Here is a 66,340-nt window from a genome sequence, read left to right as displayed (position 1 = left end):
TCTACAAGATATTAAAATATAAATGTCAAAAGTTTATAAAATATCATTCACACAATTTTCTACATCACTAACATTAGAAACAACACGTATTAAATTATGTAATTTGTCGACAAATATTGACAAATACATTTTATACAATAATGATCTAATAATAACAATAAAAAATGCAAATGTTAATAATACTTATCTCTCAAATAATTTGAACCACTTATATTTGTCTTACAGGTGCACGTATAAATTAATGTAACTTTTAAAAGATAAACGGGAAAAAAAAATACAAATGTTAGAATAGTTAGAAAATTTCAAAATATACAATTGATAGAATAGTTAAAAAATTTCGAAAGATACATCTAGAAGAATCCAAAAAGTATCATATGTGAATTGATATTATATTCAATACAAAATTTTAAAATTTAATATTTATGATTTTTTTATATTAATCGATTTATTTCTAGTTAATGTAAAATTTTTAAGAAGTTCTTATATTCTTAAAACCTTAATCATAACTACAATTGAGTTTTATCCATTAACTTTGATATTATTTTAAAAACTCTTTTTTATAAAGATAAATCAGAAAGATTAACTACCAATGAAGTAAAAATTATGTATATAAGTAGAATGCTATCATCTTCCACATAAAATCTTAAATTTCAATATTATTAAATATATTTTTCTTATATTTTACTGAGGTTTCTCATTTCTATTCGATCTAAAATTTTCATTTATTACAAAAATGAAACCTTTTTATTTCTTAAGCAATCTTTACTTTTTTATATATTATAGTGAAAGACCCTGAGCTATAATATAACAAGAAGCAGAGGCAAAAAAATATTAGTATCTATTGAAGTATTAAAGTTTGATTGGTATTAATTTTGCGGATAAACATGTTTTGTTTTTTGTTGGTGATCCTTAGCCAGAAGAAGATTGTAGAGAAGAGATTTGACATTGATTATTACAGACCTCAAAAGAGGAAAATGTCTCCTCTTCTAAACACAACTATTTTCTCACTACAATGCCATATTCCTCTTTTCTTCACCTACCTTTTTCAACCTTAGTGCCCACAAAATTTAAATACAAAATATGCACACCTTTTTTCTACCTCAAAGAATCAAATTGTTGAAAATAATCTATGAATCTAAGTTTTATGTTAAATAAAAATGATAAAGTTATACATCACATAAAATAAAATGTTGTATAAAATAAAAGATCCACAAACTTAAGGTTTCGAAATTTTAAGTTAAAAATAATATAAAATACTTTATATAGAATAAGACTCATGTTACACATATTTATAATTTTTTCCTAATAACCCTCTCACTAAAGAACGCATAAGTAGTATCATATAACCAATCATTTGTCATGATGATTACTTAGACTAATATAAATAAAAGTCACTGTATACACTTTTAGAAAATATACCATATAATAGAATTCCATCGAATAAATAATATAATAATTTAATGAAATAGAAAAATAAAAAAGAAAAACTCATAAATAAAATAATAATTTTTAATAAAATAATGTCATTTTATTATATAATATTTTTATTTTTATTATTATTATCATAATAAAATGAAAAAGAAACTTGTAATTAATTATAATAATTACGTAATAGATTATTGGAGATAAAACAAATTTCAACGAATTTAAATTTATTCAAATTATGTTAGGCGTTTTTTTTCTAATTTTTACACTTTTTTTTTTTGTTTTTTCACAATCTCACAGGCAAAGATTCAACTTATTCCATGATGTTTTTACTTAATTAAATTTCAAATTTATGATTAAAAACTTATGTTATCATCTATAAAAAAACTTATGTTACCATCTATAATAGTCTAAGGGACGTCAATATTATTGGTATGAGATCATATATTTTTTTTTATCAAAAGTGATAAAAACCATTATTAATTTTACACAAGTAAACAGCATAACGGGGTGTATAACAAAAAAAAATTAAATTCAAATTAATAAGTTACACAAAACTTAAACATTGGGGCTTCTCCCTGCACCCCAAAGCATTTCTCCTGTACCCTAAAACTTTTCTTATTTCCAATTTTACCCGTAAATGAAGAAAGAGAAAAAACAGTAAAAAAAAATTAACTGCACTGCATCCCTGCACCCAGCCAATGAATCTACTTTTGCTGCAGGTCTTTGCACTCCCAAAGAATATCAATTTCATGTGTGCCAAAACGATTTTCCAGATCCGTTTCAGAGAAGAGTATAGCGGATTGCGAGATCCGTCTCATTTATTTTATATTTCTCATGAAATGAATGACAAAATCCATTACAGGATTCTAAGAAACGGATGACAAAAACCGTTTCAAGATTTTAAGAAACGGATTTCACAATTCGTTTCATTTTTTTTCCGTTTTGTAAGAAACGAATTTCACAATCCATTTTATATAAATTAAATTAAAAAATACTTAAACTTTAAATTAAAAAAGTATTCATTGTATTATAACTTTTTCTAATTTATTTAAAGTATATGTTTTTTAAATTTTAAATGTATTTTTATTATTTTTTAATTTTTGCTTTGTTTATTTATTATGTTTTCATATATTTTAATATATATCTAAAAATAAAGTAATATATATATATATATATATTTAATTTAATTTGTAAATAACTCTTTGAAAAATAAATGTAATTATAAAAATAAATAAAACTAAATGTTAATTAAACTTTAAATTAGATAAAAAACAAAAACGAAATCCTTTTAACGTTTTTTTGTATGAAACGACTTTTGGGATTCGTTTCTTACTTTTCTGAAATGGATCACGACTTCAGTTTCACAAATTTTAAATTTTTTTTCCAGAAACGGAATTCGTGATCCGTTTCAGAAAAGTATGAAACAGATTCCAAAATCCGTTTCATAAATTTTCATGTTTTTTATGAAACGGATTTCGGGATCCGTTTCATACTTTTCTGAAACGGATCACGAATTTTGTTTCACAAATTTTAAATTTTTTTTCCAGAAACGGAATTCGTGATCCGTTTCAGAAAAGTATGAAACGGAATCCAAAATCTGTTTCATAAATTTTCATGTTTTTTTATGAAACGGATTTCGGGATCCATTTCATACTTTTCTGAAACGGATCACGAATTTTGTTTCATACATCCATCATTTTTTTAAGTTTGATTAGTGTTTTCTCGGTGCTCTTCCATGGCTCTTCAGCTTCATCAATGGTTCGTTCATGGTGGCTTGATGAAAGCGTGCTGAAGGTTTCGTTGCAGGTGTGCGAACTGACGGTGGTGGGGCGGTCTCCTTTCCGACGTGGCTGCAGTGTAGATGAACAGGTGCGAACTGATGGTGGTTGGATTCAGCTACGTACCACTTTCTTGTTACAAATTACCACGTACTACACAACCTCCTACAACCACCCCACCACCACCACACACATCAACACCAGTTCCTACACGCACCACACCAGCAACTCCACCACCATCTGCTGCAACACCTACACCCGCACCCACACCCACACCAACAACTCTACCAGAAAGGGAGAGAATTACTGGACAATAAGATACGCAAACGCGTTTCGCTTACTAGAAGGATCCTGTTCGGAGGAGAGGAATTTGTCGACGATCTCCGGTGCACTGTCGAGCAGCTACTTTCCCTGAGGAAGTTTGTAGAAGGACATGACAGCAACGGCGTTGCAGCGAACGAAGGGGTGGCGATGCTCGAGGTTGGAGAGGATGGACGGGATGAGAGGCTTGATGATCTAAGACTCATTGAGGCGGTAGAGGAAACAGAGGGTGACACCGCATATGTACTCGTTAGGGTGCTGGAGGTTGTTACGGAGGTTCTGGCAGATTCGGGGGAACTTTGCCTGAAGAGAGTGAATGAAGAAAACAGAACGTGGGAGCAAAATGTTAGGGGTGCAGCCAGAAGCACAGATAAAAAGAAAGTTACTGGTAGCACAATAAATTTTGATGAAACCATCAGCAACAGATAAATTTATGAGCGAGAAAAACGTAATTATTGGGAATAGAAGAGAAAGATTGGGGTGCAGGGAGAAGGCCTAAATATTTGCTTTATATTACTTTTCCTGGACCAAACCAAATGAACACTTTAAATTTTCAACAAATCCACCCTCCCTTCTCTATCAAAAAAAAGATGCAAAAGAGAAATTTGATACTAATGGAATATAATTTTTGTTGTTGTTAAAGGTATACAGATGAAAATAAAAATTATTTTTTAAAAGTCAAATTTACTTTCTTTTGGTACTTAAAATATTTTATTTTTAATTTAATTTTTAAACTTTCTTTTCATTATTTTTATTTTTTTCTTAATATGAACAATTTTTTTTCTTTTACATTTTCATTTTTTTCAAAATTATAAATTAGGAGGAGAGTGGTAATAAACTCCACCTCATTCAATTCTGAATTTCACCTAAACTGAGTCGGTGGAATACAGATAAATTATAAATTATAAATTATAATTCACAACAATATGGCCATATTTCAAGATGAGACATAAGGTTGAAGTAAAGTTGGACAAAATATAAAACAATTAAGTTAAAGTAAAGAAAAAATTATGTTTATAATTACTCACACTGACATTGCAGAACAGAGTCCAGAAAACATAATGATATCTTGTATAGATACATGGCAGAAGTTGATTTTAGCACAAGATTGTTAGTACTATTTATTTATTGTTAGTACTATTTATTTTATTTTCTTTATCCGGAGTCCACTTTGATTTATTTGTTTGTCTGTTTGAATGATTTCTGGTAAAAAACATGTTGGAATATAATTCCTTGAATAACCATAATAATCTCATTGTATTTCCTAACAAATAATATTGTATACAAATGCTCACAATCTATTTGTGAGATAATATAATTCTTATAAAAAATTTAATTAGATTTTTTAATTTTATTTCGTTGAATTTAATTTTTAAAATAATTCAATTAAATTTTTTATTATATTAAAATTAAATTTCCATTATAATTTATACATTAAATCATTCAATTAAAAAAAATTAATTTAATAGTTATTTGATGTATAAATTTTAAGAAAAATTTAGCTTCAATATAATCAAAAGAACTGATTAAATCAGTTTTAAAAATTAAAAGATTCAATTCAACTAAATAAAAATCAGAGATTTAATTAAATTTAGGGTTAAATATGTTTTTGGTCCCTTAACTTTTAGTAAATTTTGGAATTAGTCCATTTTGAAACTTTGGACCAATTTAGTCTTTGATCTTTCGAAATACGTGGATTTAGTCTTTTTAATCAAATTTTGGTAGGTTTATTGGATGTTTCGTACGTATTTCAGGATTGTATTTGAGTTGTTTATATTGTTTGACACATTTTTGCTTTAATGTTAAGTCAAATACTATTATGAAACGTGCTTGAAATGTCAAATAAACTTAACAAAATTTGATTAAAAGGACTAAATCCACGCATTTCAAAATATGGAGGACTAAATTGGTCCAAAGTTTCAAAATGGACTAATTCCAAAATTCATTGAAAGTTAAGGGACCAAAAACATATTTAACCCTTAAATTTATTATAAAATTATAGAACCAAATTTTAACCAATAAAATATTAATAATTTGTTAGCCTAGTTTATCTATTGGTTTCCTCAATCACATTAATTCAATTAAACCCAATGATCAAATAAATGTGCATATTTGCTTTTCTATAAGTGACTTGAATATTTTTATTGAAATTGTGATTTCAATATCATACTTGTTAACATATACAGGGAAGGATGGTGTGGGTCGTAAGACCTTAGAAAATGACGTTTTAAAAGTGATAGTGATTTAAAAATAGTGAGACTCGATTATTTTAATATTAAAATATTTTAGTATAAATAGAATTGTTATAAACGAGTTTCATTATTTTAAAACACACCATCTTTCTAGAAATCACTTTTCTAGAGTTTTCTGACTTCTCTCTAGAGGTTCTGTCTCTTTGGTCGTCTGATTGAAGAATCGAGATCGTAGGACTGATCCTCTCGACGAGCTCTTCAAATTGGACTGATCAGTTTCTCCGTTCGCGTAAGCTTTAGTCTTTTTCTGTTTTTTGTTGCATGCAAGCCCTCTTCCGCTTGCATGCAACGTTTTAATCATCAGTATGAGTCTCTGCTGATCATCATAACAGTATGTCTTGATCGTTGTTGTGATGTTTCTATGTGTAGATAGAGCATCCTGTGGAGTTAGAGGTGTTGACGTTTTTAAGGCATTGACATTTATAAAGTTGTCTAAACAGGATAACAGGTAAGGGAAGCTAACTGTTTTACTTGAATTTCATCTATAAATCATTCTGATGACTTTGAATTGCATGATTGATTGTTGTATGAGTGCTTGAATTGTGTAATTGACTGTATGCTTGGATTGTGCTAGATTTCTTTACTGTTGCATGTGAGAACAGATTGGGAATCTGGTATTTTTGCCTAAGTGAGCAGCTCTCGCCTGAGCGAAAACACCAGAAACTTATCCCCTGTTTCTGTGCGAGATCTCGCCTAGGCGAGCCAGTCTCGCTTGAGCGAGAGTCACTCTCGTCTAAGCGAGACAGCTTAGCCTGAGCGAGAATTCGCCCAGAGTTTGGGTTGTTTTCTGTTTTAAGCCTCGCCTAAGCGAGAGAGCCTTTTTGCCTAAGGGAGACCTTCTAGCTTGGGCGAGAACCCCTGCAGTTGAGTGTTATTTCTTTGTTTCTAATGGATGAAACTATGTTTGAATGTTAAAATATGAACTTAGTTATGATATGCATGAATTGTTATGACTGGTAATATGTGTGGTGAAATTGCATGAAGTTGGAATATGAGAAGAAGTGGTTGAACTAGGATTTCAGGGGAAACTCTTAGAGGAATGTTTTAGTGTATGTAAGGACATAAGGACTCAATTTTGGTTGGTATCCTGACGCTCCTAGTAACCATTAAGACTCATGTAGAGTATGATGGATTACGTCGGGGGGAGTAGCAGGAGGTTCTGGTCTATGAACCTGATCCGTCATAGAGGTGATGGGACTTACCTTGGGAGTGGTTGGGTGATAACCCCCTGTGTCCAAACTCTGCAAAGTTTGGGAACCGTCACAGGTGCAAGCCACCAAGAGATCCGATGTTGTGGTGGTCTATATGATTCTGGTGATAATGAGAAAGATTGCATGGTTTCTGTTTATAATTGAATTGCATGATTCCTTAATCAGATTAGCTTACCCTTGCTTTTTGTGTTCCTGTCTTGTGTTGTATGTTTCCTTTTGCGATGATCACCTATTCGGTGGGAGCAGATGTGGTTGCAGTGTCAAAGGCACTTCTGGAGGATGAAGAGCCATCGTGTTAGTGTTGAAGAGGAGGTTTTCAGAGTGGGAGCTTTAGCAGTGGTCAGTAGTACAAAGTTTATTAGTTTAGTTCAAGTGTATAAGTGATATATTTTTATAGTCATACATTTTGTAAAACCGTATTAATATATTGTGTACATTGGATTATCTGTTTTGGAACTATGATGAAACTCCCTTCTTATTAGTTTTAAGCTGCTGAAATTGGGATGTTACATGGGTAATGATTTAATTATTTTATTGTCATTTCAAAATATTTTTACTTTCTATTAAATAGGTCTAAAATTTTTATTTTATATATGTTCTTATAAATAACATATATATTTGTATTCACATTTGTATCAGTAATTGTTTATTTTAAATATCAATTAAATAATTTTATTATAAAATATCACATTAAGAAAATACATATTTTAGAGTAAAAAATATTATAATTATATAAATATTAAATAATATATATTATGGGAACAAAGTATATATATATATATATATATATATATATATATATATATATCTTGAAGTATATAGTTTTTAATATATTGTTTGTTTATAATTTTTTCAATCATTACTTTATATATCATATCATCATATCATGCACATGAAATATATTGTAATGATAGAAAAAATTACAAACGAAAAATTTGAAAAATATAAGATTCAGTATATTAAACTCTAATGAATAAGATATTAACTATTATAAAATATTGCGAGCACAAAAAATAATGAAAAGCACAAAAAATAATAAAAAATGTTTTATACTTGATATTTTATTTTTATATTCTACTAAATATTAAAAAATATACTAACGTTGATATATTATAATTTTTCTTGATATATTATGAAACATTAAAATCATTGTTATTATCGATGAGTATATTTTAAATATATAATACAGAAACAATACAAAGTTCAAAATAGAGAATCTAAGTTCAGAAAATTATGAAACAACAAAAAAAAAAAATTCTAAGGTATGTTCTTAAGGACTTGAACATAAGAAAGATCCATTAAGAAAATTCGGATCTTTAATAAAACTAAATGAGTATATGAGAACATGTATTTCTTGATATTTATAGGGTTTTTTGGGTCGTTGACACATGAGAATAAATTAGTAACGTAATATTAACTAATATCAATAAAATAATAACTTACCTTACTTAAATACTAAAAATAATAATATTAATATTAATATTAATATGATATCTTAATCTATATAACAAATATTTCATAAATCTTTGTCATCAAAGAATATTAGAGTATAAACTGATATTTTTCATAATTAATGTTAATATACGAATATTTGTCTCAATAGATGTGTCTTATAATATTTTGTAGTCCTTTTAGTGATGAAACTAATTGGACTTTATTGGACCGCATTACTTAGCATCATCTATTAGACCATTGGACCAGTAGGTACAATTAGTATTTAAATTTTTTTGATTTCAAGTGGATATACGTGACTCTTTATAAAAGAACTTATGATTAATTGAATGAGAAACTATTTTTTAAAGCATTTGTATAATACTTTGAAAAAAAATAATCTTCTTGATTGTGTTTTATCTTGAATAACTGAATCAAATGATGATTATCAAAACTAATTTTAAAGTTTTTATAATTGATACGAAAACTTTCTGCGACTTTTCCTTTTATTTTCTATTTCTTTTCTTTGAATATTGAATTCTAATTCATTACAATAAAATATTTCATTAATCAACAATCTTAAAAATAAAAAGTTGTTAGTTACTGTAATAACTAATTTAGATACTAATTTATAAAATAAAGAATTATTAATTACTAAAATAGTTACGACTATAAAAAAAATTATAATTAATTTTTATATTGGATTTTAAGATTTAGTAAAGAAGGTTTTAATTATCAAATGACACTGTACATTAATTAGTAAGATTTTTACTTATTAGTTTTTAAAATATTATCTGATTAATATTGTTAATGAGTTCTACTCTTTTTTTTTCCTCAAATTCTGAATCTTGCAAACTTGGATAACCTTTTTTTTTTTTTTTCCTATTCAACTTTCCTTTTTTCTCTAAAGTATATTCACACAACTTTCTATATTATAAATTTCATGCAATCTCTTTTTGCAAAGTGATGTAAGAATACTCCCTCCATGATTGAGACCATAATTTTAAACATCAACTGTAATTGTTCAAATTTTCTTACAACATATATCATAAAGCTCGACAAAATTGCAAAATTTAAAACCTTGATGCTAGGAATTGTTTCCACAAACATTATGGTCCTTCCATGCATCCATTAAGCCAAAACCGACAAAAGGACTAATCATTCGATAGTCATGTAGTAGAGCTTTCTTCTTCTTCTTTTTCTGTCCATGTAGTTTTGGTTTACCTAGGAAGTTAACTTTTTGTCCATATTTTTTTAAGCAGCAAGAAACATTATATCAGAGTAACTTGTTTGTGGTTTCACTGTCTTCCAATTTTCACCAGAGGTTTTGTACTTTTATATATGGGTTCCAGTGAAATACCTCACTATTCTTTCCTCTTTGGTTTTCCTCTTGAAAAGAATTTGAGGGGCAGCAAAGAAACTGTTAGAAATAGTGTAACCGCGGAATCTACTGGAAGACAGATACTATACTCTTCAGTGTGATGCATCATCATCCATCATTCACTTTGCATGGTTAGATTTCTGGCCAAGTCGTTGTCCAATAAAAGTCCAAAGGGAAGAAAATCTCGTTCACAGTGGCAGGTTGAAGTGAATAGTGAAAAGGAAACTTCATCAGATTCTGCTTTTCATGTATCAGAAACAAGATCTTAATCTTGCAGTAGTGATTTGTTCACTTCTACCTTGTCTTCAAGAAACCCTGCACATGAAATCTCACAAATATATTAATATTTCACTCTCTTACTGTTATTCCAATATTCTTCATTCTTACTTTTAGCTAAATTTCTGGAATTAAAAGAAATGAACTTAAGGAAATTATAAATAAGTTTTCAAGGAAATTATTGTAAAGAAATTCTTTATATTATTTACTTTCGACTTTGAGCTTCTTAAAGATATTTATGTAAAAGTAAACAAAATAGATATTATTTCAGAATATAGAAGCTTATCCTGAATGCCAAAAGCTAATATCAAAAGGACAAACTGATAATGTAAACTTTCTTTGTGCCCTTTAGTTACTCCATAAAAGTCTTGTATATCAGCCAAATGATACTGATAAGAAATCTTAGCAGGAAATAGGGGCTTTCTCTTTTCCACACATTCACTTGGTTCCTATTGAAAGAACAGCAAAGCTTTTAGCTGTCAAATGTCTGTATTCATGGCTTTCTTATCCTTCCCACATGACTTTGGACCACATTCCTATGTAGTTTCTTTCTCCATCTGATGCAGTATTTTGCATTTACACGCTCAAAATATCTTTTGATTCTCCAAAATTGGGAAAAATAAGATAATTAGCTGCTTGACATGACATATTCGTGAGAGTAATTTCCACATGATGTTGATTGATTGTTTCTGATAATTAATTACTAGCAAAGACTTGCAAAGTAGCCATTGTAGCTTTACTTTTCAGTATAGCAGTAAGTTCGTTAGTTAGCAATATGCAACATATAAATAAAACTTTGGAGAAGCAAATGAAAATAAATATAACAATTTATTTTGTCAGAGAAGTATTTACTGTTTCCTATCTGATGAGCCTTACAACATTAGATCAAAAAGGCCATTTATTAATTAGGGCAATCTTTACTCACCAAAAAGGTTTAATTATTATGAAAACAACGTTTCATTTTCTGTGTCTGGTGCCACAAGAGGGGACCTCTTCAGCTGGAATGTTCTACAGAATCCAAAAAGTGTTACTCTGGCTCTAATTTTGCATTTGTCATTATTAGCTGCATGGTATATTATGTTCAGCTCCAACTTGCAGCAAACTTTATATATATATAGCACCATCATGTAGCCTACAATTCTCACATCCCCATTCACACTTTCACACTACCAAGCCAAGATGTTTCTCCACACTGTGTTCCTCCTTTCCTTTCTCTTATCCACTTCCCATGCTACTGTCCAAGATTTCTGTGTGGCAGACCTAACAAGTGCAGATGGCCCTGCAGGTTTTCCCTGCAAGCCACCTGCAAAAGTTACTTCAGATGATTTTGTGTTTGCTGGCTTATCTGAAGCTGCAAATGTCACAAACATCATCAATGCTGCTGTGTCCCCAGCATTTGTTGGTCAATTCCCAGGTGTCAATGGTCTTGGACTATCAGCAGCAAGGTTAGACCTTGGTCCTGCTGGAGTTATCCCACTCCACACTCATCCTGGTGCCAATGAACTTCTACTGGTGACTCAGGGTCACATCCTTGCAGGATTTGTCTCATCAAGTAACGTTGTTTATGAGAAGGTACTCAAAAGGGGAGAGCTTATGCTCTTCCCACAAGGCTTGTTGCACTTTCAAATTGCAGCTCATAAGAGAAAGGCCACAGCTTTTGCTATCTTCAGCAGTGCTAACCCTGGCCTCCAAATCCTTGACTTTGCACTCTTTGCCAGCAACTTCTCTACACCTTTGATCACACAGACCACTTTCCTTGACCCTGATCTAGTCAAGAAGCTTAAGGGTGTTCTTGGAGGCAGTGGCTGATTAAGCTAGGGCTGATCACACAGTCTCATGGTTATGATTTATGAATTGTTCATTATCTTGCTTACTGTGCATTATTAATTACCTTGTGTTGTTTCAATTCCTTAGACTTGTCCAGGCCCTCTGGTCATTGATTATTGCTCGTGTGTCATGCGGAGTGCTTGACTTTTTGTTTTCCATTTCTGTTCCAAAGCTTAATGTGTTGAGACTTCAGCATGACCATGTTTAGAAGGGTTTGCCACTGTTAAATGCTGAACAACCTTATCCAATGTTCCCTGGTGGATAAATGTCGTGCTATTTCTTTTTCAAGAAAGATTCTTCTTGTCCTTTACTATTACCTCTTTATATGCACAAAAATCGGAGTTGTTTTCTAAAGTTTAAGGATTATGATGAAACTATGTAATAGAACTAATGTCAAATATTCTAAGCTAAGGGAAGGTATAAATTGGTTTGGTGGTAAAGGTAAGAAAGAAACAGATATGTTATAAACTTGAATTAATATCTGTCAACAACAAAAAATAACATATATCAACAAACAAGTATTTGCTGATATCAAAATTATTTAAAGAAATTAAACTTAACAAAATAGGGAACTGGAAAACAACCTAAACAGGGTTAGCATTTACCGATGTATCTTAGCATTACCAGGTGGAATGTAAAATGTTTAAATTTTAACATAAACTCTTTCTTTCTTATTTTTTTCAAATTTTATTGATGCCAATGTTTATCTCCTTTTAGAAGTGATAATGGTTATGGACCATTTGTAGCTTGGAATGCGACTGAAGATAAAGGTATCACATGCGAAATTGGATTTCTATAAAAAGCCAGACTACACACTAGAAAAAAAATGATTCCAGATCAAAATAGAAATCAAACCCAAAAATTTGTTTATCTTTTTATATTTCTCTTGTCACATGTTCAAACTTTGTTTTATTTTACAAGGATAGACTACACTACCTCCGCAAGCGGTTCTTTGTGCAATAAAATAATACAATTGTAAAATAGATACGAAGAAAAGACGGATAAATATGATAAAACAGATGCTATGATAAAAATAAAAATAAAATGATAAAAAAGTAATTTACATTAATAAATTCTATAATTTTATTATTAAGTGATAATATAAAAACAATTTATACGAATATGGTAAAATTAAAGATTTCATAAAACATCTAAGTTACAAACATCAAAAGTTCATAATTAGTGCATTGAATTTTCATTAAGTATTTTAAGTAAATAATTTTTTTTGGTTACAATATTATATATGCTTTGAGGTACAGAAAAATAAGGGCCTCGGTTGAGGTTGATTTTGAATGGGTCTTAATGGGTTTGATGTTTGGCGTTGCTTCCTACACCCATACCTTTCTTCCTGCACCCAGGAATTGCAAGCTGCCCCGTAAAGGATGGGTTGGCCACCCATTTTTTTCTTTTTGTATATATACTTATGAATATTTAAATTATATAAATATTTTATAAGTTTTTAATTGATAAATTAATATTTTTAATTAAATAAATTTAAATAATTACTATAAATTACTCTATTGATAACTAATAATTAAAATTTAATTTGTAAGTGTTAATGATTTAAATTATAATAATATTGTATATTTAAATCTTTACAAAAATTTAAAATAAAAAATTTAATCTATTTAATTATTTTTAATTTAAAAAATAATAATAAATAAAAAAATATAAAAACAAACTCGCGAGCGAGTGACTCATTTTTAGTATGTTAATTTTGCAGGTTGGGCAAGACAGACCAAAAAAATTGAGAATTTCAACTCGGTACGCTCCGTTTTAAGAGACTCACCGTGGGCCCATACCACTTTTCCGCCCATACTTTTATTTCCAAATATTCTTTCTAATTAAACACTAATTTTCACATAGTGCAATTCATTAAAAAAAAGTGAAAGATGCACAATTCTATTTTTTTCATTTCTTCACCAAAATAAACAAACCGTTTTCCTTACTTTATAAGGTGGAAAATAGTATACAAAAATTAAAAGTGACATTTAAAATAATAAAAAAGAACGAATAATTTATACAATTGCATGAGTCAGTATACTTTTTTCTATGATAACAACATTTCATGTTATTGTATAATAATAATCATGCATGAATCAAAATTTCAATTTTTTTATAATGATAAATTCACGACCCTAATGTCAACCCTTCCTCCTTCTTTAAGCCACTTTTTGAGGGGCTTTGGATCTAGCACATATAATACTTCAAATGAAAACAACGTAATTTTTCTATATGTCAAAGTTAACGGAAAATTCATATTTGAAATTCTTAGAATACTACAACATTTTTATTCCTGTTTATACATAATAATATAAACAGTCTCGCTGAAAAAAAGAAAAAGAAAATCACAACTATGACACACATATTAAAAGGACTTATATTTCAAATTAATTTTGTTTTGAATTTATTTTAAAAGAAATATTTACAAATTTTATTATAAAAAAAATTACAAAAAATTGTTGCTAATTATTTTGTAAAATATTTTATATAAAACATTTTTCGTAATAAATTTGGTAAGAAATCATAGAAAAAAAATTATTTTTAATTTATTCATAAAATCTAACTCAAACATACAAAATTGGTTTGATAGATCGTTAGATGAGACTTCCAAGATTAAGCACTCGGATCCTGCAGCAAAATTCACGAAAGATTCTGCAGCAATGTATTTTACATTCCTTATACTTCTATCGTGTTTTTTGATCAAGATTTACAATTCCTAATGATATTTTTTATATTCTCTCAGTCAATGTTCAACATTTTTCATATAATGAATTTGACTTGAGAGTTATTGCCATGTGGAAGTAAATTCTACGTTACTGCATGGTCATCTCTTAGTTTAGTCTCCAACTTGTAAAACTTGCCCTATAAATGGCTTCCGAATCCCACACCACCTTCACACCAACTCCATTTTCATTCATCGAAATTCTAAAGATGATTCACACTCTTTTTCTTTTCGCTCTTCTCTCATCAACTTCCCATGCTTTCGTGAACGATTTCTGCGTAGCAAACCTAAAGGGTCCCGATGGCCCTTCAGGCTATGAGTGCAAGCCACCGAACACAGTGACAGTGGATGATTTTGTGTTCTCTGGTTTAGTTGCAGGAAACACCTCAGGAATTTTCAATGCTGCAGTAACCCCTGCATTTGTGACTGAACTCCCCGGTGTGAACGGTCTTGGTTTATCTGCAGCACGGTTAGACCTAGCCAAGGGTGGATTGGTTCCGGCGCACTCACACACTGCTTCAAGTGAAATTCTGATAATGGTGAAGGGTGAAATCACTGCTGGGTTCATAACACCTGGTGCAGTTTATCAGAAGACACTGAAACCAGGAGATGTTATGGTTTTCCCACAAGGACTCTTGCATTTCCAAGTAAATTCTGGTAAGGGAAAAGCCACTGCTTTTCTTGCTTTCAGTAATCCAAGCCCAGGAGCACAACTACTTGATCTTCTTCTGTTCGGCAACAACTTGCCTTCGGAGTTCATTTCACAAATTACTCTGCTTGATTATGCACAAGTGAAGAAGCTTAAGCCTCGTTTTGGTGGCAGAGGATAGAAACATTGCTCATGCATTCATCGTTCCTATGTTTGTTTGTTTCTGATAATAATGTTGTGCATGTATTTTCCATTTTGAAGTTGAAGATTTCATAAGCACGTTGGAAAGTGGAGTAATTAAGAAGAGTAGTGGGTTAAGATATGCTTAAACTTGATTAGTTTACTTAATTATTATATCTTTCATTTGATACTGTTTTACCTGTGTTATTCAAGAATGATGTCGTAGTATCACTTGTGGTAGGTGATTTGCAACTAAGCCAAATAAAAGGAAGAAGTCTAAATTTAAGGGCTTGCACATCTTTTTGTTTTAAAAACTAAGTAATTTTACTTTACTTGTCCATCATGTCAATAAAGATTTTTTGTTTTTTTGGTTGTACCAAAGAAAGAATTAAGAATTTAGTTTTAATACACACCAATGTCAAGAATTTTGAATGATCAACTAATCCAATATTGTATGTATTATCTTTAAAAAATTAAATATGTATATGGTGCCTTAACTTTCAGTGAATTTTAGAATTAGTCTATTTTGAAATTTTGGACCAATTTAGTCCTTTATCCCTTGAAATAGGTGGATTTAGTACTTTTAATCAAATTTTGTTAGGTTCATTTAATGTTTCGTACGCATTTCAGGATTGTATTTGAGTTATTTATATTGTTTGACACATTTTTACTTTAATGTTAAGTCAAATACTATTATGAAACGTGTTTGAAATGTCAAATAAACTTAACAAAATTTGATTAAAATGACTAAATCTACGTTTTCGAAAGATGAAAGACTAAATTGGTCCAAAATTTTGAAATAGACTAATTTTAAAATTTACTGAAAGTTAAGGGACAAAAAACATATTTAACCCTTTTTAAGATAGGTAAACTATAGAGTTTATCAATTTTTTGTACATGACAAAATGACAATTCATAATTTAAACAATAGTGCATTTGCATATCAACACACTCTAAAAAAATTCTAAAAATTAAGGAGGTGAAAAAATGAATATTATGTAGTATATTACAAATTAAATAAGAGTGGTACGTATATCTAAACGTATTATTACATAGATTTTTAAATTTAAATTAAGACTCGCATAAATATATTTTAAATATTTTAAAATTTAGAAATCATACGTAAATATGTGTAATCAATTTCCGAAAACTTTAAATATTTAAAAATATGTTTTAAATATGCATACTTGATTGAAAACATGGTGTCAAATTTAAAAGAGAAAATTGAAGAAATGTGCAACCTTTTAACAGATAATAAACCTTAAGGTTAAAATAAACCTATATATTTTTTAAGAACATCAATATTGCACGATATAATCAATTTATGCATTATATTATCAATAAATATTTTGATATTTAATGAAGAAAATAAATACGAATTTTTCTTTTTAATTTTCCAAGAATGTTCAACTTTTATTTGATAAGAAAAATAGTTAGCAATTTGAAGATATATTAAATATTTAAGATAATGCAAATAAACAAAAATGAAGAGATTTTTAACAAAGATGGTCTATGTCTTATCATTAAAGAATAAGAAACATTTAATTGTTTCATCAATAAAGAGTGAGATTTAAGTTATTACATCGGTATAAATAGTCTTAACTCTATTTTAATTGATATTGATAATTATTGTTGAAATCAAATGTGATTCAGATCCTGATAGATTTAGTCAATTTTTTCCTGCTATTTTTTATAATAATACTGTTCCTTACGTTGTTTTTAAGCCACGTAACCCACGTCATTGGGACTTCGGATCTAGCACACATAATACCTCAACCTTAAATATTACTAAATTGTGTAATTACCCGTTTCTTTAATTTAGTATATCCCATATATAAAATGATCCCTAATTTAGATATAATTTTTTTTTCATATGTATTAACCACTATCAAATGTTTTGCTTTAACTTTAATGTACTATGCATCCTTTTTATCAATGCTAAAATATGCTCTTTAAAATATATGCAAATTATACTTTGTCTGATTTAGTGATGACAACTATTAAGCACCAAATGAGAGAAAAAAAAAAAAATCAGTATATCAAAGCAATTCTAAATTTGGTTTTTAAAATCAGTCATTTAAAAATGGTTTCTTGGTCCCTAAGATTTTTTTTTTACCATATATTGTTGATGATTAATTTCCGAATAAAGAATCTGCCTAAAACACTCTTTTACTATTTTTTTTTTCTTTTTGCGTACACCAAGATCTTATCTTATAAACCGTGCTTTTTTCGGGAAGCTGGATATTGATCAAAATTTTGGTAGCCACATGATAATCCATTGGGTCAACCAGAACTAACTGAAAGAGAACTTTTGCTTCTTGAAGCCTCACAATTTCTTCGTGCACCTCCTCAATTTTCTAAATGGCTATTTTACTTTTGATAAACAAAACTACTATGTTAAAAATACACCCATTTGATACTCTGTTTAATAATATAATAATATATATTATAAAACTTAAATTTAAAAATAAAATAAATATAATTAAAATATTTTTATTTTAGAATGTCAAATGAGTATGTTTTATTCTTTTTGTAGTGTCAAAGTATCACCACTCTTTACTTTTCATAAAAGCGACTATCGAATTATCTAATTTTAATTTTTTAGAACAAATTCCCATGGAAATTTTAAATTATAGTGACATGTAGTTTTAATGTAAAAACTAATTTAAGATTTCATTCGTCCTTGTGTGGTGAGAAAGTTTGGCATTGGAATACACGAAACAAATGCATAGTATAGACTTGATCACTGTCTAAACTAATTTTTAATTGATTATTTTTCTAAAAGAAAATATTTGGCTTTGGCGTGTAAGGAACTCTCACGTACAAATATATACATCAATATAACCAAGTAAATTAAATGTTGACCTCCAAGAAAAAACGATTACAGGATAATAAATTGGTTTAAATAAGTAACCTTGTTTTAAGGAGTATATTCGTTATTCTTTTGCATTTTGTATCAGGTTGTCTTAACATAGGAGTTATCATTTAGCATAAAACAAGAGTTTAATATACACAATTGCATTAATAGTTAAAAACTTTTTATATTATTAACTAATTAAGAAGCTCGTCCCTTTTTATTGTTGATGACAAAATAATAAATAAGGATTTGAAAATTTTAAATACATAAATTTTTAAAATATTAAACTATTTTTTTTAAATAATATATAAGGATTATTTTCATATAAATTTTAGTTTTAACGAAATAAAATACAATTTTAAAAATTGTAAGTTTTTTAAACTATCGAAGTTGACTTGGCTTTTTCTCATTCATGGACCTGAACCTGATATCAATCCACCTACCCTACTCTATGCATTACATGGAATGATAATAGGATGGTGGTAAACGCAATTAAAAAAGAGTAAATAGGTAGTTTAAAAAAATATTTTTGGTACAAAGAATTATGAAAAAAAAAAAATTGAAATGTATTTGTTATTATTTAATTCCAACTGTTAAGTAAAGTTATTTTCGTATTTACTTAAAATTACTTTTTAATTAATTGATAAAGTAATCTTTTTACACTAACAACACACGATAAATTGACAATAAATATTTCAGAAAATCTAATATTAATAAATTATATTTATTATGATATTTAAAGATTAAATAGAAATAATTAATTTTATTTAATTATTAATGTTATAAGAATATCATGAGCATAATTCGTCAATCTATATGTTGTGGTAAACTTTATTGAGGGATATGAAAATTTGTCAGTAATAATGGACAACTACAAATTCATCTATGAATATTCGTTAATAAATATTTGTAGGTATTCCTGTCAGAAAAATACATGGTTGAGTTTTGGTCTTCCTTCTTCTCTTCTTTTTTTTCCTCATCATTTTCTTCCTAATTGTTGTCGGGTCGTAATGCCACCACCACCTCCGGGTCATTTTTATCCTTTGGGATGATCTCATCGTCTTACTTGTCTTCATCCTTTCTTTTCTTCTTCATCCACCACTCTGTTACTAGCAAGCCTATGCGTCACCTCCTCCTTAGATTGGGTAGAAAATTTTATCATCTAAAATACGAATACATTTATCGACGAAATGAGACCGTTGATAATTGTGATAATAAGATAGCGATAAAAATATCCTTCACTACCATGAATTGTAATCTATCGACAAACAATTTTAACGGTTTTTGCCATTTGTAATGTGATGAAAAAGTTGCCGATCTAAACATTTGTCGTAACAATGATTGTAATTTACTAATAAATTTTTCTTATAGGTTTTATACATGTAGAATTTTTAATTGGTGCAAAATCTGTTAAGAAATTTGAATTTATGAATGAATTTATTATTGTCCCTAATATATCATCACTAATTAACGAATTTCTTGCGGTGTAAAGTAAATACTAAAATTTATTATCATTCAAAAGATAAAATACGGGTACTTATGAAGTTTGCATTAACTAATAATAAAAACCATCCTCTTTCAATACTACAGTACTTAATATAATTTATTACATAAACCAAAAAAATAAAAAATTATTTAAAAAAGTTCTTCCAGAGAATAGTGAACAAAATGTGCAGTGTACACTTTATATATTTTTATTAAATTCATAAAAAGTTAACAAAAGTTTCTATCTACTGTTTCATTCTAATGTCACTAATTTTAATACGACAACTACTTACTTTGCTTGTGGCTGTTCATGTTTCACGTCATTCTCTCATATATAAAATGTAATTATGCAGCTCATAACTTCATGCTCAAGTTTGATTAAAGGATTGAGTAATGATACACATGCATCTTATTTAAACTGAATTAATCAGAAAAAATAACTTTTCTGCAGGATTTAAGAGCCACGTACCTTCAACGTGTAAGAGTAGCTCTATAAATAGCTCGTCAACTTCACATTACCTTCACACCAAATTCATTGATGAAAGTTGAAAGATGAAGAAGATAACTCATAGTCTATTCCTCTTCACTATTCTCTCATGCACTTCCAATGCTGCTGTCAATGATTTCTGTGTAGCAGACCTAAAGGGACCTGATAGCCCTTCAGGATATCAGTGCAAGCCACCTAACACAGTGACGGTGGATGACTTTGTGTTCTCTGGCTTGGTAGCGGGAAATACCACAAACACCTTCAATGCTGCATTAACCTCTGCATTCGTCACTGATTTTCCAGGTCTGAATGGTCTTGGTGTTTCCGCAGCACGGTTAGACATAGCAAAAGGTGGATCAATCCCAATGCACACACACCCTGCTGCCACTGAACTTTTGATAGTGGTGGAAGGTCAAATCACCGCTGGTTTTATGACACCATCTGCAGTTTATTCGAAGACTCTGAAAGCAGGAGATGTTATGGTTTTCCCACAAGGACAACTTCATTTTCAAGTGAATTCTGGAAACGGAAAAGCCACTGCTTTTCTTGCTTTCAGTAGCGCAAACCCTGGAGCACAACTTCTTGACCTTTTGTTGTTTGGTAACAGTTTACCTTCTGAATTGATTGCACAAACTACCTTCCTTGATGTAGAACAAGTGAAGAAGCTTAAGGCGCGTTTTGGTGGCAGAGGAATTGATTATTCCTGATGTTTGTCGCTAATCATTGTCCATGGTGATGTTGTTGGCTATGTCCTTGTCTTTTCCATTTAGGTTTGGATCATGTTCTTAAACTTGATCAAGTTACTTATTTATGTTATGTCAACGTTAATTGGTGTTACCTGTTGTTTTCTAATAATGATATTGTATAAAGATATGTTTTGGTAATATGAGTACATTTGTATTTTTATCTCATTTGCAAAATGATCGATCGATCTTTTAACTTCTTTTTGTTTGTTTCAAAACTACGGATTTTATAAAATTTAGGTTTTATTGAGTATTTTTTTTTCATATATGTTTTTATTTGATACTCTCTCTTCTATAAAGTGCCGCATTTTAAAAAAAAGTTGTTTTATTTAACTGTAATTTTTAAAATTTAAGAAAATAATAATGATTATTTTACTAGTTATATCAGTATCTTTTATCTAATCTTTAGTGCGCATTTTTAATAAATAATTTTTTTTGAGTTAAAAAAATTATTGTATTTCTTGATTTATCAAACGCTTGAAAAATTAAGGAATTAATTACAATTTTCAACCAAATTACTATTATAAATACAACAAGAAATGAAGTCAACGTATGACACCACCAACTATGATGAGAAGATACTGAAGTCAGAAGTTTATTTACAAATTTATTTTAACAATATAATGTATTAATAATTTAATTTAATAGTAATTAAAATACTAACATGTTAACATAATTAATATTGTGAAGGTACAAAAGCTTTTCGTGTAAATTATGGATAAGGAAATGCATGCCTTTTTCTTTTAGCAGTGTAATTAAGTGAGGGGTTCCTTATTACACCCCCACGTTTTTTCTATGCATACCAAATTTTACTTTGATACCCATTATAACCCTACAAATTATATATATATATATATATATATATATATATATATATAATTAATTAATAAGGTAAGCAATAAGGTAAACAACTTATTTTTTATTCACATCGGAAACATCTAAACTAATACATTTTAAGCCAAAACTATGAACGACAAACTTTTACCAAAATGATCACGTCTATGTTTATTTCCTTTTTAACAAAAAACCAAAGAAACATGAATTAAGTTGAGAGCAATGAGACGTGTGATGATGAAGGTGCAATAATGGCAGAGGTGATAGCGTGGGATAGTGGTGAACGAAAGGACTAATATTTCTGTTGTTCAAGACCTAACAGATAAAGTATCCTTCTTCAGTCAAGATTATTGTGTAGTATGAACAAAAACTTGTTTTTGTTACATACAAATATAAAAACATAAACAACGTAACTAAAATTAAAAACTCGCTGTAAGCGTGCAACCTACAACTAAAGGAAAATTGAAATGATGGTATGTTTTTCTTAAAAAAAGACAATACACAATTAATATCCTTTTTTCTTTCTCCGATATATATTTTAGGCTTAATTAAATTTTAAGTTAATGATTTTAAATATTTCTCATTAAGTTTTTGTGAAAATTTTATGTATATTGGGTATTAAAATTTTTTTATAAGTTTTAATCTAATTCTTGTTATTTATTTTTTTCTTTTAATATATATAGTGAAATGATTATTTTCTTCATTATTCATGACTTTTCAGTCACAAATTCTTTAGGTAGTCGACCAAGAGAAAAATTAAATATAAGAATTTGAATTGAAAAATATAATTATTCTAACACTTAATGTACGATAAAAATTTAATAAGAATTGAATTATAAAAATATCCAGATTTTTAGAAACTCAAATAGAAACTACAATTCATCTTACTTAATTTTATCAATGATGTATTATATAATAAGAAAATATTTTGTTAGTGACAAATTTTAGTGATAAAAAATAATTAATCACTTTAATAATTAATTTACTAGAGGTATTAAAATGGATTTCAATCCGTAAACCAATCCGACTCATCACAAGTTCAAGTTGAGTTGAGAAAAATTCAATTTTTATTAAAGTGGATTGAAAATATATGGACACTTTCTTAAAAATAATTCTTCATATATATCGTTAGCGACGACGAGGAAAACATTAATTCTTCCTTTCTTCTATGATACATCATATAAACGACCTACAGTTGAGAGTGTTGAGAGTTTGTGCAAAACCTTTATCTTTGGTTGGTTATAAATATAGGTAATTAGCTAGCCAATCCATTCTCACATTCATTCCCTGTTTTGTTGTAGTATCATGAATTCATCAGAAGAGATGATTCTGATGCTCATACTTTGTTGTCTTGTTTCATCCACTTCCCATGCTTCCCCTCTGCAAAATTTCTGCAAGGCAGACCTCAACGGTCCAAACAGCCCTGCTGGCTATAACTGCCTCCCTTATGATGCAGTAACAGCTGCAGACTTCAAGTACAGTTTTAATGGAGCACCAAGCATTGCAGTCCCATCCAACACTGTACTATTCCCTGCATCTGTTACTGAGGTTCCTATTCTCAATGGTCTTGGCATTTCTGGAGGATGTGTAGAGATCGAGGAAGGTGGAATTGTTCCGGTGCACGATCATGCTGCCACTGAAATACTATTAGTGCAACAAGGTGAAATCACCGTTGGACTCTTTACACCTCGGAAAGCTTATCAAAATACACTCCAACAGGGAGATCTCGTGGTTTTTCCAGAAGGACTGCGCCATTATCTTATCAATTCCGGTACCGGGAAAGCCACTGCTTTCGCCGCTTTTAGTAGCGCTAACCCTCGTTTCCGTTTTCTTCCAATAGAACTCTCTGCCAACGACGTCCCTAGCGCCATCATTGCCCGAACCACCTTCCTTGATGAACCCCAAGTCAGGAAGCTCAAGGCTTTTTTCAATGGCACCGGCTAGGATTAATGCCAACGTATTAATACAGTTTTCTGACGATGAATCGGCTTCTGCAATAAACTTGTTTCTGTGTTATCGTGCTTTTTCGTTCCAATAATCACTGTCAGCATTACACTGTGTTTCACTTTTCGTCTTTTATGTCCGCTCTTAATCTTTCCACTTCTATCATCTTAGGGTTTGTTTGAGTTACAGTTGAAAAGGTTGACTTTGAATCCAATAACATCAAATAAGTGGTCTGATTTTCTATATTCTTCAACTGATTTTTGAATGTTGAAATGATGATCCAAACATACACTTGACTTCAATGTCTTTTGAAAAAACATGTTTTCATTTTAACAATAAAAACAAGAAACTACAACAGAAACATCTACCTTAATTTATTGTCGCGTACTTAAAATAGTAGTTTTAAACCACTTATAAGTATTGAAATGAAATGAGACCTCAAATCTTCACTGATTTTGTACTTTTTTATATGTAACATTTCTTTACAAAAAATTCGTGGATTTAGAACTAAATCAATTTATTTTTTCAAATTGATAGTTTTTGTTGGTGATAATCTCTCTCATTCTTACTCTTAAATCAACTTAATCGATCTTATTTCTTCATATTATTAATATAGAATCAAATCACGACTTGTTTCCTTTCGCGTAAGCCAACAAACATCCTCTATTTAATTTATGTTTACGTTGACCCACTCAAGAAAACTGTGTTCGCATAATGAAGAAATCATGCGTCAAAACACATAATCTGAAAAGGCTCATAATTTGACGGTAAGAAAGAGTACCGCCTGAAACAAAACAGAGAGCCTTATATTACAAATATATTTATCTATGCCTATGTGGTGCGGTTGGAGAGTAAATTTAGTATCAAGAATAATGTAAGCTGGAAGTCAAAGTTTTACGTAAAATAAAATAGATAAAATTAAACATTATATAAAATAAAAAATTTATGAATCCATTATTTTAAAACAAATATAAATTCATCAGTGATATTTATCAAAGTCAATGGTTCATGTGTGAATGACAAGAGAAACATTTGTGTTATGGATAGAAAAAGTTATTATCATGTGTTACTTTTTATTTTCATTACTATCTTTTTAGTTACTTTAAGTTTTATTTCATAAAATTGAAAAAAAAAATATTTGATTTACATATTAATATTTTACAGATAGGTGAAAATATCAGAAAAATTAAGAAAAATATTAACCAAATTTAATTATCAAAATTATCAGTAAGAAGAAATATTTATAAAATTGATTACTCTAGCATACGAGTTTAAGTGTTGCACAAGTTTTTTGAAAAATAATATTTAAACTTTCTACTTTATTACTTATTCATTTTATACACTTATCTATCCTGTAAAATTATTCTTGCTAATATATCTTAAGTTGTCAATCCAGGAAAGTATACTTGCAAAAGCAATTTGACATTTAAGTGAGTGTTTAATTAAGTTCATTCTCAATATAGTATTATTGTTTATTCAGAAGTTAAACATTTTATTCTGCTGGCCTATTTATATTGAACCTAGTTGGGTTTGATATGGTTTATATAATTAGGTGAGGCCAATTGTGATTTTATTTTTATTATATATATATAAAATAATTATGTAGTACTCAAACATTTTTACAAAAATGTATATGTTAATTCTTATAATAATATGTGTAAAAGTCTCAAAAGAGAAGTTGCTTAAAATAAAAACTTCTCACATGAGTCAGTTCAATATATGAGCATGATTATGATTCAACAAGAAACTCGTAATTGTGATTTAAAAAATGGATTTTACCTTTAATCTTAGGTTTTTCATCTCGATAGTAATTTGTTGGTTGGTGTCAACTAGTATTTTTTTTTCATGAGTACGTACCAACCAACATAATAGTGTGTAATAGTGTGTGCATGCATCATTCCATTATTTAAATCATAACTTTGGTAGACTTACCAAATCAAGGAAAAGAGAAATAAAAATGCTGTGAAAATGAGAATGGCAGCAGAAGAGGTGAAGCACGGTACGATGGAGGGAAAATATCATCATTGATTGAGAAAAGTTATCTCACTCTTCTGCATATATATATATATATATATATATATATATATATATATATATATATATATATATATATATATATATATATATATATATATATATATATATATATCTACAACCGTGGAAAGAGTAAAATAAAACAGCTTAGTTTGAATTCACGTCGGAAACATCTAAACTATCATATTTTAAGCTAAAACTATGGACGACAAACTTTTACCAAAATGATCACGTCTATGCTTATTTCCTTTCTAACAAAAATTCAAAGAAACATGAATTAAGTTCAGAGCAATGAGACGTGTGATCATGAAGGTGCAATAATGGCAGAGGTGAATAGCGTGGGATAGTGGTGAACGAAGATAAAGTATTCTTCAGTCAAGATTATTGTTTAGTATGAACAAAAACTTGTGTTGTTACATACAAATATAAAAACATAAACAACGTAATTAAAATTAAAAACTTGCTTTAAGCGTGCTACCTACAACTAAAGGAAAATTGAAATGATGGTATGTCTTTCCTAAAAAAGACAACACTCAATTAATATCCTTTCTTCTTTTTCCGATATATATCTCGGCCTTTGTTCTGGTATACCCAATAAGTCTCACATTACTTAAAAGTCGAGGTCAAACGAAGTTTAAATACTCTTAGCGCAGGACAAAATCGTGATAGAGCTCAAACATTCCAAAGCGAGTAATACCTTAGAAATGCGGTTATTGCATGTCTGCCGAATACACTTGGGTTAGAATCGAAAGAGGCTTAATCAAATTTTAAGTTAACGGTAAATTTAAATATCTTTGATTAAGTTTTTGTTAAAATTTTATACATATTGAACTGGAACTTGGTTACTGCGTAAAAAGTTGGTCGTCCAATATGCCAACAGGGCTTATAAATATCTAGCTCTTCCCACATCACCTTCGCACCAAATCCTGTTATCGAAGTTTCAAGATAAAGATGATTAACATTTTTCTCCTCTTGGCTCTTCTATCATTCACTTCCGATGCGGCTGTCAATGATTTCTGTGTGGCAGAGTTAAAGGGCCCAGATAGCCCTTCAGGCTATCACTGCAAGCCACCGAAATCAGTGACAGTGGATGACTTTGTGTTTTCTGGCTTTGTAGCTGGAAACACCACAAACATTTTCCATGCTGAATTAACCTCTACAGTTGTCACTGATTTTCCAGGTTTGAATGGTCTCGGTGTTTCCGCAGCACGGTTAGACATAGCGAAAGGTGGAGCAGTCCCAATGCACACACACCCTGCTGCCACTGAACTTTTGATAATGGTGGAAGGTCAAATCACTGCTGGTTTTGTGACACCATTTGAAGTTTACAAGAAGACTCTGAAAGCAGGAGATGTTATGGTTTTCCCACAAGGACTACTGCATTTTCAGGTGAATTCTGGAAAAGGAAAAGCCAGTGCTTTTCTGGCTTTCAGTAGCGCAAACCCTGGAGTACAATTACTTGACCTTGTATTGTTTGGTAACAGCTTATCTTCTGAATTGATTGCACAAACTACCTTCCTTGACGTTGCCCAAGTGAAGAAGCTTAAGGCACGTTTCGGTGGCAGAGGCTAGGAATGCTTATGAATGACATCACTGTTGGTGTTTGTTCTATCAATTAAAAGTACTATAAATTTGTGCGTACGAGTGTTTTGTTTTATATTTATGTTTGATCCCAATCTTTATGAGTTGAGGGTTTGACTTTTAGTCGTCAAATTTTATCAACTCTTCCAATATGTTTTAACCTATATGAATACGTTGGATGTATAATATGAAGAATGGAATATGTTCATACATATTTAGTGATTAAAGGATTATTATGAAGTTTTATGTTGAGAATTTGTAAAAATTTGACTTAAATAATAAATACTGTTCAAGTATTGGATAAAACTTGTTATTAATTTTCTCAAATAGATCTATTTAAATATATTATTATTATTATTAAAAATATGAAAGATAATTATAGGGGCAAAATGAAAAATTTGGAGGTGCAGAAAAAAAAAATGGGATGCAGGAAGAAGCACACCCCTATCTATTATATGCAGCCCAAAATATTGACAGTTATGGGCTTATATGAATTTGTCTGGGTCCAAAAAATAAGTATGTAATTATCACTTTTAATAAAAATCAATTTTTATACGACGTTAAATAAGATTACTGGTATGGTCTAAACATAGTAAATGTCACATATATTTAGATATAGCTTAAAAATTATCTTAAACAACATTTATATAAATACTACTTGTAAAAAATGTAGGCTAATAAAAAAATATGGTCTAAAATACAATAAAAATTAAAGCTTTTAGATTAGAACTATTTTCTCCTCTCTTTTTTTTTGACTAAAAATGAAAAATTTAGTTCCAAAAACGTAAAAATTTGAATTTGTTCTCTCCCTTTGATTTTAGACTGAAAACGCCAAGAGCTCACAGTTTTAAGTGTGAAGTTTTGAAAAATATTAGAATTGTTGCCTTTTATAAGGATTTTAAACAACAATTTTAAAATTGTTGTCATACTGAACATCGTATCGTATTACCTACAGCTATGCTTACCTAAACTACACTTAAAAAATTGTTATCTAAACTTTATTCTATGATTTTTGTGATTTAACTTACAATTTTGTATTGTTACCTAAAACGATTTTTTTGTAGCGGTATTTCTTTAATATCGTTGTATTTTAAATGCATTCACCGAACAATCTTTAATAACATAATAATATATATTATAATTTTAAATTAAAAAATCAAATCAATATACTAAATACTAAGTATATATTAAGTACTTAAACGTTACTTTTTTTTGTGTCAATAAATTTGTTTTCTTTTTTCATCAGCAGGTGCCAACAACTAGTATACAATAGTGCGTGCATGCATCATTCTCCATTATTTATTATTTATATTGAATCATAACTTAGGTAGACTTACCAAAAATAAGGCAAAGAGAAATAAAAACCATGTGATGGGCCACTGCAACGGGAATGGAAGCAGAACACGTGAAGCACGGTATGATCGAGGGAAAATCTCAATCATTTGCTTCAGAAAGTGATCTCAATCTTCTTCTGCATACATCTACAACAGTTGAAAGAGGAAGATAATAAGCATCGTATTTTGGATTTCCATCGGAAACATCTACACTATTATTTTAAGCCAAAACTATGGAAATCATCACGTCTAAGTTTATTTCTTTTTTTAACAAAAATCCAAAGAAACAGAAAATAAGTTCAGAGTAATGAGATGCAGAGCCAGGTTGTGTGTGTGATCATGAAGGTGCAATAATGAGAAGAGTGATGCGGTAGCAGCGTCGCATAGTGGTGGATGAAATGAAACCACTAATATTTCTTATCCTTAAATTCATATTCTCCATTATACTGATCCTCTGATATGTCTGTTATATTACATTATCCTAAATAATTTGCATGTCGTACACCACGTCGATGTTCCACGTGCTAATCACATATCTCGACAGAAACATATATATATTTACTATGTTGGGAATATATATATATATATATATATATATATATATATATATATATATATTATTATAAAATTGAACTCGTTCTTGGTTGCTGCATGTAAAGTTTGGTCGTCCATTATACGAAAAGGGCTATAAATATAGCAAACCTTTCCCACCTTCACACCAATTCATTGATGAAAGTTGAAAGATGAAGAAGATAACTGAGATTGTATTCCTCTTCACTATTCTCTCATGCACTTCCTATGCTGCTGTCAATGATTTCTGTGTAGCAGACCTAAAGGGCCCTGATAGCCCTTCAGGCTATCAGTGCAAGCCACCTAACACAGTGACGGTGGATGACTTTGTGTTCTCTGGCTTGATAGCCGGAAATACCACAAACACCTTCAATGCTGCATTAACCTCTGCATTCGTCACTGATTTTCCAGGTCTCAATGGTCTTGGTGTTTCCGCAGCACGGTTAGACATAGCAAAAGGTGGATCAATCCCAATGCACACACACCCTGCTGCCACTGAACTTTTGATAGTGGTGGAAGGTCAAATCACCGCTGGTTTTATGACACCATCTGCAGTTTATTCGAAGACTCTGAAAGCAGGAGATGTTATGGTTTTCCCACAAGGACAACTTCATTTTCAAGTGAATTCTGGAAAGGGAAAAGCCACTGCGTTTCTGGCTTTCAGTAGCGCAAACCCTGGAGCACAACTTCTTGATCTCTTGTTGTTTGGTAACAGTTTACCTTCTGAGTTGATTGCAGAAACTACCTTCCTCGACGTTGCCCAAGTGAAGAAGCTTAAGGCTCGTTTTGGTGGCAGAGGCTAGCAATACTTATGAATCAACTCACCTCTGGTGTTTGTTACCGATTAATCGTTCAAGTACAATAAATTTGTGTGTATGTGTTTTGTTTTTATATTTATATTGGATCCAAAACTTTATGATTTTAGGGCTTGACTTTTAATCGTGTATAATCAGTGCAGAGGGTCGTAAAATTACGTATATTTTTATTTCAATTCCTAACTCCTTACAATTTTACCAACTTTTGCATGTCAACATAAATGCTCGCTGCAGTTCAATTTAAAAAAAAAATTTCCGAGACGAACATATGAATAGTTTAGAGGTATAATAAGAAAAGTGAAATATTATTATTATTATTATTATTAGAATTATGAAAGAAATTATAATTGCAAATTAAAACATTCTACATTTTCAATTTTATTCAACGGGGTACATTCTACCATAATACATTTTTTTATAGAATAATGATATTTTGATTACTAAATTTTGACAACTTTCTTTTACAACATGAGGTGTCATTTCTTAAGTGGTTTTAGAATATTAAGAATGAGAAAATGGAAAAATAGAAAACCAATTAAAAAATGACACCTAAGATTATAAGAGAAAGTTGTCAAAATTTAGTAGTCAAAAAATCATTTTCCTTTTTTTATCTAATCCTTCATTGTTTTTGTTTTCTATTCTCCATCATTAAACAATTGCAAGTATGCAAAATCACGAATCGGATTCTTAATCATTTATCTGTCTGAATGACTTTGTTTATATTAAACGAAAAAAAATTATAGCTATCTCTCTCACACAACATTCCATATAGGAATATTTAATATGTTGATTGTCTCTACGATTACAATCATATCATGTGTTGCGGTACAAGGTATATCAATTTCTTTACGGTCATTTTTGTAGATCCAAATTTTCCCTCCATCGATCAATCATTTTGTTCGGACGTTTGTATATTGTTGTTTGATGAATAATACCTTTTGAGGAGAAAAATTATCCATAGAGAATTTTATACCATTATCAGGTTGAATAATCTTCACAAAAACTATATTTAAACATTTATTTCAAATGTAATTTGAAACATAGATTTGTTTAGTATTTTCTATAAGATAAAAAAAAGTACATTTAATATTTTTTATTTATTTTAATTGGAAATCTACGGTGTTATATTCACTACAAGAATGCACTGATTTAGCTTCCAAATCATGGTGTCGGATTGGTGTGTGACACAAATTACGTCGGTCAGGCCCACGCAAAACCGACGATAACAAAAAATTATTTAGAAATAAAAATTCTCTATTTTGTGAAAATGTAAAAAATTATAAAGTTAAGCTTTTCGTCAGTTCGGCCAACGCATACATACCAAATAGCTGACGTCGGAGGGCCACGCATAACAATTTAAATTGTTTGCGTAGGCTAGCCCACACATAAATTAAATTGCTGAGATAAAAAAAATTAAATTTTAGGTTAAAGTATTGGGAAACCATCAAAATTCACTTTTCCACCTTTAGCTTTTCACACCCTTCGTCTTTCCTCAAGTGAGTTCCACTTTTCGCTCCTTGGCAAGGGATTTCTTCCACGAGTGGGTGAAACTCAATAAGGCTAGTGGGCGAGCGAAACTACAACACCACCTGCTGCAATGACGCTCCAACTTCTTCGACAATGCCACCTACTGCGGCGAGGCGTGGTTCTGCAACGTCGCGAGCTGCTCCGGCGAGATGACTGTGGTGACGAGCGTAAAGGCTTGAGTGAGAGAAGGCACAACAGCAAGCTTCCTTCACCCTGTAGCTTCTCGTCAGCAACACAATGCAAAAACTCTCTTCTCTGCAATGAAGAGTTTTTTCATAGGCGCGATTTAGGGGTTTTCGTTCGCACCCAATTGGAAGCATGTGCGTTGTAATGGGTTCTGTTGGAGCTTCTCTGTACAACTAGGGTTCGCGTTCTCGTTAAAATCCACATTCGCTCTTAGCGGTCACGATAGTTATTGAAGTCGTTGTTGTAGTGTATCCCTGTAATCGTTTGGAGTTCGTGGCTTTAAGCCCCATTGTTGGCGTCGTAGAGGTATTTTAACTTTTCCCTTCTTTCTTTGTTTTCTCGATTGGATTTCGTTTAGGAATTAATTGAGGTTTGATTGGATATTATTGTAAACTGTGAAGACAAAATTGGAGCGTACATTTGAGTAGTTCTTATTTGAAAATTATATATGTGCATTTTGAGTTGTTCTTTTGTTTGAGATTTAAACGAGATTGATGTTTTGATGTTATGATGGAGTGTAGGTATTGTGGTATTGTTTTCTACTATTCTATTTTAGGATTGCAATTTCACCTCATATTGGTTTTTAGGTACTTTTTTAAGATGTAGAACTGGAAATGATTAGGCGTTGACATTGATAGTTTCTGAAACAACCTTGGAGAGGCATACAGAGAAAAGGACGTTGGTGGTTATAAGAAAAAGACTAGGTTGTTGTACGAAGGAAACCAAGATCAACATTGATTTTGATGTGCCAAAGAGTAAGTGTTTTCCTTATCTATCTGCAATCTTCTGCTTCTTTTCACTCTCACAAGAACTTGGTTATTTGTTTGTTTTAATCAAACACCACCAACCACTCATCAGCCACTCACTTTGATTTTTGAACATCACCACTTGGGTCTGCAGTTGCATCACTCTCTCAACATTGATTTTATATCATATAAGTAATTTTCTCTTCTTTTGTTTTGTTGCTTGTATGGAACTGAGGGGTAATGAATCTGTTTTGTTTGGCTTTTTGTTGCTGAAATTAGTTCTTTAGACTTAGTGTTGCAGCATTTCTTTATCACCCCTGCATTGCATGTGTGCTTCGTTTGATGCCATCTTCATCTTAGCTTAGATATGGCGTTTTATTGCTTGTTCCACTGTGTTTTGTTGTTCATTGACCTACTCTTCAGTGCATTTTTGTTGTTGCGTGAGATGGTTCATCACCATCGCCCAGCTGGGTCATAACTTGTTTTGCAGGTATTTGCGTGGGCTTGGCCCACGTAAGGCTGACGCCAACGATTAAAGCACAAATTGTTTGCGTCGGCTAAACTCACGCAAAGCCTTGCTTCAGCCATTAATTTTCAATCATTCGTGGGCTTAGCCCACGCAAAAGTCAGAAAATATTTCAGGTGTGCGTGGGCTTGACCCACGCATACAAAATTATTATTATATTTTTTATGAGTTTTCGTGGATTAAGCCGACGATAAATAAGCAGCAAATGTGCGTCCCTATTTAGCCGACGCAAATGAGCTTTGCATCCAGGAAATGGGCGTGATCCATGTTGTCGTCGCTTGACCGATGCCTTCGTCCTTTTTTCGTCGATTTTACACTACTGGCGTCCATTTTTGGCCGACAAAAATAACATACATTCTTGTAGTGATTTTTATTATGATTTTTATTAATTTAATAATAAAAAAATATAATATTTGTATTAATACTTTTTTTTGTAAAATAATATAATACTTAAAAATAATTACAGAAAAATTATATAAATATATGTTTTATTATTTATTTATTATTTATTTCATAACCATATATACAAAAATTAATTAATATTTTAAAGTATTAAACTTTAGATTATTAAAAAATAATTAAAATAGATAAATATTACAAATGTTAATAATTTCAATAGACTAATATCATCATATTATTTTTTTATATTTGGTTTTGGTAAATAATATTATTTAATTATAATATTATTATCATTAATTTTTAGCCGCTAAAAGAATCACAATTAAATTTTAAAATATTTATATTTAATTAAAATATTTGCATTTTATAAAATAAAGTAAGATCCTTAAAAAATATTTTTTTGTTTCTAGTTAAAAAAAATTCTTATGAAATTTTTTATAATATTATTTTCATAAATAAATATTTATTAATAAATAGGATAGAGAATATTACAATTACAAAAATTGTATTATAGAAAAAATGATATTAATCCCTCATTAGATAACTAAATGCAGATCAATATAAGATAAACACTACTATAAATTCTCATATTACTTTAGAACTTTTTTGCAAATTTGTTAAAAAAATTTCTAAGAAAATACTTTTTCCTACAATTTTTTCTAAGAATTTTAATTGGTAGGTAATTCTTTTGTGGGTAATCATTTCCTACAAAATTATAAAATTTGTAAATATTTTCTACAAAATTTGTTGCAAAAAGTGTTTTATACAAAATATTTTACAAAAAAATTGGTAGCAATTTCTTGCAAAAGAAATTTCACAACAAAATTTGTTAATATTTTCTACGAGAAAAGATTTTCAAAACAAAATTAACAAGAAATATGAATTCTTTTAATAGTGAAATTGAATAATCCTTGTTCTATGAATAGTTGCATGTTATTAATATATTATAATATATTCATTTATAATAAAATTGTGAAAAAGAAATCAGCTAAGTAGTTGGCAGCATTAATTACTTTGGGAGATAAAATTATCATTAAGTGTTACATGTGATCATGTGAATATTAACCAAAATTCAAACTTAATTAGCTACGAAATAAAAACCCATTAACTAGTATCATTTAATTTAAAGTTAAAATTTTCAGAGGTGTTAATTGGGTCTTATTTAAAACGTGGTATGATTTGATTATTTTTGTTAGTACAATACGAGCGACGACGATAATTGATATATCATGTGCTAGTTCGTGATTTTTTTTTAAATTAAAAAAATGTCATGTGCCAAATTAGGATTTTGTCACGTAGTAGAGACAGTGTGACCTGACAGTGATATATCTGTACTTGTTATTTTGTCTCAATTTAATATCAATTTTTCAAAAAAATGAAGCAATTTCATGCTAAGTCAAATTGAAACCAAATTTAACAAGATTTAAGTTTATTTAAATTTATATTTTATATTGAAAATTATTTAAATTTTGTTCCAAATATTTATATATCAATATTTTCTAGACAAATGTTAGAGTTGTTTATATAATTAATTTTCTTTTACAAAAAATCGTTAATATTTATTTACGACTTTTCTTTTTTATCTTTATATTTAATAGTTATATTTTCTTTGTCATCTTCATATTTAATAATTGTTTTCACATAAAAATAATAATATTATGAAAATTTTCCTCACTTACAATAGAAGCACATTTAATAATTTTTATTTATTTTAATTGAAAATCTAGGGTGGTATTATTTTTATTATGATTTTAATAATTAACAAATATAATATTTGTGTTAATACTTTTTTGTAAAATATTATTATAGTTGTCAAATAATTATATAAATATATGTTTTATTATTTAATGCATAATCATGTATACAAAAAGTAATTTATTTTTAAAGTATTAAACTTTATATTATTAAAAAAATTAAAGTATAGATAAATATTACAAATGTTAATAATTTCAATAGACTGATATCATTATATTAAATTTTTATATTTGGTTATGGTAAATAACATTATTTAATTATAATATTATTATCATTAAGTTTTAGCTGTTAAAAGAATCACAATTAAATTTTAAAATAATTATATTTAATTAAAATGTATGCATTTTATAACATAGTATAAGATCTTTTAAAAATAATTTTTTGTTTCAAGTGTAATTTGTTTTTTATGAAATATTTTATAACATTATTTTCATAAATAAATATTTATTAATAAATAGGATAGAGAATATTACAATTATAAAAATTGTACTATAGAAAAAAAAATGATAATAATCCCTTATTATATAACTAAATGCAGATCAATGTAAGATAAAATAGAATATCCTTTGTTCTATAAATAGTCGGTGTTATTAATATATTGTAATATATTTATTTATATTAAAATTGTGAAAAAAAAATCTGGTAAGTAGTTGGCGGCATTTAATTACAATTTCCTTTTCATAAGGTAATCTGTTTTTAAGACATCATCAAGTGTTACATGTGATCATGTGAATATTAACAAAATTTCAAACTTAATTAGCCACGAAATAAAAGCCCCTTAACTAGTAGCACTTAATTTAATTAGTACTTTTTTTTTTCTACAAGAACTCAATACAAATAAAATTAACGAATCGGGGACGAGAAGAGTTACGAAAATTTTTTATTATTTTTATTCTTGTCTTTTAAAAAAAAATCATACTCATCTTATCTTTATACTTAGCTGGAATAAAAATTTTTTCATTCTTATTTTTACCGGACTACAGATATACATGTATCCAATTCATTTTATTTTTACAATTTGAATATCAATAAATTATTATAAAAAATAACAAAAAAATATGATATTTTCAAATTTTCCACATGAAAAGAATATATTTAATGTCAAATATTTAAAAAAAATCCTAAAATTTTAAATTAGTATTAAATAAAAATTAAATAAAAAGTGAAATAATTATATAAAATAATATGTAATTATACATAAATAACATTTCATATAAAGACTGAATTTTATAGATATAGAACATGTAAAAACAATTAGAAAAGAGGATGAAAGTGTATAACCAAAAAAAATTATAAAATTATAAAAATAAAAGAATTATATATATATATATATATATATATATATATATATATATATATATATATATATATATATATATATAGTTTGTTTGTTAACATCTTGTTTTTTAATTATCTAATAAACTACGAGTTTTAGCAAAAATTTCTCCTTCAAAACATAAGCAAATTTACAGAATATTCATAGGAAAGATTCTATTATTCATCCTAATAAAAACATCAAAAAATTTGGAGAGTGTGTAGCTGAAGAATAATTCTCTCCCCATCAACAATATCTATTGCTTTCGTACACAAAAATATAAACAACAATCATTTTGCTATCTGAATAAATATGTTATTTTTATAGAACAAAAATACAAATATATCAATATAATTTAGGCTTAAATACCTTTTTGGTCCTCATTTTCGTAGTGTTTGTTCAATTTGACAGAATGTTTAAAATGGTCCTCATTTGTGTACTGAATGTTTACAATGGTCCTCATTTTCGCAATTCTTGATTGATTTTGTCATTTTCTGTGACGTTGTTTAAATCATTAACGCAGCATTGTACAGGTGGCACGTAACATACCCTAATACAAATTGTATCACCTCTACAATGTTCCGTTAATGATTTAAACAACGTCACAGGAAATGATCAAATAAAACAAGAATTGCGAAAATGAGGACCATATTAAACATTCAGATGATCATTTTAAACGTTTTACCAAAATGAGGACCATCCGCAACGAACACTACGAAAATGAGTACTAAAGCCTATAATTTATTTGTAAGAAAAAGTAAAAAAAAAATAATTAATATTTGATTAAAAAATGAAAATAAAAGTTAGTTTGGACATAATCATTTTAAATGGACACGTGAAAGCATGTATTGAATAGAGAGTTTGTGCAAGGAAAATGATCGATTAACAATGTTTTTTTATATAAAAATTGGCAAACTATTAAATAAAGTAAAAAATTACTTTTTTTATAAAAAGTTTGTCAACTTGAAAATAAAATTTTGTCAAAACCTCATTTTCTTTTGTGAAAAAGGTGTAGGTTTGGTTGGTTATAAATAGAGGTAAGTATATTAGTCCCTCCATTGTGGTATCAGAAGAGAAAGAGAAAGAGAAAAAGAAAAAGATGATGAAGAAGATTGTGATGATGGTGTTAGTGTGTGGTGTTGTTGCATGGAGTTGCCATCAGTGGCGGACCGAGGAAGGGACAGGGGGGAGCCGTGGCCCCCCCAACGTTTTTGATTTTTTTTTATTTATATTATATGAATTTTTTTTTGTTTTTAATTTTTTAAATTATGTATAAAAAATTTAATGTTTTGGAATTTTTAAATAATAAAAATATATATTAGGAATTGATAAATATTAAAATAGATATCTTTTTATTTATTTTATAAAATATAACATTTAATGTTAATAAATAATAAAACATAAAATTAAATTTAATAAAAAATAAATAAATTTATTAAGATATTTTTTATTTTGTCTCTCACTGTTTTTTGAGTTTCTCACATATTGTATCCACTTTAGACTTTTATTTGTTTTGTTTTCTTTTATTTATGAAGAAAAAAAGAAAGTTGAACACAAATTCATTATTTTGTGCTCTCATTTTTGTATGCTTTCTTCTATTATTGAAGAGAAAAGTAATTCTTTTTTTCTCAATTGATAGTGAAATATTAGTTTAATAATTAATATTATTTTTTATCTCACGAGCATTTGGTATATTCATTTTTATAAATATCAAGAAAAAGCAATGCACTAAGTGTTTTTTAATAACTAGTTTTTAATTGTGACTTGATTATCATATATTTTTCTTTTATTAATTACATATCACAATTTTTATTTAGATTATGATAAATTATCTTTTAGTATTTTTTTTAAAACATAAGTATATTGATGAAGAAATAAAAGAATAAATTAATTATTTAAAAGTGATAAAATGGAAGCTACTGTGAGGAAGAAAATAGAAAAAATCAATCTTTGACAAAAATAGGAAGTCAATTACATCTATTTCATTGATTTTTTAATCTGTCTCGTCTTATTTTAACTCTTCTTATTTCTACAACTATATCAAAAAGATAATTTTCTACAATGAAAATTATCAAAATAAGACTGCAAAATAATGCGGAAGATGAATTTTTTTTGCTGACGATATGATTATTTACATTAAAAACAAAATATAACTAAAAATTTTAGTATTGATTCAATTATTATTAAGTTAAATAATCTTACGGATCCATAATTAAATATATAAATTAAATATATAAATTTTAAGTATATTTTGGCACCCCCATAAATATCGAGCAAGTTCCGCCACTGGTTGCCATGGTGATAGTCTGCAAAACTTCTGCAAGGCAGACCTGAAGGGACCAGACGGCCCTGCTGGGTATCACTGCGTGCCCGCTGAAACAGTAACAGATGAAGACTTTAAGTACAGTTTTAATGGAAAACCAGGCATTCAAGTCCCAAACAACGCTGTACTATTCCCTGCATCTGTTATGGAGGCTCCTATGTTCAATGGTATGGGAATTTCTGCAGGACGTGTATTGCTCCGGCGAGGTGGATCTCTTCCGGTGCACAGTCATGGTGCGAGTGAAATACTGTATGTGACACAAGGTGCAATGAATGTTACAATCTTGGCAACTCGGAGAGCTTATGTGAATTACCTCAAAGAAGGAGAGTTTATGATTATTCCAAAATGCCGGCTGCATTTTCTTGACAATGTTGGTAGGGGGGAAGCCATTGGTTTTGCCGCTTATAGTAGCGCAAACCCTCGTTTCCATTTTCAACATCTTGAAATGTATGCCAGCAACGTCCCAAGCCCCACCCTTTCCCGAGTTACCTTCCTTGATGTAGACCAAATCAGGAGGAACAAGGCTCGTTTCAACGGCACCGGCTAGGATTGCGATTGCCAACGTATTAGTGACAATGAATCGTCTTCTGCAATAAACTTCTTTCACTCTTCTTCGTCTTTTCCTTCCAATAATCATTGTCACCATTTCAATAAACTTCTTTCTGTTTTTCACTACTCTTCGTCTTTTATTATGTCCATCTTAAATTTACACTCTTTTCACGCCGTTTTTTATTATTACAAAAATTAAAATAAATGTCAAATATATATAAACCATATCAAACTATTATTTTGCCTTTTAACGATATATAATATTATATTCATGAATAAATAAAATAGTAATGTATGTAATCGTTGAAAAGGCAAAATTTTCGGATCAATAATTTTGTGACTTTATTTTAAGAAAAAATTACGTAAAGTCGTGTGATAATTATTTTTAATTCATTCACATGTGATTGTTGTCGATTGGCCATTGTGTAAGATACGACCAAGGGTGAAGAATACACCCTTAACTTGATTTAACTGATCTGGTAATAAATAAGGAAAATCTTTCAACTCACTCATATGAATAACATAGAATAACAAGTTCCTCCTAACATAAAGTAACATATCTCTTATATATCATATCTCTCATATTTTCATAATTCCTATGAATTTTTACACTCATAATATTTGATATTGTAATTATATGACCCATAATTAGGGATGTCAATGGGACGGGTAGGTTATGGGTAGTAGCTCTTCCGTACCTTACCAGCTAGATAAATATCTGTCATGTACCCGTATCCATATTTGTCGGGAATCCATTATACAGGTACCCGCATAATTTTTAAATATCCACGTATATCCACGGGTACCCGCGGGTATTTACAAAATAATAAAAATAAATATTTAACAACATATTTTAATCATAAATTCAAATAAAATAAAATACATAACATTTATAAATCTCAAACAAAGTCCAAATAACTCTTTTAAATAGTGTTGGATGATAGTTTACAAAAAAACGATTTTTAAAAAAATTAATTGATAAAAAATAACTCATTCAAAATAAATATGTTAATATTTAATCATGTTTTTATATATATTTTTAATTTAAATTAGAGTATAACGGATATATGTATCCACTAATAATGTGTTGGGTATTGGGCTCCCTTCCTATGTGGAGAAAAGGCCCAAAATTTGAGAAGCCCATGTCTCACTTAAACCTAGTGGAGAGGAGGCTATAAAATAAAGAGAGAGGCAGAACAATAGAGTCAGAATACACTGAAAGCCCTAACACATAGAGGAAGAGGTAGAGGAAAAATTCTGTTCACGTTTTTCATAGAGCTGTCGCAGTAAATTCGGCGCTGCGGATTCGTTCACCGTTGGATCGGGCTGAAATTTTTACAGCAGGTTTGGAACTCATTGATCTTCATTCTGACCGGTCGGATCTTTGATACGAGGTCTGAGTTGGGAGATATTAATTTCGCACTGCAGCAGTGATTTGTAGAGGTTTTCCTCTCTTGTTCTTCTCTATTTGAAAGCTTTGTTGCTTTGTTATTTGGTTGGGTGTTGGCACTAATTTGTGCTATTGATTGAGACTCTTTTGTACTCTTGTTGATCACAGTGGAGCTATTTCTTTGGTCTGGACGACTCGTGGTTTTTACCCTTGATTTGAGGGGTTTTCCACGTTAAAAATCTTGGTGCCTTTATTTGTGCTTTTGGTGATTTATTATTGCTGCTCTTTGATTATTGCTCCTCATAGATTCTTGCAAGTTAGGGGAAATTATATCCGCTGCATTCTCTGGTATATTGTTTGTTGTTGTTTTCCCCATCAGAGTGGCATCAGAGCTCTTGGTTGGGCTATATTTACTTGCTTGAATGATGGAGGCAAATGCAAAGATGGTTGCTTTGAATGGTACAAATTATCATTTGTGGAAGGGCAAGATGAAAGATTTATTATTTGTTAAGAAATTGCATCTTCCGGTCTTTACTACACAGAAGCCAGATTCTATGTCTGAAGAAGAATGGGACTTTGAGCACCAACAGGTATGTGGTTTTATTCGGCAATATGTTGAAGATAATGTTTATAATCATATTGCTAATGAGACACATGCCAGAGCTTTGTGGGAGAAGATTGAGTCTTTGTATGCCTCTAAGTCGGGCAATAATAAATTGTATTTGTTAAATTGCTTGATGAATTTGAGGTACAGGGAGAATTCTTCTATTTCTGATCACTTAAATGAGTTTCAAGGGCTCCTAGATCAATTGTCAGGAATGGGCATAAAGTTTGATGACGAAGTTATGGGATTATGGTTGCTTAATACTCTACCAGAGTCTTGGGAGGTATTTCGGGTTTCAATTACAAACTCTGCCTCGAATGGTGTTGTTTCTTTTCAGATGGCAAAGAGCGGTGCTCTTAATGAAGAGATGAGAAGGAAGGCACATGGTTCTTCATCTCAGTCTGAGATGCTTGTTACAGAAGCTAGGGGGAGAAGTCATAAAAAGGAACATAAAGGTGGTAGAGAGAAGAGTAGGAGCAAGTCCAAGTCAAGATACAAGAATTTAGAGTGCCATTTTTGTCATAAAACTGGGCACATTCAGAAATACTGTTTTAAGTGGAAAAAGGAGAACAAAGACAAGAAGGGCAAACAGAGAGAGAATGATCATGATGATGATCGTGTCACTACTGCTACAGATGGTGATCTTGTTCTTCTTCGTGACTTTGAGTCCGTTAATCTTGTATCTGATGAGAGCATGTGGATTATTGATAGTGGTGCTACACTGCATGTTACACCTAGGAAGGATTTCTTCACATCTTACACTTCTGGTGATTTTGGAGTGTTGAAGATGGGTAATGATGGTGAGTCTAAAGTGATTGGTGTTGGTGATGTTTGCCTGCAAACCAACATGGGAGTGCAGTTGTTGCTTAAAGGAGTCAAACATGCTCCGGATGTCCGTTTTAATTTAATCTCTGTGCAGTTGCTTGATGATTGTGGTTATGACAATCACTTTGGTTCTAGTAAATGGAAGCTCACTAAAGGTAACTTGGTTATGGCCAGAGGGGAGAAACAATCTAAATTGTACTGGACTAAAGCTTTGGTTGCTAAAGACAGTGTGAATGCTATGTATATGGAGGCATCTTTGTGGCACCGGAGGCTTGGTCATATAAGTGAGAAAGGGCTTAACTGCTTAGCTAAAAAGGATGTGCTTATGGAATTGAGAAATGCAGAATTGGAGAAATGTTCTCATTGCATGGCTGGTAAACAAACCAGAGTATCTTTTAAGAAGCATCCACCCTCAAGGAAGTCAGAATTGCTTGAATTGGTGCATTCTGACGTTTGTGGCCCATTAAAGGTAAAGTCATTTAGTGGTGCACTTTACTTTGTTACTTTTATTGATGATTGTTCCAGGAAGCTATGGGTCTATGCTCTTCAGCGGAAAGGTCAAGTACTTGAAAAGTTCAAGAAATTTCATGCTATGGTTGAGAGGCAATCAGGCAAGAAGCTGAAATGCATCCGTAGTGATAATGGTGGTGAGTACCGTGGACCTTTTGATGTTTATTGCAGGCAGCATGGTATTAGACACGAGAAGACTCCTCCTAAAACTCCTCAGTTGAATGGTCTAGCGGAGAGGATGAACAGGACCTTGGTTGAAAGGGTTACATGTATGCTTTCGGAAGCAAAGTTGCCTAAGCACTTTTGGGGAGAGGCATTGCTTGCAGCTGTGCATGTCATTAATCTCAGTCCCGCAGTTGCTTTGAATACTGAGGTGCCAGACAAAATTTGGTTTGGTAAGAATGTTAGCTATGATCATTTGCGTGTCTTTGGTTGCAGGGCATTTGTTCATGTTCCTAAGGATGAAAGATCCAAGTTAGATAAAAAGACAAGGCAATGTATCTTTATTGGCTATGGTGAGGATGAATTTGGCTACAGGTTTTATGATCCTGTTGAGAAGAAGCTTGTTAGAAGCCGTGATGTACAATTCATGGAAGACCAGACCATTGAAGACATTGATAAGGTGGAGAAGACCACACCCGAGAAAGACAGTAATCTCACTGATGGAAATCCGATGAGGTTGTCCGCTCACAATTTGGAGAATGTTGAAACGGAAGCTCAAGACAATGAGCAACATGGTGATGTTGATGATCAACAGTTTGGAAGTGGAGTAGAGGTTCCAATTGGTGATGCTCAAGAGGAACATGATGATGATGACGATCTTGGTGATATACCTGAATCACCTCAACTCCAACTCAGGAGGTCTAATAGACAGAAACAACCTTCTACAAGGTATTCTTGTGATGAATACATAACCTTGACTGACGGTGGAAAACCTGAGTGTTTTGAAGAGACAAAGTTCATTGCTATTACTGAAGCATGCAAGGAGTTATTATGGTTGAAGAAATTCTTGCAGGAGCTTGGTTTTAGGCAAGATAACTATTCATTGTTCGTTGATAGCCAAAGTGCTATCCATCTTGGTAAGAATCCAACTTTTCATTCTAGATCCAAACATATTGATGTGAGGTATCATTGGATACGTGATGCTTTGGATGCTAAGTTGTTGGAGTTGAAAAAGGTTCATACAGATGATAATGGTGCTGATATGATGACTAAAGCATTGCCAAGAGGAAAGTTTGAAGTTTGTTGTGAGATCGCTGGTTTGGCGGTTATCTCCACATAGTTGTGAGGGGGAGATTTGTTGGGTATTGGGCTCCCTTCCTATGTGGAGAAAAGGCCCAAAATTTGAGAAGCCCATGTCTCACTTAAACCTAGTGGAGAGGAGGCTATAAAATAAAGAGAGAGGCAGAACAATAGAGTCAGAATACACTGAAAGCCCTAACACATAGAGGAAGAGGTAGAGGGAAAATTCTGTTCACGTTTTTCATAGAGCTGTCGCAGTAAATTCGGCGCTGCGGATTCGTTCACCGTTGGATCGGGCTGAATTTTTACAGCAGGTTCGGAACTCATTGATCTTCATTCTGACCGGTCGGATCTTTGATACGAGGTCTGAGTTGGGAGATATTAATTTCGCACTGCAGCAGTGATTTGTAGAGGTTTTCCTCTCTTGTTCTTCTCTATTTGAAAGCTTTGTTGCTTTGTTATTTGGTTGGGTGTTGGCACTAATTTGTGCTATTGATTGAGACTCTTTTGTACTCTTGTTGATCATAGTGGAGCTATTTCTTTGGTCTGGACGACTCGTGGTTTTTACCCTTGATTTGAGGGGTTTTCCACGTTAAAAATCTTGGTGCCTTTATTTGTGCTTTTGGTGATTTATTATTGCTGCTCTTTGATTATTGCTCCTCATAGATTCTTGCAAGTTAGGGGAAATTATATCCGCTGCATTCTCTGGTATATTGTTTGTTGTTGTTTTCCCCATCATAATGTCTGTAAATATGTTTTTGTTATTTACATATCAATTAATTATTTTTTCATGAAAAAATTCACAGCAAAAATAAACTAATTTACCAAATATTTTATATCAAACAAATGTATTCTTATTTTTTTAATATAAAATATTTAAAAATAAATTATAAATGTATATATTTCAAATTAAGGTACTAAATTTTAAATTTTCTGAAAATCAAAACATTTATTAAGTTTTCACACGTCAATCAAACAAAGTTGGTAAAAATAAAAAATATTTTAAAACAATTATAACAAGAAAACAACGGTCCAAGTTAAAGATATTTAAAATGTTCCTTTACTTCTTTTCTCAAAATTTGAATTATTTTTTTTATTCACTAATAAAAATTATAATATACCAATTAAATAAAATTATACAAAAAATAAATATTAAACTAATAATTTAAAATTTGGGATAAATATTTAATTTTTTAAACTCCAATCTATATTGGATAATAATAAACAAAATTCATTAACATTGACATTTAGTTATTATATTATAGTAAATAAAATATTTTTATACAGTTACGGTTATAAAATTACACTTATGAAATAAACTAAAAAATAAAAATAATTATATACAAAATCATTAAAACAATATTTTACATGATAAAAATAAACAACAAATAAAAATATTTAAAATGAGTAAAAATAATTAAATGTGGGTTTTAAAAACATTTTGATACATCATTCGATCAAATTGTAAAAAAAACAAATGTATAGATGAAAAGTACCTTCAAAATCTAAAAAAAAAACTTTTTAGACATCAAAGTAGTGGAATATTCATGAGACAATGAAAATTGTTTTAAAAACAACAAATTCTTCATATCAAACTAAAATTAAGGATCAGAAAGAATAAAAAAATAAGTTTTATATTACGTATTAAATGAAATATTTATGTGATTGAACATTTGAGATTGAGAGTTAAGTATTTTTATGTAAAAAAAATAATAAATAAAAATATTAAAAAAGATAAAAATATTCAAATGTGAGATTGAGAAAAACTATTTGAATGATTATAGTTAATAATACATTATTTTGATCATAACGATAGAAGATTATGATAAGAGAAAATTTACCATTAATATGTGAGTGAATTATATGGATATATAACATACTGAACAATTAGAAGAAGAGACATGAAAATGTATGTAACGAAAATAAAGAAAGAAAGAGAAGGATTATAATACTAAAATATAAGATTATATATATATATATATATATATATATATATATATATATATATATAGGTTATATTTTTTTCAAATTTATTATATCTGACTATAAAAATTTTAGAAAGTTATTTTTCATTGTCTTTAATTATTGGATTCACATAAAATTTGTAAGGTTTGTTTAATGTAGATGCATTTTTTTCATGTCCAGCAAAACCTTTCTCTTGTAAAGCAAATAATCAATTCTTTTACTTCTTATTATAGTTTTTTCTAATATAAATTTATTTCTACTCATGTATTTAGAAAAAAGGTTTAATTATGCCTTTGATCCCCATTTTGGAGTCAAAATCTCAAAATGGTACCCATATTTTTAAAAGTCTCAAAATAGTCCCCTTTTTTGTTGAAACGTCTCACGTTTGCCCTTGCCGTTAAGTCAAAGTTGACACCGTTAGAGGGAGTGCCACGTGTCAGTTCCTCGATTTTTTGAATTTTTTTATTATTATTTTTTTGAATTTTTTTTTATTTTTTATTTTTTTTTGAATTTTTTTAAAAAGATTAAAAAAATTGCCACGTGTCAAGCTGTCATCGTGCCACGTGGCAGTGATAGTGACACGTGTCAATATTACGCCACGTGTCATTTCCTTAGTCTCAATTTGGTCCCTTTATTTTAATTTGTCTCAATTTAGTCCCAATTTTTGTAAAAAGGAGCAATTTTGTCCCTCTCCAAATTGAAATCAAATTTAATTTATGTATAAATGTACACAAATATTTCCATCAAAATTGATATTTCAAGTAAATATTTTTAACCAAATTACGTTCATTTAATTAATATTTTACATTGAACTTTATTTAAAATGATTTAAAAGTTGTTAATAGAAAATAATGTTCATAGAAAAAAATTCATAAATTACCTAGTTAATGTTACAATAAAACACATATAAATTTAAAATTTTAAAACAATTTTAAGTAAAGTTGAATGTGAAACATAATTTTAACTAAACTTAGCTTTGTTAAAAATATATAATAAAAAGGTTAAAATACTCCATTGGTCCTCGTTTTTGTTGCAGAATCTCAATTTGGTCCTCGTATTTTTATTAGTCTCAATTAGGTCCTCATTTTTGTAAATTAGTATCAATTAGGTCCTTTCCGTTAGTAGAGAACTAACACCGTTAAGTAGGTGCCACGTGTCAGCTTCTCATTTTTTTGAATTTTTTTTACTTTTTTTAAATTTTTAAATTTTTTTTTTAAATTTTTTTAAAATTTTTTTTAAAAATATTTATGCCACGTGTCACTTCTGTAATGTGCCACGTGTCAATCTAATATGGTGACACGTGTCAAATTAATGTATGAATCTCAATTTGGTCCTCATATTTGTTAATTTGATTTGATTTCAGTCCCAAATTTTTTTAAAATAATTTTAATTTCATATGCTCCAAATTTAGAACAAATTTAATTTTTTTATAAATGTAATGATGATACTTTTATTACAAGTGATATTTCTATTACATATTTTTAACAACATTTAATTTATTTAAATTTATATTTTACATTAAACTTTATTTAAATTTTATTTTAAAATTATAAATATATAAATTAATAAATTTATATTCGAAATATTTGTATAATATTCAATATCAACAATATTTTAGAGTTGGCTTAAAAATAACAATTTTATAAATTCAAATTTAAAATTTTAAAATAATTTTATAAAAAATTAAAATAAATATATTTAAAATTTTAATATTAAATATAATTAATATTATTAAAATATTTAATAAAAATATCAATTTTAATAAAAATAATCATAACATTATATAAAAGTAAAATTTGGTCTAAATTTGGATTGTCCGAAATTGAAATTTTTTTAAAAAAGTTGGGACTCAAATCAAATCAATTTAACAAATATGAGGACCAAATTGAGATTTATACATTAATTTGACACGTGTCACCATATTAGATTGACACGTGGCACATCACAGAAGTGACACGTGGCATAAATATTTTTAAAAAAAAATTAAAAAAAATTAAAAAAAATTAAAAAATTAAAAAAAAATTAAAAAAAAAATTAAAAAAAAATTAAAAAAAATTAAACAATTCAAAAAAACGAGGAGTTGACATGTGGCACCTACTTAACGGTGTTAGTTCTCTACTAACGGAAAGGACCTAATTGATACTAATTTACAAAAATGAGGACCTAATTGAGACTAATAAAAATACGAGGACCAAATTGAGATTCTGCAACAAAAACGAGGACCAACGGAGTATTTTAACCTAATAAAAATATCAATTTGAATACAAATATCAAATTTAATAAAAATATTTGTATAACATTTATATAAAATTAAATTTTGTTTCAATTTGAAGGGGGACAAAATTGCTAATTTTTACAAAAATTGGGACTAAATTGAGACAAATTAAAATAAAGGGACCAAATTGAGACTAACAAAATGACACGTGTCAGTATTACGCCACGTGTCACTGTCACTGCCACGTGGCACGATGACAACTTGACACGTGGCAATTTTTTGATTTTTTTAAAAAAATTCAAAATAAAAATCAAAAATAAAAAAAAAAATAAAAAAAAATTAATAAAAAAATTAAAAAAATCGAGGAACTGACACGTGGCACTCCCTCTAACGGCGTCAACCTTGACTTAACGGCAAGGGCAAACGTGAGACGTTTCAACAAAAAAGGGGACCATTTTGAGACTTTTAAAAATATGGGTACCATTTTGAGATTTTGACTCCAAAATGGGGACCAAAGGCATAATTAAACCTAGAAAAAAAAAATTTATCATATACAAGAAGAAAACAAATTGTTTTATAAAAAAAAGTATAAAACGAATTTATTAAAAAAAAAAGATTGGTCGATAAAAATGTTTTTTAACTTTTCAATTTCATCTTGATACAATTTTATTTTAAAAATAAAGAGAGATTGAAAATGAAAATTAAAATGAAAAGGGAAAGATAAAAAAAAGTGAAGATACATAAGAAAGAAAAAAAAGAAAAACCATGCATGAAGTTTAAAAAAAATTAATATAAATGATATATTAATATATAAAAGTAATTTTAAAATACATATAAAAAAAATTTAGAAAAGTTATGGCTATTCTATGTCACATCTAAGATCTGATAGTGTTTATATATATATATATATATATATATATATATATATATATATATTAAGTTATTATTATTATTATATATATATATATATATATATATATATTAAGTTATTAAAAAAATTATAAGTATTTTAATAATTTAAATAGAACAAAATGATGATCAAGATATAAGAAAGTAGATGAGAAAAGTATATACATATCGTTCCTCACCACATACCCAATTAAAAAATTAAATATTACACGTTCTCGTACCGATTAAATACATGAATTTCTGGTATCCATATCCATAAATTTGTTTGCTATCTCTATAATTATCACAAATTCAACTAAGACTAACACTATATTTATATGTTTTAATTATAACATATAAATACGAGTAGGACACTTCCCTCCGATGAGTACAATTATTTATTCTTCATTTTAATTTATTTTATTTTAAGTTGACTATTAAGATTAATTAAACAAATAAATGAAGTTAATTTTCTTGTTCAAAAAATCATATTTAATAATTTTTTTCATATAAAAAAAATATTGTGAAATTTGTTCTTAATTATAAACGAATACTTTACAAAAAAATTTACTTTTAAGGAAAATATTACTTTAATTTATTATAATTATTACATTTTATAATATTTATTTATTTTTTAATAACATTTTAACAATCTCAAATCTATTTTTTTTAATAATATTAATTTTAATTCTTTAAAATGTTTATAAATTATTACACAATAAATAATAAAACATATATTTATTCCATTCATTTTTAAATGTACTGCTTTGATTTCTATTTACCGTACATCCTAAATAACATAACTATATTGAAACATTTATTACTTTAAGAATTAATGAATATAATATGTTCTATTATTTATTGTATAATTATGTATACAAAAACTAATCAATATTTTAAAGTATTAAACTTTATATTATTAAAAAATAATTAAAATATAGATAAATATTACAAATGTTAATAATTTCATTAAACTGATATCATTATCACTACTAAAAAATTCATATTTTCTGTTAATTTTGTTTTGACTTTTTTTTTTTAGAAAATACTTTAAAAAAATTTATGAAAAAAAAATTGCAAGAAATTACTGCCAATTTTTTTTGTAAAATATTTTGTATAACAAATTTTGTAGGAAACACTTGCAAATTTTATAATTTTGAAAGAAATAATTACTCACAAAGAAATTACCTGCCAATTAAAATTCTTAGAAAAAATAACAAAAGAATCTTTTCTTGCAAAATTTTTTTAACAAATTTACAAAAAAAAATCACATGTAATGTGATAATTTTTAGTAGTGTATATTAAATTGTTATATTAGGTTAAGGTGAATAATATTATTATCATTAGAATTGCAATTAAATTTTAAAATAAGTATATTTAATAAAATGGAGGTATTTTATAAAATAAAGTAAGATCTTGTAAAAATATTTTTTTTGTTTCTAGTGTAAATTTTTATTTATAATTAATTTGTGAAAAAATAAAATAAAATTCTGCTAAGTAATTAGTAGGAGGCATTTAATTTCTTTGACACATAAAATTTCCTTTTTATAAGGTAATATAGTGATCAAGTGGATATTAACCAAAATTCAAACTTAATTAACTACGTAATAAAGACACCACTAGTAGCATTTAATTTATTTATATTGCTTTTTCTACAAGAATTGAAAACAAATAAAAATTCATTATTGCAGACATTTTTGCTCTGTGCATCATAACGAAGCAGATGAAAAATGCTGATGGTATTGGTAAATTAATTAGTTATCTTGTTGCTTGATGCCTTTCCCAAGCATTCCAAACTTTTGAAGTTTCAGAATAAGGTCAGGCTTTTTATTTGCGACATTATGAAGGATGTCCATGCTCTTCCCAAACTAGAACACTTAGATTTCTGTATTCTCAAAAAATTGCATTGTTATTTTGGAACAACGTTAATTCACATGGTCAATGTGTTAGGAATAGTCCAAGTGTGAGTCAAAGTCCCACATTGGATAAAAAAGACAAAGTTAAACACTATATAAGAATAAAGGCCCATAACAACATTGCCTTAAGGTTTTGGTGTAAAAGTGATGTCTAAGGTCTTATATGTGTAAGACTAATGTCATATAACCATATAGAACCACAATCTCTCAATAACCATAACTATGTCATGACCATGACCATAACCTATATGAAATATATATAACTATCACAATGCATTATAAACAATTCATGGACCAATTTCTGTGCATTACGGAATAATTGCATTGTTACTTTTGAAGTGTTGATATACACGATTACTACCTTAACGAAAACAAATCGTAATACAAAAGATGAACTATTGTTTTTATGCAACAAGTAAAGATGTATCCGCTCCTCATTCGGAGTCGTAATCTACTCTATTAAAATTCAAACATAGATAATACAAATACTCTTACTTCCTCACAACATTAAGGACAATTAGCACACCTTTTCTCTCAATTATTTCTCAGATTAAGGGCAATCTCACTTTTAGTAGATCTTCTATCCAAATTAGTTGATCACGTCTTAAAAAGTAACCTAGGAAAGATTCTGACGAGTGAAGCTGAGACATCGACTCTTAAGTAGTTTGGTTCTTCTCCCTTAAAACTAGAAAGTAAAAGACAAAAATAACTTAAGTTCCTCTTATTTTAAAGTTTAAACAGAACAAAAGGAGGGATTAGTTTAAAATTTGGTAGTATGCATACAGATGTATTTTCTAGAAACAGAAAGGGGCTCTCTTTTAAAGGTTTTTCTAGTTGACAGAAAGAAAGATGCATGCATTTGAGAGTATTTCCAAAACTATGTAGAAAATAAATAGTATTTTTGTGGTATAAAAGTCATTGCACGAGATGAAGCATTTTGAGAAAGAGATACATCATGTCACTTTTCTAAGCAGGCAACACTAATACGAATTCAATTTTAACACAACCTTCTCCAAGTAGTTGCCCAACGCGAGTCCAACTTTTCCCTTAAAGATTGGACTTTGGTCTTCCAGATTCCTTAGCCCATCTGGGAGGAAGTATTTCATATTTTACGACTGGCCCCAACTCATTGCTTTCTTCTTCGCCTAAAATGTCCTTAGAGAAGGCATCTGGATTAGCCTTGATGCAGCTCTGCAGAGCAATAAACGGATGTACACAGTCCGAGCCCTACATATATGGAGCAAATTTCACATAGCAACCCATACAATAATACAGAAATCAAGATTCAAAATATAATACTTTATATGTGCCCATAGTAATTGTTGATTACTATTACAGAGTATATGAGACCTTTCAGTAATACAGACTTGCACGTTACACTGAATTCTTAATCACAAAAACATTCAGTTGAAAGAGCACGTATAATCTTCATAGATAGGTTTTAAGGATGTAAAAGACTAAATTTAAGATTAACTCAATCCCATAAAACCAATTTGTAAAATGAGATTTATACTTGTTTATATACTATATAATGCAGTCATATTTCTAATTGACGTTAGGTTGGAACATACCTCACGCCTAGTACTGTTGTGTTTGGTATATACATAACTTGATGACTGACCATTTTTAATTGATCTGGGATAGACTCTCACAACAACTTAGAAAGTGGGTACATTCTTATTCAACTTCATATAACTAATTTATAAAATAAGTTTATATTCACTTATATATTATATTAGTCATATCTCTATATTATGGCATAGACAAATTTAGTTACGTAAGACGTAGGCCTTAATCTTAAAGTTATGTCTAAGACACTCATGTTTTAATCATAACAATTGAATTAATCCGTACATCTAATGTATTTGCTGTGAAAAAGGTATTAGACGACATGCAATATGCTAAAAGGATGTATCTTAAAGTATGATCAAAATGTCAATATGTTGATAAGACACAGACGAGCTTAAAGCTCTAGATGCAAGTCCTATGAAGATAAGACGTAACTGGCATAGTGCAAAATGCAAGTATTGATAATGCATGTACACAAGACCAAATAAAGACTTGTAGAAGCACCAAACACAAGTTCAGCAAGACAAAGTGTACAAGTCTAGAAGATTCTTAAGAAAGCCTAAGACGACAAACAAACACTAGATGAAGAAGTGTTCAAGACGAAAGTCAAGAAGAATTAGACATTGTAGTACATGACTACAAATTTGACCAAGAATGTCTTTCAAATAAGATTCATAATATGCACATGCTTAACATGGCATTGTCAGCAAAAACTGAAACCTTACATAGATAAAGAATGTGTCTTACACATCTCTTTGTACTACAATAGTAAAAGATGTTAGCATAAAGTCATGACCTTTTGATAAAGCTTTAATAGAAGATCCTCAAAAACATGCAACCTGCAATGCTCATTTCTAGACGTTATAAAAAGGAAGCTTTCCCATGCAATAAAGGTGAAGTATCCAAAATACAAGTGATTTTTACGTGCTTGTGACAAAATTAGAAATGCTTCTGAGTGTTTAGATATAGTTCATCTTCTAAATAACTTAGAGAGTGAATATTCTTTGAATATCCTTCACTAATTATATCGCTAGAACAAAAAACTTTTATTTGATATCCACTCTTTTGGGTGTGAACCTTGTATCAAATAACTTATATTGTATAGCTTGGAGAGATTTTGTATACTTAACCTGGAAAGGCTTTAGGTACATGGCGTGGAAAGGCTTTGTGTCTCGGGCTTAATCGCAGGGAAAGATTTGCATATAGCCTGAAGAGCTTTGTGTATATTAACCGGGAAAGTGTTTCGTCAATAATGACTTTATGTATTTGTTGTAAGGCAGAAGTAGTAATAAAAATACTTGCAATATTTATTGATGAGTGGAACACATTGCAATTTGCAAAGGATAATTAGACATAGCTCAAGTTTGAAATGAACTAGTATAAAATTTATGCATTCATGCTGCTATCTATAAACGTCAGGACTTGCTCTTGACAGTAAGGTAATGAAAACATTTTGAATGCATTTTATACAAAATCAGATGACCCCCTTACAATGTATAATGGACTGTTCTGCAAAAAGTTTTCTGAATCATTGTTAAAGCTCTATTCAAACCTCTCTTTATAGAGCTAGCTTTATCTTTCACTCAAGTCAATAAGAAATCTCCAAAAACTACAAATAGTTGAAAGAAGAACACACGTTGCAGTTCACTAATGTAATATCGAACAGGTTACGCTAAAAAGTCTGATCAAGGTAGACATAGCTGAAGTTGTGATCTACAAACGGCTAAACCAGCTTAATCACACTTGTAATTGTAGCTACAGCTTGCTTCAGAAGCTACACTATGTAATCACTAAGAGTAATGAAAGTGAATTATGAAGTGAGATATACCTTTTCTTCAGAGGTACTCTTGAGGAAACATAGAAATGCCTCCGAGAACTGAGAGCCACAGGAACCAGTTCGCAAATCAGAAATGCAGGGGCATTCGAGAGCTTTCTGAGCCATTGCCTCAACAGACTGAAAATTCCAGAGTTTTTCAAATGTTTTCACTCATTCACTCAATTTCCCAGTTGAAAGCAAAAGACTGAAGCAAGTTGGTGCAAACCTCAGTATGTTGACTTCCATATTCCGCAGCTTCTGCAATGATAAAAGAAAAACACGACACAAACTGAGATTTCGTTTCAGCCGCACATTTAGACAAACAATTGAAGTACGTGAGGAATGAAACACGGAAAAACAACCTGCGAGTGCCGATTCCAGGGAAGTGGGTTTGGAAGTGTCCCTGGTGGTGATGGTGGTTTGAGTCTCCGCCGCAGCTTCTGCGCTTTCAATTTGACCCATTGTGAATCCTGATTTCTGAGTCCCCAATTCTGAACTTCTGGTTTTCTGGTGCGTTAAAAATTCAAACTCTGAAGCAAATTCTGAATTGGTATCTCCTGTCTTCACGGAAAGTGAAATTCTGAGATTGCATCTGTATAAACGTAATTATGACCCTTAGTAATTACTTTTAGTTCTTCTATGACACTGCACCAGTATAATAATTACCGCAATATTTTCGCTATTAAATTTTAACAATTTTATTTTATAATATGATGCGTTATTTTTTAAATAATTTTAAAATATTAAAAATAAAAAGTTAAAAAATTATTCAAAAATATCAAAAATCGTAAAAAAAAATAGTCAAAATTTAATAATAAAAAATTATTTTTCATATAATATTAACATTTTAAAAATTAACATCTAACTATAAATAGTTTATCTTTAGTTCATGAGAGAGCAAAATCATAATAATCACATAAAGAACTTAAGAAATAAAAATAGGACATACCTCACCCAATAAATATAGCAGGATCCAACAGGAGTTCATTCAGTAATTCAGTATTATTAAACTAAAAGTGCTTAAATAGTATTTTAAAATATATTTGTTGGTATAATTATCATGTATTAATAAAATATACGACTAAATCTCATTAATTTGATTATGTTATAATATATTTTAATATCATATATCAACATAATATATGATTAACCCAGTAAAATATTAAATTGTGGAATGTAGGTAAAGCAACGGGGAGCAGGGTAAAATTTAGAGAAACCTATAAAAAGTGCTTCTAGGAAACGCGTGATACACGTTTGTAATAAAAAATTTTCAATTCATAAATAAGTTCAAAGCAAAACATTATTTAATGAATCCATTTCCAATAGAAGATTTGTAAGATGCGTAATTTATTTAAGGGTTAAATATGTTTTTAGTTTCTCAAGTTTCAGTAAAACTTGAAATTAATTTTTTTTCAAAAATTTTGATCAATTTAGTCATTCATCTTTAATAATGTATGGATTTAGTCATTTTAACCAAATTTTGTTAAATTTATCTAAGTTTCAAGCGCATTTTATGATAGTATTTGAGTTAATATTTAAACGAAAATGGATCAAATGATATAAACAATTCAAATATTATCATAAAAAGCGTTTGAAACTTCAAATAAACTTAACCAAACTTGATTAAAAAGACTAAATCTACACATTTTTAAATAATAGACTAATTCTAAATTTCACTGAAAATTGAGGAACCAAAAACATATTTAACCCTTTATTTAATCTTAGAAATTTAAATTTCATAGGATTCTAATACCTGTTTGTACACTTATCCTATGATAATAATAGTTCTTACAGATTTTAATGAATTCATTAAATTGTCCAAATTTGACTCGAGGTCCTTAATCTACTATTGTCTATGTGAATATTTAAATAACTATTAACTTTCCATGTAAGTATTATTTTGCTTCCTTAATCGCATTAGTGAAAAGGATTTGTCTCATTGTAGTATTTTTAAATGCACACTTTATTTTTATTTAGGATGTTACTTTTAACACGGCATCAGGTTCTTGTTATTTACGCCTAATCGTCGTTTTAGGGAATAATTAATATTTTTTATGTTCATATCTGATACCTTTTAGCTACCAAACTACATTCACAGATGTACTGCAGCTACATGTAAGATGAATTTTTATTTTATTTCTGGTAATACATATGATATAATAAATTTTAGAGTTAAATATGTTTTGTTCCCTCCATTCTTCGTGAAAATTAGAATTAGTTTATTTTTGAAATTTGAACCTAATTCAATCTTCCAATTCTAGAAATGTGTGAATTTAGTTTTTTTAACCAAATTTTGTTAAGTTTGTTTGACATTTCAAATACATTTCTTAGCTAACATTCAACTAATATTGAAGTGAAATTATGTCAAATGGTGTAAACAACTCAAAAACTATCATGAAACGTGTTCGAAAGGTCAAATAAACTTAACAACATTGGATTAAAAGAACTAAATTCACATATATCTAAATTTGAGGAACTAAATTAGATCAAAATTTTAAAGATAGACTAATTTTAATTTTTTCTAAAAATTAAGGGACAAAAACATATTTAACCCTAAATTTTAACCGAGCATGATATACAAGATATTGATACCAACTCTAATTTATAAACTTTAAAACAATGAATATATGAATCTTAACTTTCTCGATTTTACTGAACTTAAATTCTTAAATTCTGATGCAAAGTCTTAACTACACATTTTCCTTTGCATGCTATGAACAGGATCAGCAACAAAGAGCAAGTACTATTGCAGAAGATGATTGAAAAGGGAAAACAAATAAGAACAAAATACAGCACAAAAAGTTGCTAAGGCCTTGCCAGATACAAACTTTTCACCAAATTTCAATTAGTCAAACACTATGTGCCGGCCAGAGTTTTGGATGATCCTATCACAATCCACAAACTCATTGAAATTCCTTTATTAAATCTTAAACAGTAAGCAGATTTCAAACGCCATATAATACAAAGGAACAAGTTAACCACCCAACATAAAGAAGAGACATTATCGTCTCCTAGTTGCCTATGCAACCAATATTAAACCTCAATAAAACATCACATCTTCCAAACGAACAGCACACAAACAATTAGAAAATTCCCTCATTTGTCACCACTACGAAGCATCAGTGCACCATGCTTTATTTTAAAATTCTTTACCAAAAACTAATGAAACTTTATGGTTCATATGTCCTATACCCTCTCCTCATCCCTTTAGTCAATCATCCAACACTACTAAGCTTTCAAAACCCTTTTCAATCTTTGCTCAATATCTCACAACACCCACTTCCATCACAATGATCATGGAACCAAATCCAACATCAGATCATAGTCTAGACTGGTTTGAAGCTTCTGTTTCTTTCTTTCCACTTCCACCATTCTTGGACGAACCATATAACTCTTCTGACATCCAACTGTGGGAACAAGACATAAGCAGCCAGTATCAAACTGATGCTAATACCAGTTCCCCTAATGCCACCAACATTGCAACTAGCACAACACCCCCTGAGCCTTGTGCTTCTAACAACCTTCCACTCTCTGATTTGCCCAAGAAAAGAAGTGCCACTACTGATGATTCAAGTCTCAGACCACCACAGAACCACCACAAGTACAAGAAAATCAAGAGCAAAACAATGAATAGTGAAGCAGATAGTGGAGACGCAGAAGGGACAACCACAGTTAGAAAACCTGGTGGGAACAAGAGAGGTACTGCTAAGGGTGTGGCAAATAACTGCAACAACAAGGAAGGAAGGTGGGCTGAACAGTTGCTCAATCCTTGTGCTGCAGCCATAACTGGTGGAAATCTGAGCCGCGTGCAACACCTCTTGTATGTTCTCCATGAGTTAGCATCACCTACGGGTGATGCTAACCACAGGCTTGCAGCACATGGTCTTAAAGCACTCACACTCCACTTATCGTCTTCTCTAGCATCTACCTCTTCAGGGTCCATGACTTTTGCATCTACTGAGCCACGGTTCTTGCAGAAGACACTACTCAAGTTCTATGAGGTTAGTCCTTGGTTTTCTTTTCCAAACAACATAGCAAATGCTTCCATCCTTCAAGTTCTTGGGGAAGACAATGACAATTCACGCACCCTTCACATCCTTGACATTGGAGCCTCTCATGGCATGCAATGGCCAACGTTTCTAGAGGCCTTGAGTCGCAGACCTGGTGGACCTCCTCCACTGGTTCGCCTCACTGTTGTCACTGCTTCTTCCAGTGAAATTGACACCCCATTTTCTATTGGTCCTCCCGGTGACAACTTCTCATCTAGACTCCTTGGTTTTGCTCAGTTAATGAACGTGAATTTGCAGATTAAAAGGCTAGATAATTGTCCGTTGCATACACTGAGTGCTCAAAGTGTTGACACCTCCCCAGATGAAATCTTTGTTGTTTGTGCACAGTTTAGGTTGCATCAGTTAAGTCACAATAGCACTGATGAAAAGAGTGAAAAGAGTGAGTTTTTGAAAGTGCTGAGGAACATGGAGCCCAAAGGGGTGATACTGAGTGATAACAACATGGAATGTTGCTGCAATTGTTGTGGGGATTTTGCTACCGGGTTCTCTCGAAGGGTGGAGTACTTGTGGAGGTTTTTGGACTCAACAAGCTCAGCGTTTAAGGGTCGTGACAGTGATGAAAGGAGAGTGATGGAAGGTGAGGCGGCAAAGGCATTGACAAACCAGCGAGAGATGAATGAAGGGAAGGAAAAATGGTGTGAGAGAATGAAAGAGGCCGGGTTTGTGGGGGAAGTACTTGGTGAGGATGCAATAGATGGAGGTAGAGCTTTGCTGAGAAAATATGATAGTAATTGGGAGATGAAAGTTGAAGATGATAATAGAAGTGTAGGACTATGGTGGAAGGGGCAACCTGTTTCTTTCTGCTCCTTGTGGAAGCTGGATGGGAATGATCAGAGCTCAACATTCACGTCATGATGATTCATGACTTAGAATTCAATACAAGTTTGTATCAAACAGGTTCTAGAGAGGAAAAGATTTTCCACTGCTAATTTTCTCCACCATGTAAAATTCTTGATTGTATAACTTTTGTAACACAAAGAAGGATGCAAATTATTTTGTCAGTGCTTTTCAATGACTGGTAACTGTCAAGAAGATAGTGCTGTTTCAGAGTTTCCCATCTGTTGTTTGTTCTTCAGTTATAAATCTGAAGTTAGATCTAGATCATAAGCCAAAAAACATTGCACATGGGATATACGAAAAACTACATAGTAAATTTGGGCTTGGTAGTTTATTTCAATAAAATTTATTTTAATTTTCTTTAGTTCTCAGTAGTTTATTTTTAATGAAGCTACTTCTGTAATTAGCTATGAAAAGATTAATAAGTTTCGTAGTCAATTCTATTGAAATAAAAAATTGATACTAATAGACAATTAGTTCCTCTGTGTATAATAATCACACTTTGTTAATCCCCCTGGATTATACAAGTCAATTGCTATTTCTGGGCCTGCTTTAAATAGAAAAACATTTTATTTCATTTTTATTTTACTTTTAATCACTAAAATATTATCTCGTTTTTCTTTTTCTTTTTAAGTTTCAAAAACATGTGAGAAATTATTTTCATTAAAATATTTAAATTTACTATTTTCTATACTGACATTTAAAATTTAAAAACTAGAAAAAATTCATCTTCTGAAATCAATAAACCCTATTTGTCAATGCAAAAAAAGAGCATGAGGCTCAGCAAACAAACAAGAGGCTGAATTGACTGAATACCAGCATCAGTTTTTACTTTTTAATGTAGGATTTACAGGTTTACTCGTGAGATTACCTTTAACTAGAAAGCAGCATGATATGAACAAGAGCATATCAGAGTTCATTCTATAGGTGTAAGGCAAAATTAAGTATTTATGTACACTGCAACTGGATTAGTTGGAAAATCTTGCAAGGTTTCCCAAAAAGACCTGGCAGAGTGAGAAAGTGAGGAAGCTACGAATTAACCTCGACCAAACAATTTAAGCCATGTCCAATTATCTACCCCAGATAAAGTCATAAGTTCACAGGAAACAAGAGCAAGACAAGTTTTCCCAAAAATTCCATATTCCATATCTTATCAAAACAAAAAGCACATTCTTCTCATTAGCAGGTGTTAAAGTTTCCTGCCGCAGGAGTGAACAGAACATTCAGCTGGTGTCTGATCATGATTCAAAAATCCGCACTGAATTTCGAATCTCCTGACGACAAACAGGGCATTTAGGTGCCACTTCACGTTCAACTGATATGGCACACCCTTGGCAACACACAAGATGCCCACAGGGGATGAAGACAGAACGCCTTCTCCTCATCAGACATATAACACATAATTGTCCATCTGGAACATCTTCAATCTCATCATCCACCTGAGGTTCAACATCACTCACTGCTTGCCTTTGTTGCTGGAGCTGCCTCTGTAGCTTCCACTGTTTCCACTTATTCCAGTTCCTGAAAATCAGCAGTGTGTAATTGCCCCCAATACAACTATGTCTTTAATCACCCAAAATTACTAATAGTATTATTTCAAATCATTTCCGCATGAAGGCAGATTATCAAACCAGGAAAATCCATTTGTTTCAAAATATTCTAAAGTCAACCATAATTAACAAAATGCAGTTCACAGAAGTAACATAATAAATGGACAGATAAGTCAAACCAACATACCGCACAACTGCATAGCCAAGGATCCCAACTGACATTGAACCGAGAGCAACACCACCCCAAAACAGAATTTTCGTTTTGATGGAAAGATCCACTATCATCTGATCTTTGCTCAAGTCAGATCTACAAAAGAGAACAAAACCATAAGCAGAACGTCCACAGGCTGAATTCACTTATGAATATTTACCGAGATATATGCACTCAGATAATGAACTTTAGCGGAAAACTACGAAATTCAGTATCACTCATATTAATGCGCCACCAAAACAAAATCTTAGGCCTTACAAAAAATATGGTAGATCTTTGCATGACTTTATTTCAACAACTCCATTATTTAAACTGCCAAGGCCAACAGCAGTGATATCCTTCCCCAATGGAAGTATTTTCTCTTCATCTAGCAGTCCAACCTGCAGAAAAGAAACATATGATAACATTTCAGCAGATGTGATACACCAAAAATCAACAATTTCAAAAGAGATAGTCAAAGATGTGAAACACCACTTGATTGAAGTGAATAGTACAAGTATTGAGCTTTAAAATTACTCATGATTATACTATCCACGGCAAATAAGTAATGAGAATATCAACTCACCGGATATTCATGCCCAAAAAGTGCTTGCAAGAAAGTATAAGGAGAAGCATTTATTGGTTGCAATTTATGATAAACCGTTGTCAGAGGCAATGGATGCCTTGAGCCATCCATGTTGACAACAACATACTCAGGAGTAGATGGTCGCCGTCCAACATCAATTAGAACAAAAGGCACCTACAACAAAGATAGTCAGAATATCTATAATACATTTCATACTATTGTATCTAAAACTATTTACAATATCTTACATGATTCTTTCTTAGTGGGGCAGGACTTTAGTTGTTATTTTTATTGTTATATGATCCTTAAAGAATGATTTTCATATTTCAATACATATATTTCATGATTTGCTCCTTATTTTGGTAACATTATGAGTCTAGTATCAGTGTAAACAAAACTTAATGCTTTTTATTTTGTAAAGCACCATTACAATACATAAAGTAAATTAATATTCAATTTTTTTTTTAATTTTGAGCTTGAACTCTTTTTTCCTCCAATGCATTGTAATTTGAATATATAATGGGCCAGTTTGTTTACACTTAAAGTGTTTTTTAAATAAGCCGTTTCTTAATAATCACTTATTTGAGAATCAGATAGAAAGCTGCTAATTTTTTAACTAAGCAGATTAGACAAACACATAAAGAAAGCAGAAATATACTTATTTTATTCAAAATACTCTCATTTCAAAAAATAAGCACAAACAAACTCACCCATTATATGTGCAAGCTATTAAAGCAAATTAAGATCAAAGGTGGAACAAAGAAAAGATAAACCAAAAGACACATCATAATCAATCCATACAGAGTATCCAACGGCAACATCTATTAAGAATTTAAGTGTAAGTATGATTCTTGCGTTGAGTAGAAATAAAAATGTTGAAGGACATAAAAGACCCACAAACGCGTTGTCTTTAAAGTATTAGATAGAAGATTGTGTGGTAGTTTCTTATATGGTTGTCTCATGGTTTATTAGTGTTGAATCTCCCTTGAAAGGCTCAACAACATAGTGTCAAAAAGATGTTGTCACAGAGTCCTGGCCCCTAGCCCCAACAAGAAACTCACAGCACTGTGTCTCCGTGTCAAATGCATACTGACCAAAATCACGGCTGAATATGAGCAGAATTGCAGATCAATGCCCTACTATTATACCATCAAGTGGAGGCTAATCTTTTTCCAAACCTCAGCCCATCCAGTTTCCAGTCAAATCCTAGTAGCCCACAGGCCAAGCTTGCTTCTTTGCAGCTTCCTCTGTGCTATAACTTTCTTTCTGTCAATCTATCTTCTTTTCTTTCGTTTACTTTTTCTTGTTACTATGTTCTAGTTCAACTATCCATCTGTTTTTATTCTCCTTTTTATTCCTTTGGTAACTTTCTATCTTTTTTCTATCATCTAATAAAATCCACATACAGACTTTTCACATTAAAATCAGTTTCAAAACACAAAATAAATGCAAACTAAAAAGCATTCATATCCTTTTTTTATGGGGCAGGGGATAGGGGCATACTGGCAGGAAATTGATATAGCTGTATCTCTACCTCTCCAACCTCTCACATTGCAGCTTGAAAAACAGGAGTGGAGTAACTTGGTACTTGTTAACTGCAGTAATTTAACTATGATCAAATTCCTTTATTACTATTCATTAGCTCGTGTTCCAGACATTGCAACTGAAAGTGCATCCTGTTTGAAATGCTGAGCTGCTTTTACTAACCTAGGCCAAGATCAGCTGAAGCATCTCCATGGTGCACAATCTTTTGCAGCAACAGATAGTACTATATATTATATATAATTAAAAAAATAAAATAAAACCACTAATTGATTATGGATATAAAATAATCTACTAGGATACAGAGTTGTTGTCAACCCCACTCAATTATATATACCAACTGGTATCAGATTTGACCTCATGAAATACAAATCAATTGACCATATCATACCAGAATTCTCTCTATACATTATGAACCTCAATATATGTAACAAAGTTATGCACCCATTACCTTCCTTAAAGATGTAGACTCTTGCTGTCTCCAAGATCTTGCAAATATGGCCCGAAGATCAGAAGTCCATCCAAATAATCCTTTCCATTCATTGTATATACACTTCATTATAATCAACACAAAACAAATAAATAAATTAGACCTCTAATTCACAAATAACTTACTAAATTGCAAGACATTAAAGCTGAAACTAAATTTATATTTTCTACAACAACGAAAAAGATATTATTCCTTTAAGACATAAAAGTTGTTCATATAAATAAATCAAGAACAAGAGGAGGCATGTCAAACTTAATATCAAAGAACATCTTATGGCCAAAACATCAAAAAGTACACTATCCATAAATTGAACAGGGAACTCTTTGGTAACAATCTGAAGTCATACTTTAGAAGACGAAGTGCAATTATTGATATAATAGATAATTATAACAGTTAGATTATAACAACTTTGTAGTTTAGGATACGCATATAGTGTGTTTGACGTGCAGTTATACATACATACACACATACTGAGGGCTTGGGTTAAGGTGGTGGAAGTAATCATGTGTTCGAAAAGTCATTGAGCCACGCTAAACACCAACAAACTATGAGAGATGGACTCACGTTTCTGAAAAGTAGGACACAATGATGATGTGCTTGATAAACCCTTTCACTGTGCCGAATGCCAATCCAAAATGTAAGATTGTCCAAAAGTAACTAATCTAAAACTAACTTTAATAACCGAACTAAATTAACTTCAAAATAACTAAACTGTTTTAAAATAAATTGAATCTAAACTCTTTCAAAAGCAGTTTTAATACTGAAGTGAACTGTTATAGAAAAAGTTCAGAGCTAGAAGCAAGTAGTTTATCTTGTTGGTTTCAAAGAATTTCCACTGATTTTTGTAAAGCACCCTCGTTCATGACCTGGTGTCCAACTTATGATGTGTAATTTCAAGTAAAGAAAAATAAACAAATATGCTCAAATGAATTAACCACTTTTTATTTGGTTCTCCCACTTACTTTGCCGTGTTTCTATTAAATCTATTTTTATGTGGATATATGCAATACCGTTGTACTTATTTTTTGTTTTAAACTACAAACCATTTGATTCAATAGCTTTTTTTGGTTACTGATTAACTAGTAATTCTGGAATATGGAAGTTGAATACTTTTAGGAAAAGTTTTTCTTCTTGTCTCATCATTTCATATTATTGGAGATGGAAAACTCTACTAACTAATATAGGATGTTTTAAACTCCCAATTATCTAGTCATTTCTGCAGACATAACGAATAAACACTTCTACAATGGACAGTTTAATATTAATAACCACTATATATGTATAGGGCATTTTGCCTGATTATTGTGAAAATAACTAATATTAAAAAAACTTATATGCATTGTTATCTATCTTTAAACTTCCTTTTTCAAAATCAGTTTATTGTAGTCCAAGACTGTTCGTTTCAAAGCAGTCAAAGTGAAGCAAAGTCAGTTCAATTTAGTTGCATGGTCCATTTTACAGTTCAATTCAATTGTTACCAATTTGGTTCATTCTGGTTCTTTAACAACACATGCTCTAATAGTGTGCAACTGATAGTTGAAGAAAGAAAATGTCGGATTGACATTCAACCAACCAACCAACATTGAAGGTACAAACAAACTAAGTTCCGTTTTACTTTCCACCTTCACGAATTTTTGTTCTGAATCAAGTGTGAGCTGACGGTACTCCAGGATTTCAACTTTTCACTTCCTAAATTAAAGCATACGAAATTACAGGTCGACCACTGTTCTAAAACCACTAATAGCCACTTAACATACACCCCAAAATTTCGAATAAAACTCTCTACGACAGCGAATTTTCAACAAACATGCAAATCCCTCTGCTCAATCGCACATTAATCTCAATAAATTCGAGAAAGAAATAAGGAGATTACCGTTTGAGTTCTTTGAAGGATGACGCCTTTATCACCGGACTCTCGGGAGACCAAGACGCCCGGTCTGAGGGTTTTCCAGGAGCCATCGACGGCAGACTTGGCATCAACGGTGCCGCGAACAATTACGATTGTACCACCGTCAGAGGTAGAGTCGGCGTCAGAGGGAGTATCGGCGAGGAGTGATCGGAGGTCGGAAACAGAGAGGTAAGGTGCGCGGCGGAGCTTGCGGAGGGCGGCAGAGGTGGCGGAGAATTTGAAGAGGGTGCGGATGGCGGCGTAGGCCAAGGCGAAGCCCAAAACGGCGCCGTCGAAGGAAAGGGCGAGTTGGGAGAGAAGGGACACTAAGGCTTGCTCCTGATGGGACATTGATCATTCATTCCTCACACCAACACACGCTCTGCGTTTTCTGCAATATCACTAAATCCACGTCGTCCTTCAACTTCTACAACATCCACCGTTAAGGAACCACCCTGAAAATAGTATTTTATTATCACACATAATAAGAACCGAACTATTTTGGTGATTAATTTAATAAATTGTATTTTACTTTTTACTTAGACAACAAGATTTTTTTCTTATCAAACAAGATTATGAAATGAAATTGAAGATAAATTTTTTCACACAAAATAGTTATATACATAGAATAAAATACAACTAAAAAGTTTAGTATTCACTTAATTTTAGTTTTGACTTGATTACAAAGAAAAATATATTAGATATGTGGGATTTATTTTCTATTTATAATTATATTAAATTGTACATTCATTTTTGTTGTATTAAATTTACTGATTTA

The 66,340-nt window shown here is 30.2% G+C and overlaps 10 protein-coding genes across 10 annotated transcripts; 8 read left to right on the top strand and 2 right to left on the bottom strand.

Moving 5' to 3' along the window:
• Positions 1–11,205: 11,205 nt before the first annotated feature.
• Positions 11,206–12,218, top strand: LOC114166260 (germin-like protein subfamily 3 member 1). Its single transcript, XM_028050977.1, has one exon. The coding sequence runs from the start codon at positions 11,258–11,260 to the stop codon at positions 11,885–11,887; it is 630 nt and encodes a 209-aa protein (XP_027906778.1). The 5' UTR covers positions 11,206–11,257; the 3' UTR covers positions 11,888–12,218.
• Positions 12,219–14,803: 2,585 nt separating this feature from the next.
• On the top strand, positions 14,804–15,745 carry LOC114166476 (auxin-binding protein ABP19a-like). Its single transcript, XM_028051214.1, has one exon. The coding sequence runs from the start codon at positions 14,840–14,842 to the stop codon at positions 15,458–15,460; it is 621 nt and encodes a 206-aa protein (XP_027907015.1). The 5' UTR covers positions 14,804–14,839; the 3' UTR covers positions 15,461–15,745.
• Positions 15,746–20,321: 4,576 nt separating this feature from the next.
• Positions 20,322–21,125, top strand: LOC114167318 (auxin-binding protein ABP19a-like). The gene has a single exon (XM_028052376.1). It carries the CDS (start codon positions 20,354–20,356, stop codon positions 20,993–20,995), a length of 642 nt encoding a protein of 213 aa, XP_027908177.1. The 5' UTR covers positions 20,322–20,353; the 3' UTR covers positions 20,996–21,125.
• Positions 21,126–23,170: 2,045 nt separating this feature from the next.
• LOC114165647 (germin-like protein subfamily 3 member 3) lies at positions 23,171–23,809 on the top strand. The gene has a single exon (XM_028050220.1). The coding sequence runs from the start codon at positions 23,171–23,173 to the stop codon at positions 23,807–23,809; it is 639 nt and encodes a 212-aa protein (XP_027906021.1).
• A 2,934-nt stretch (positions 23,810–26,743) lies between these two features.
• LOC114167467 (auxin-binding protein ABP19a-like) lies at positions 26,744–27,689 on the top strand. Its single transcript, XM_028052560.1, has one exon. The coding sequence runs from the start codon at positions 26,795–26,797 to the stop codon at positions 27,413–27,415; it is 621 nt and encodes a 206-aa protein (XP_027908361.1). The 5' UTR covers positions 26,744–26,794; the 3' UTR covers positions 27,416–27,689.
• Positions 27,690–29,462: 1,773 nt separating this feature from the next.
• On the top strand, positions 29,463–30,252 carry LOC114166635 (auxin-binding protein ABP19a-like). The gene has a single exon (XM_028051388.1). It carries the CDS (start codon positions 29,502–29,504, stop codon positions 30,129–30,131), a length of 630 nt encoding a protein of 209 aa, XP_027907189.1. The 5' UTR covers positions 29,463–29,501; the 3' UTR covers positions 30,132–30,252.
• A 1,488-nt stretch (positions 30,253–31,740) lies between these two features.
• LOC114165646 (germin-like protein 8-13) lies at positions 31,741–39,467 on the top strand. The gene is made up of 3 exons (XM_028050219.1): positions 31,741–31,990; positions 32,104–32,162; positions 38,922–39,467. The coding sequence occupies exons 1-3, from the start codon at positions 31,741–31,743 to the stop codon at positions 39,465–39,467; spliced, it is 855 nt and encodes a 284-aa protein (XP_027906020.1).
• A 12,369-nt stretch (positions 39,468–51,836) lies between these two features.
• LOC114166205 (mitochondrial intermembrane space import and assembly protein 40 homolog) lies at positions 51,837–55,022 on the bottom strand. Its single transcript, XM_028050897.1, has 4 exons — positions 54,772–55,022; positions 54,636–54,667; positions 54,422–54,547; positions 51,837–52,251 (listed from the first exon to the last, which is right to left on the bottom strand). Exons 1-4 carry the CDS (start codon positions 54,869–54,871, stop codon positions 52,072–52,074), a joined length of 438 nt encoding a protein of 145 aa, XP_027906698.1. The 5' UTR covers positions 54,872–55,022; the 3' UTR covers positions 51,837–52,071.
• Positions 55,023–57,607: 2,585 nt separating this feature from the next.
• LOC114166202 (nodulation-signaling pathway 1 protein) lies at positions 57,608–59,595 on the top strand. The gene has a single exon (XM_028050894.1). The coding sequence runs from the start codon at positions 57,700–57,702 to the stop codon at positions 59,332–59,334; it is 1,635 nt and encodes a 544-aa protein (XP_027906695.1). The 5' UTR covers positions 57,608–57,699; the 3' UTR covers positions 59,335–59,595.
• A 616-nt stretch (positions 59,596–60,211) lies between these two features.
• Positions 60,212–66,014, bottom strand: LOC114167300 (E3 ubiquitin-protein ligase SPL2). The gene is made up of 6 exons (XM_028052355.1): positions 65,548–66,014; positions 63,636–63,737; positions 61,643–61,816; positions 61,336–61,457; positions 61,054–61,173; positions 60,212–60,837 (listed from the first exon to the last, which is right to left on the bottom strand). Exons 1-6 carry the CDS (start codon positions 65,911–65,913, stop codon positions 60,555–60,557), a joined length of 1,167 nt encoding a protein of 388 aa, XP_027908156.1. The 5' UTR covers positions 65,914–66,014; the 3' UTR covers positions 60,212–60,554.
• Positions 66,015–66,340: the final 326 nt, after the last annotated feature.

Source organism: Vigna unguiculata, chromosome 10 (genome assembly GCF_004118075.2).
Source record: "Vigna unguiculata cultivar IT97K-499-35 chromosome 10, ASM411807v1, whole genome shotgun sequence".
In the NCBI taxonomy this organism is placed as follows: Eukaryota; Viridiplantae; Streptophyta; class Magnoliopsida; order Fabales; family Fabaceae; genus Vigna; species Vigna unguiculata.
The sequence above is the reverse complement of the archived record's forward strand: the minus strand, read 5'-3'. Positions and strand labels throughout refer to the sequence as shown.

Coding starts and splice junctions, on each gene's coding strand:
- LOC114166260 (XM_028050977.1), top strand. CDS start 11,258: ATGTTTCTCCACACTGTGTTCCTCCTTTCCTTTCTCTTATCCACTTCC.
- LOC114165646 (XM_028050219.1), top strand. CDS start 31,741: ATGACGCTCCAACTTCTTCGACAATGCCACCTACTGCGGCGAGGCGTG. Junction 31,991..32,103: donor TCGCACCCAATTGGAAGCAT/GTGCGTTGTAAT, acceptor TCGTTGTTGTAG/TGTATCCCTGTAATCGTTTG. Junction 32,163..38,921: donor CCATTGTTGGCGTCGTAGAG/GTATTTTAACTT, acceptor AACTTCTGCAAG/GCAGACCTGAAGGGACCAGA.
- LOC114166635 (XM_028051388.1), top strand. CDS start 29,502: ATGAAGAAGATAACTGAGATTGTATTCCTCTTCACTATTCTCTCATGC.
- LOC114167300 (XM_028052355.1), bottom strand. CDS start 65,913: ATGTCCCATCAGGAGCAAGCCTTAGTGTCCCTTCTCTCCCAACTCGCC. Junction 61,458..61,642: donor TTTTTGGGCATGAATATCCG/GTGAGTTGATAT, acceptor TCTTTTCTGCAG/GTTGGACTGCTAGATGAAGA. Junction 61,174..61,335: donor AAAGATCTACCATATTTTTT/GTAAGGCCTAAG, acceptor TCTCTTTTGTAG/ATCTGACTTGAGCAAAGATC.
- LOC114165647 (XM_028050220.1), top strand. CDS start 23,171: ATGAATTCATCAGAAGAGATGATTCTGATGCTCATACTTTGTTGTCTT.
- LOC114166476 (XM_028051214.1), top strand. CDS start 14,840: ATGATTCACACTCTTTTTCTTTTCGCTCTTCTCTCATCAACTTCCCAT.
- LOC114167318 (XM_028052376.1), top strand. CDS start 20,354: ATGAAGAAGATAACTCATAGTCTATTCCTCTTCACTATTCTCTCATGC.
- LOC114166202 (XM_028050894.1), top strand. CDS start 57,700: ATGATCATGGAACCAAATCCAACATCAGATCATAGTCTAGACTGGTTT.
- LOC114166205 (XM_028050897.1), bottom strand. CDS start 54,871: ATGGGTCAAATTGAAAGCGCAGAAGCTGCGGCGGAGACTCAAACCACC. Junction 54,668..54,771: donor CCTGGAATCGGCACTCGCAG/GTTGTTTTTCCG, acceptor TTATCATTGCAG/AAGCTGCGGAATATGGAAGT. Junction 52,252..54,421: donor AGAGTACCTCTGAAGAAAAG/GTATATCTCACT, acceptor CCATATATGTAG/GGCTCGGACTGTGTACATCC.
- LOC114167467 (XM_028052560.1), top strand. CDS start 26,795: ATGATTAACATTTTTCTCCTCTTGGCTCTTCTATCATTCACTTCCGAT.